We start from the raw sequence: 72,089 nt of genomic DNA, 5'->3' as shown, positions 1-72,089 counted from the left end.
TTTTCGGCACCGCAGAAGTGAGTCCCCACACCGCGCTGTGCTTGTTTAGCACAGCGCGTGAGCAGGCAGCTCAGTTCAGGGGTGGCTCGTGGGCCAGTCAAACGACCTCTGTGGGCCACTTCCAGCCCATGGGACTTACGTTGCTGACCCCTGGGGTGGGCCATGCCTCAGACAGCAGTTGCTAAATTATCCTCCAGCAAAACAAAATAGTGGCTGGGTATATTTCCACTCCTCTAAACGTGCTGCCTTTAGATATTGAAGTCATATCTACTCACTGCTTTTTTATATATATATCTACTCACTGCTTTTATAATTAGGGTGGCTGTGTGTCCTACTTTAGAGGACAGCCTTCCATTTTGAAGGTTTCTTCTGCTTAAGGATTGATTGATTGTTTAAGGATTGATAATAATCAAGTCCTGTTTGAAAATCAGGAACACTAAAAAGAAAGCAGGAGCCTTGAGGTGCCCACCAGCTATTAGCAACCCTCCACCGCCAGACTGAGCAAGCACACGACTCATTTGGTGTCTTTTCTATTACGGCGAGCTATATCTTGTATTTCTATTTAAATTGCAGCAGTGGTTTCTAAATTTGCACATATTGTATGTGAATTGGTGTCAACTCATCCTCTCTCTTTTTGGTGATGCAAATTCTCTTTTTTGGCAATGCGTGACTGGCCATTCTGTTTATAACTGGCCAGCCAGATGCATGACTGACACTGTAATGATTAGTTTAACCCATGGAAATCAGCAAGACTCATTGGATCACAGCTAGCCTTCCGAGAGGCATCTCCCACAGCCAAAGATCACTCCATCTGCATTCCTCCCCCCTTTAATGTACCAGCTAGCACTGATCCAGTTCCAGCAAAGCAGCCTTCTGTCTGTACATCACGAGTGACTGGAAGAGGTATGATGTGGGAGGTTGTAGGCTCCTGTTCACCCCTTGCAAAGGAAGATCGCTACCCGTTTCAAAGGAAATTCAGCGATGACTAAATGCAAGGTGTTAAAAAGTCTGGCAGAACTTGTGCTGGCGGGGGCAGGATGGGTGTTATTACAGGTCAAGACTAATACCAATAGTACTGGGTTAGAATGTCCTTGCTCAAGATATGCTTTAAAGCACATATGCACACAGCTTAACTGAAACACGGTTTGGCTTTATTAATTTCCAACCCCTCCTCTTTTATGTCTCCTGCTGCTGTTTCCCATTCCTCACAGGGAAATATCCCTCTTCTCTTATTTTCCATAGCTGACCGAAGAAGCTGCAGAAGTTGAAGATTTGGCACACGCTTCCTAGATCCCTTTCCAGCTTGTCTAACTGAATTTTCGTATTAACAAGTGCAGTGCCAAGCCTGCGGGCGCTTGCCAAGTTTCAGCCAGACAGGAATATTCACAACAGGGTAATAAACACCTTAATATGAGATTTAAGATGAGAACATAGACAAAGCCCAAATATAATACTGCAAAAATATTTTTGCAGCATAATACTGCATGCATATATATATATATATATATATATATATATATATATATATATATATCAGAAGTGTTGTCAAGCAAGTGAGGAGAAGAAAAAGAAAGGCTTTTACATCGCTCCTGGGCCCACTGTAGGCTAAGGGCCTGCTCAAGTTATGGCCAAGGTGCCAATTTCTCCAGCACCCCCCTTAACTTCCAAGCCCATTCGTCTGTTTTCTTCTTTTTCTCCCTAGGACAATAGCATTATACTGCAGTTCTGGAATCTGGAGTTGATTAAGCCCAGTCACCTTCCCATCTGAAGAAATGGCACGGTAATCAGGACAGAGGGAAATATGTACATACTGTAAGCAAAGTTACAGACTTTAAAGCTCACAAGGCATGCTGTGCGTGGATAACAAGGAACAGCGGGCAAGTGTAAGCAAACGGAAACCTTTGGCACAGTTACAACCTAAGGGCCGTGTTCACTGCTCCAAGGAGCAAGGCATGATTTCCTCAAAAGTCCACAAGCTACAAAGATCATCGGCCAGTCAGAAATTTCCTCTGGCGTGTTCTCTTATCAGCCACCTATTCCAGACACATGTTTGTGTTATGCTTCCGGTGGTTAGCACTACGACTCAAGAGCTTCTGTAGTAAAGTGTGAAGAGAATGAATGGCAAGCTCAGGTTTTCCTGCTTCAAAACTGTTCTTTTTAAAAACAGAAGCTGGATGACCATCTGTCAGGGATTCTTTCGCTGTGGTGGTTGGGCTGGATGACCCTTTGGGTCCCATCCAACTCTACAATTCTATAATCTCTTTTCAGCCATTGCATCTTCACCTTCAGCCTTCCCATCTACCCTTTGCATCCCATCTACCACATTGTGCAACGTTCTGTGCCTGGGCATCACCATGTCTGCTGCCCTGTGCACACCCAGCCAAGTAAGGCAAACAGCTGATAGTTAATTTTTTATTGACAAAAGCACGCATTTACAGCAAACTCCTGAGATGCACTGGGTACACAAGCACACATGCTTCTAGCTTATATGGAGACGGCATTAACTTTTCCAGGTTTGTGCCTGGCAGAGCAGTTGAAGCAACAGTGGGACCAGCCGCCACCCTGCGCTGCACCCTCTGCCTCCAGGCTTATGTACCCTCACCTGGTGTTATGTGCATACACAACCTGAGACGTCTCCTGTATGGAAGTTGTCAACTGTGCTTCCCTCTTCAAGTCCTTCCTGGTTCTAGGATGCGGCAGGGCAGGGGAGGGCGGGAATTCAACCAATTGACTGAACAACGTCTTCCTCTGCTTCCGACACATTCTGTGCTCCCACAGATGACTACTCAGAACCTTCCCCTTCCCCCTCCCTGACTCCTGCCTTGCAGGTGGCCCCAAACCCCATAAATCCTGGCCCCTTCTCCTGGGTCAGTCTCCAGCCCCTCTGCCTTCGTCACACACTTGCCAGAGCCCCAAACCTGCTTTGTTTGCAAAGTTTCAGGATCTACCTGGAGCCACCGAAGTTAACTTCATAAACCCATTTTTAATTACAATTTGGGCCCAGTCAGGCCTCGCTATAAATTCAGGAATTAGAGAAAGGTTAGATTCGTCTTATGGGCTGGCTAATTAAGAGTTTCAGCAGCTCTGCTCTCTAAAACATTGATGCTGCCGGGCTCCCAAGGTGGCTCTGGCCTGACAGTGCATATGTCTGACTTAGGCTTAATTGCACCTAATAAGCTCCCCAATAAGATATGTCAGATAACGAGAGTGCCTTGCAGGAGCATTTACATGTCATAAACTCTGACATGGAAGGTGACATTCAGCGTGGTTCTCTTACTGTTCTATGCGCTTGGGCATTTACATTTGAATCCCATCCTTGTTTTAACCCCATACCTTAATCTAAGCACATGTGGGAACAGTAAAGATACATTCTGTTAGAACTTGGAGAACCCAATTTAGGAGAGAAAAGCTGCTCTTGTGATTGAGTGGCAGGGAACCTCTGGCCTGGGAAGGACTGTCATTTCTCATTAAGCCTACCCACCTGTTGTGATCATCTTCAGAGGCCTCCTGTGTGTCCTAATCTCCCCTAGAAACAGCCTTAGTTGGGATCAGGGAGAAGGTCTCTCCATGGCTTCTGCCTGGGCTTTGGATCTTCCTTCCAACAAAAGCCTGTCATACCTCCAGTTGCCTTTGAAATTTGTCTAGGGTAATAGTGTGTCTTCTGAGGTCCTTTCCTCACGACCAGAGGGGTTTGTGTGGCTTTTTTTTCTTTCTTCTTTTTTTACAGTACACAATCCATGCACCCAGGACTCCAGCCAGCCACCCTGGCTCTCAGCCAAGGTCCAACAAACTCTCAGAGCCGGTGTGGTGTAGTGGTTAAGAGCGGTAGTCTCGTAATCTGGTGAACCGGGTTCGCTTCCCTGCTCCTCCACATGCAGCTGCTGGGTGACCTTGGGCTAGTCACACTTCTTTGAGGTCTCTCAGCCCCACTCACCTCACAGAGTGTTTGTTGTGGGGGAGGAAGGGAAAGGAGAATGTTAGCCGCTTTGAGACTCCTTTGGGTAGTGATAAAGCGGGATATCAAATCCAAACTCCTCTTCTTCTTCTTCTTCTTCTTCTTCTTCTCAGGTCATCACTGTTTTCAATTGGTTTGTGCTTTTCAGTCAGGTTTTGATACAGCACTAGGCGCATTGTGCAAAGGCTGCAGTGCACTTCCCCTGGCTGTGTTGGAAAGCAGCTGGGATGGACGAAAGCTTCCATTCATAGGATGCTAATAGACAGCAGATTTCCAGTTGATCTTCTGAATGAAAACTCTTCCCTTTCGCTATTGGCTGCTTCCACTTCATTCAAGCAGACTGCATGGATGCATGTGCAGTTTACAGGTGTTTCCATTTACAAATCCAAAAAAGTAATGAAGAAGAATGGGGTTGTATCGCTGCCTTGTTTCTCCTCTGAAGGCCCAGAAGGGAAGGTGCCGTCCGCGCTCAGGCACAGTGCTGAGCCTTAATTGCTAATAGCAATTCTGCCTAATTAGATAATTAGATTAACTACCCAATTAGCGGAGATTGTTGTTAGACAAAAGCAGGTGGTGGCTCGAAGGTGATGGGAAAGATGCTACTTCTCTGTTTTAACGCACTTGAAGTCCCAGGTCCTTCTGCAACTTTTCACTTATGTCCTCTTCCTCGAGGGTTCTTTTGTTATATACTCCAGGCAAAGAACTCCCACCTCAGAGTGGTCTCTCCACTCACCTCTTGCCATCAGAGTACTACTGACTTCCTCAACTTGGTCTTCATCACTCCTCTCCAGCATGGCCTCTCTGTATCTTACCGGTTCTTCATAGAATCATAGAGTTGTAGAGCTAGAAGGGATCCCAAAGGTCATCGAGTCCAACTCCCTGCTTGATTTATATAAAGCTTTTGACACTGGTTGTTGTTGTTTTTTAATGAGCAAGTTAGTTTATTATTTTAGATAATGTGGTCCTTTTTAATTGTGGATGCCCAAAAGTGCCCTAAGTGTGCAAAAGGTATAAAAAACCAAGGGAGTGCAACAAGGCTAGCTTATGCAGAGTACACAGAGCAAGAAAGGAGAACATGCTCCAGTTAGGTTGGAGGGGGCCCATACCATCTTGTGAGTCCCCCCTGAATGTCTGCAGGATGGAGTGGGGACAGCAATCTTCCTAATATTCACAATGGCAGAGAATGGCACCATGCTGTGATTTGTAGCTGGTGGTTACAAGCCACCCAGCGTTTTATATTTCCCACAATGCCTCAGTGTAATGCAGTGTTGAGGAACCACCAGCCTGCAGGCCTAATTTAGGACTGTCCTAATTTGGCCAATGTGGCAGTTTTCCTTAGGCCACACCCACCTGCAGGTGAAGACACAGCTCCATGCCAGAAGTTTGTAGGCCAGTCAAGGGTCCTTAAAAAACCCTTGTGCCTTTGCCTATGTAGTTTGAATGCAAGCCACCCTGGCAAAGGGAGTGGGATTTGCAGGCACCACCAGTCAGTGGCTGCAAACCCTTGTTCCTGTGATGGTGTGGTTTGAAGAGCAGCTTTATGGGGTGGGACTTGGAGTCAAGAGAAAGAATTAAGCCCTTCTTCCATAGCCCTGATCCAGAGGTGCATGTATGTGGAGGGCCAGCTTATGAGAGTTTTCAAGGGGGAAAGGAGACATGTCAAGAGAGCCAATGATGGCTAGCCTAGTTTGGCCCTTGTAGCGTAGGGGGAGCACAAGGGTGGTTGCCCCAGGCACAAATTTGTGAGGAGCGCAAAATTTCAACACCAGGTTCTGTCTCAATACAGATGCGCACTTCCGTCTCTGGGCTCTGTTGAAAACGGCTTCTCCATGCAAACCATGAAGTGACCTCTCCAGACAATGGGACGACTCTTCTTTTCTTATCTCTGCAGCTGCTATCTCCTGGGTGATGTTAGGCGGTTCAATGCACATGCATACTCTCTTTGCCTCCTTCCCACCCAACCCTTCCACGTGGCTCTGGGTGCTGGCAACCCACGCTACACCACTGATTATGGGACGCAGAAAGGCGAGCGTCCTTAGCTTGCATTCAGGTTCCGGGTCCGGTCCCCAGCACCCTTCATTTCAAAAGCCTGAGAAAGGCTCCTGTGTGAGACCATGAACAGCCTCTGCTGGGCTGGATGAAGCCATGTGTCTGCTCATCTGCCTGTGTGTAATTTCAGTTTGGACGCAAGTGCCACTCTGTTAAGATTACCACTGGCAACCCACCAAGTGCTAATGCCGCGCAGCCCTCCTTCATTTAAATAGGTCTTGTGTGAGAAACTCTGCCCCCTTGGGGGGGGGAACATCACGGAGGCTTTCTGCGTCAGCAGTAGAGTGTCTGGTGCTTTGCACCCGAAGCCACACTACAAGGCAATGAGCTGCGCAATATTCTCCCCACAGCCCACGCTCTTTATTCCTGTAAAAATAAATGCTAAGGAAGTCTGCTCAATCTGCAGGGATGAAATTTATTGCCCTTAAACAGGCAGGCATGTCCAAATCAATCTTTCCTGAGCTCTTGTGAGAGCGCTATTGAAATGAAAATGATAAAAAGCTATTTCCTTAAAGATTCTCTAAAAACGAACTATGAATAATGATCCATGTGACAAATTCATCGGTCATGTGTCCCCCCACCAAGCCCTTTCTTGTGAGGAAGTGCGTCGTGGTCGTCTCTTCCCAAACCATGAAAATTCTTTATGTTTGTTCTCAGGGCTAGAAGAGTCAGACAGGCTGACTCCTAAGCACCCCACCCTCTCCCAAATGGGTGCAATGTGTTCTCAGATCTGCTTTACAGACACTTTTTTCCCTCCTCCCAGCTGGAGCAGATTCACAACTACATTAGGAGAAGGCAAGGAGAAGGCTGGAGCCTCTGGGCTGAGGAAATGCACCCTCTGAATGTAGCTACTTGGTCCCTGCCAGCTAGAAAATATCTCTCTCTCTCACACAAACACACCTACCTTTTAAACTTCTGCATTTTGCAGAAATTGTCAGCAATTGCCCTTTACTGACATGCAGAATAGCAGCCTAGTGTTTGTATCATTGTTCTGCAGATACTAGCTACAACCCCATACAGGGGGCAGTAGGGTTAAGTCCACAAATCAGTGCCATTTCAGCTGAACTGTTGAGTTGCTGTGGCCAAGAACATTTGTTCAATTTGGGGTCAGTGTGTGCCTTTGCGTTCAAGGACTCACTTTCAGAAGTGCCCGGTTGCCCGAGACCTTTTGAAAACCAGTAGAATCCTATGTATGGGTTGCACCAAAGTGATCAGTACTTAATTTGTGCTTTTAAATGGCTTAAGTTGCCCTTCTTCTCATTTCTTGCCTTCTCACCTGTATTCTATGCCCCTCGCTCTTTCTTTTTGTCTTTGTCTTTTCCTGTTCACCACAAACTAGCAATGGCTGGTTCCCTTTTACTAAAAGTGCTCTCAGCAAAGCTTCTGGTTACTTTTGCCAAGACTCCTACTTGATTCTCATTGTCCATATTGCGTCTGCCGTCTGAGATGCTGCCACTGTCAACAATCTCTCTCTCTCTCTCTCTCTCTCTCTCTCTCTCTCTCTCTCTCTCCTTCTGGGACTCTTTGTTCTTTCCCCTTATCTAACTCCTTTCTCTCTTCTGCATACTGAGCTCAATCCTTGTGCCAGCTCCTGGAGCCCCTTACTCCATCTGCTCCTGTTCCAAACTTTTACTGCCTATCAAAAAAGGATGGTGATTTTATCCCTCTTTGAGTCGAAATGTGAAGAAGGCAGCTAAGCACCTCAAATCAGATCAGGACTCTCACAACGTCTTGCGTTTTTCCCGCCATGTCTTCATTTCTGTCCACTGGAGCCGTATGTTTTTCCGCCTGTATCTGGGTTCATGTGTTTATTAAAAAAAACAAAAAATCAAAAACAAGAAGTGAGGCTTTTTAAATGATGACTGAGGAACACACAAGAGTTAGGGTGGTTTTGTTATTCTTAAAGGAGAACAGTGCAGGATTCCACACAAACACACTCCAAAAAAAGCTTCCTTTGATTTTTGATTTTTTAAAAGTATCTACACCTGAGCTCTTCAGCACTCTGCAGGCAACATCCAGGACAGGAATGCCTTGCAATGCCTGTTGAAGGACATGCCCTCCCAACACAAACAAGTGCTGAGAAGCTAAACTGGCTGGTGTATTAAAAAAAAAATACAAGAAAGAATACACACTAGTTGGCCACCTCTAAATTGTTTTAAGGTAAGAAAGAGACATATTCCCACTCTCTTTTCCTTCTTGAAATATGATACAAATATGGACTTTTTGGAGTTTTAGTTGCCTAATAAAGGTATTGGCCTAATATGGATTAGGGATGAGAGTGAATCCTTCTTACTTTCCCCATAGGAGCCTCTGGACCTATTTGTCTCCAATCTGGCATGCTTAACTCACTCTGCAGGGGGCCCAGTGCCTGCAAATTCCACCCATTTTTGCCAGAAGCCTTGCTGCGAGTTGGGAAGGGGGAGATTCAGCAAAGGCAACACCCTTGCAAGGGGCAGCATGGAACTGGAAGTGTATCACTCCACTCTGCCGCACTGCCTCTGCTGCAAGATCTAGGCGGAAATCGGCGCTGATTCCAGCACTGCTTCCGTGAGCAAGCGGGGCACCCGTAGAAGCACTGTACTTTCTAGGAAGTTCTCCAGAACAGTATGTGATAGCCTTCCCGCTCATTGACTTGCAAAGTTCATATTCTCACCTCTGTAATATCTGTAAGGAACTTTCACAGAATTGCTAACGGGTGCTGGGGGTTTTAATCAGCATTTTGAAATCAATGAAAAACACATTGTTACAGTCAGCCTTTCTGTATTCTTATGTTTCCACTGTATGGAATAAAAAGAATTGTTTTGGAACATGCAGGTCTGTGGACTATTAATAAACCTGAACGGACCTGAAAATAAAGACAAATAAACCTAGATAAAAACAGCAAAATGAAGAATGAGGTAGCCAGATCATTTTCACTTCTACTGGAATAGCCTCCATTTGCATACGGAATGCTATTAAAACAGAGCAAATCGAAGTAAGTCACTGGAACGCTACATGTGGGTAAGGGGGGGGGGGATTGTGAAGCAGGTTACTCTGAAATTACCACAGGAATACATTCAGTAGCAGTTGCGTTCATTTATTTCCATTTTCCAAAGGCTGTATTAATAACACAATCATATTTTAATGGGCCAGATCCATCCTACTGTGTGTGGTGTTTTTTTTTTTCTTTCTGAGCAAGAGCTCCTGAAATTATTTTGACCCCTCGGGTGGCATATACAAATCCTGTTCACCGCAGACGCCTGCCACAACTTCCAAAGGTACACGTCGAGAATTTCTCTAGTTCCCTGCTGGCCTTGAAACCTAATTTCTAGCATGCCGGAGTTTTTTATTTTATTTTTATCCCCCTTCATTAATCATATTTGCTTAATAACCTTGTTGCATCTCAGCAGAGCAGGAAACTGACAGGGTCGCGTGAGGTAATTGTGAGGTGGCTCAGCTGGGGAGGAGAAGCGGTGGATGTGCTGTCACTCTCAGCCGCCGCATATGGAACAGATCCTTACTGATTTGCTTTCCCGAGCTCGCCCAAGAAGCTATATAGCAGGTGCCTGTTTCTAGCAGTGCCTCACTCTGCGCCCCGCATAATAGAGTTGGCAACAGTAATAGGGGGTGGGGGGTTGATTGACAATTGGGGCTGAGCTGCGGTGTCTCACCAGGGATAATCAGGGTTGACACAGTAAGAAAAGATTACACATAAGATCCCATCTATTCATTAGTTCATTGGAGGAGGAGGAGCTGCTCATTAAATGAAATCACAGCTGCTATCTGTAAACTATTTTCCCCGATATATCCCTGCAGGACGAATCCTGTCACCTCTGCTCTCTACGGGAGTCTCGTGAGCACGCTCAGGTTATTCCAGATCCCTGGGTTTACACAGACGAGGATGGATTCTGCATTCCTTTTGTTCCCCCCCATTTCGTGCTGTTTCTTTGTTCAAATGGCACCCTCCTTTCACTGTTCCATCTCCCTGGCTTCCTAGATTATCATTATTGCAGCACAGGCAGCATTATGCTTATAAATCTTTTTTAATTCATCTCGTTGCAGCATGATGCTCTGCGAATAAGGGCTGTAAAGTACTCTGCACAGTAAAAGTGTCACAGAAATAGCTGATAAATAATGCCACCTTGCGTGTTCTTTTCATTAACAGAAAGGGAATAATTAAGTGCAGCCACCTATGCGAATGCAATAAATAAGTAAAATTGCTGCCTTGTTGTATCGCTAAAGGAAAACCCGCACATAGATTCCGAGAAGGTTCAGCAATGCTGTTAATGTACTTCTAAACTTTTCGGCACAATTGTGTGGAAATGCTGGTTCTTCACATATATCCCCAGAAATCTACACTACAGTGCATATATAGACTGTGTGGTCTGCATGGCCAACTTGCAAATTTAATTTCACTTACTTATTGGATTTATATCCTCCCTCTCCTCCAAGGAGCCAAACCACCAAAGGTCTCTCCATCTGTTCTGCTGAAAGACCAGCAACTTTTGACTTATCCTCTTCTTGAAATCTTTCCATGCTGGCTGGTTATAACAATAACTCTGGAAATGAGAAATAGTTTGCCCTGCCCTCGCTCCCTCCCTTTTCCTTTTGTGTCATGACTTTTAAACTGAAGGCCTGAGGGCTGGGCCTGTCTTTCCGTGACATTTGTGCACCACTTAGGCTGAAGAGCACGGTAAACATGCTTCAGATAGATAAATAAAACAACAGAAAGGGAAAGAAGCATAAGGCCACCAAGGCCAGAACTCTGCTGCAAAGCAGGTTAATCTGTCCAGCCAGCCACCTCCTGCAGACCAATCCATACAACAGGTACACAAAGAGCTGCCTCATGCCAGATCACAACAGTGGTCCATTTACTTCAAAATTGCCTACCCACGGACAGGCAGGACCTCTCTAGGGCTTCAGACAGGAGTCTTTCCCAGGCATTGAACCTGGAACCTTTTGCATGCAAACTGCATGCTCTGCCGCTAAACTAAAGCTGCAATCACAGAGCAGGGAATGAGCACACCAAGGAATGAGCTCCAAGGAGACTCCGGCAAGCGCACCAAACAGTAGGCTGCAGGAAAGTGGAGGAAGCAGGCTGGGGGTGTAGCATAAAGGCTAAGGGGTTGAAGGCAATGTGCATTCAGCATGCACATTTACTAAAATGCAAGTAGCAGCTGCTGGAGGATGCTGATAATTGCACCGCAGCCAACGAGGAAGAGTTTAACCTTTTCCTCCCCACCTGTGGTCCAGATGAAAATCTTTCTTTCAAAGTGGCTATTTGCAGTGGGAGGGGGGTGGGAATCTCACTGGTGTCCATGGGGATTTCTTCCCAGGGCCAAACCCAAGAATGGGATGTAACTACAAGCCTGCTCACTCATCTGCGCTTGCTGTTTCCCCAACTCCATAAAATTAAACCGGATGTGAACTGGTTTGCATTTCACATTTTCCTGCTTAAAGGTAAAGGGTAAAGGGACCCCTGACCATTAGGTCCAATTGTGGCCAACTCTGGGGTTGCGGTGCTCATCTCACTTTACTGGCCAAGGGAGCCGGCGTACAGCTTCTGGGTCATGTGGCCAGCACGACTAAGCCACTTCTGGCGAAACAGAGCAGCACACGGAAACGCCTTTACCTTCCCGCCGGAGTGGTACCTATTTATCTACTTGCACTTTGACGTGCTTTTGAACTGCTAGGTTGGCAGGAGCAGGGACCGAGCAACAGGAGCTCACTCTGTCATGGGGATTCGAACCACCGACCTTCTGATCAGCAACTCCTAGGCTCTGTGGTTTAACACACAGCACCACCCGCGTCCCATTTTCCTGCTTAGGGACTTCGAAATAGGGTTTTCTGAAAAGTATCTGAAGCAAAGCATCCTCAGCACCCTTGGAAACAACAGCAGCAACAATTCCAGGGTTCTGTGGAGGCAGCTAGGTCAGAGAAACTAGATTTGGGACCAGTTTTGTTTGTTTGGCAACCTTTATATGCCGCTTAATTGTAATAACACCTCAAAGTGGTTTACTATATAGATAGACAGATAGATATATCTCAGGTTTGTTTTTTTAAAAAAAAAACCCAGTTAAAAACAATTCAGTTTATTTAAAACATTCAAAAATAATTAAAATCAGCAATAAGCTAAAAACCAGATTAAAACACACTGGAGTCATTTTACTCATCTGTATCATAACTGTGACCTCAAGTACTATTTTGTACTTGTCCTACATAATAATTTTTTAAAAAACCCCAGCTCAGTAGCAAGAAATTGTGCCAGGCCTCTCAAAGGGGGATAAGTCATTCATCCGTTTCTCTGAAACAGCATATTATGATGGATGCAACTGCCAGGTTACAGCTAATGGATAATGTGATATAAAACATAATTACTTGAGTGTAACAAATTCTTCTAAAAAGCCTTGTGTCCATAGAAACCTTACCAAAGCCAGTGGATTTATTGCAAACATTCAGAGAGAGTGGGAAAGAAGAAGCACTGCTGTATCTTGTCGAAGAATAAAATAGTAAAGATATGTGCAGAGTATGTTATATGAAAAGCAATTAATATCTGTTCTGTTTCTCCTGGCAGGATGCAGAATCACAACAATTAAACCCAAATGTCTATGGGAATCTTAGAGCAGCAGGCCAATGTCCTCAGGACTAACCGACACATTGCATGCCAACGGATATGACTGTAGCCCAGACTGTAGCCTATTGAAGAAGAGTAGAACATAAGGGTATGATAAGAAAAGCCCTGCAGGATGAGGCCAAAGGCCCATCTAGTTCAGCATCCTGCTCTCAGCCTGGCCAACCCCAGATGCTCATGGGAAGCCCGTAAAAAGGACCTGAGCACAACAGCACACTTGCACTTGTGATTCCCACCAGCTAGAATTCAGAGGCATGCTGCCTCGACCGTGGGCGTCTTGCAATACACAGGTCTGCTATCACTAAACAACTGGCCCTTGTGGGGCAGAACATCTGCCAAAAGGTTGTGTGAATCAGCCATTGGTTCTGTTAGGCATGTTTTTATGCTCTTCGGGGATCTAAAGGTCACACTCAGCCATTTTTAGTTGGCAAGATCCAGGTTGAGTGAGTGCCATTTGGGTCCCCTGCCTCCTGTACTGACCTCCTCTAGATACCAGCAAGCCTGGGTCCTGCAGGTTGTTGTGGTTGTTGCTGTTGTTGCCACACATCTGACTGGATTGCCCGAGGCACTCTGTGTAGCTTCCAGCAAAATACAGTGGTGCCCCGCAAGACGAATGCCTCGCAAGACAGAAAACTTGCTAGACGAAAGAGTTTTCCATTTTGGAGGTGCTTCGCTAAACGAATTTCCTATGGGCTTGCTTCGCAAGACGACAATGTCTTGCGAGTTCCTGCGGGTTTTTTTTCCTCCCCCCCCCTTTCTAAGCCGCTAAGCTGCTTATCAGCTGATCCGATCAGCAGATAAGCTGCTAAAAGCCGCTAATAGCGCTAATCCGCTAATCTGTCAATGGGCTTGCTTCGCAAGACGAAAAAACCGCTAGACGAAGAGAATCACAGAACGGATTATTTTCGTCTTGCGAGGTACCACTGTATAAAAACACACACCAAAACATCAAACATTAAAAACTTCCTGATACAGGGCTTGGCTTTAAATGTCTTCTAAAAGTTATATGGTTGTTTATCTCCTTGACATTTGATGGGAGGGCGTTCCACAGGGCAGGCGTGACTACTGAGAAGGCCTTCTGCCTAGTTCCCTGTAACCTAACTTCTCGCAGTGAGGGAACTACCAGAAGGCCCTTGGCGCTGAATGATGGGGGTGGAGACACTCCTTCAGGTATACTGGGTCGAGGCCGTTTAGGGCTTTAAAGGTCAGCACCAACACTTTGAATTGTGCTCGGAAACATACTGGGAGCCAATGTAGGTCTTTCAGGACTTGTGTTATATGGCCCCAGTGGCTACAGTTCTCTGCAAAACAGACATGCTGCAAATGCAAACCACTTTCATACACAATGCACACAAACATAGCATTTAATGCACATTCAATGTATCTATTTTACATGCTTCTCACCTGCTTAGGGAGCCTGGGTAGGGAACATTTAGTCTAGCCTATTTGCTTCTGTCCAGAAGGCTTTAAGCCCGCATGCCTAGTGTGGTGATTTCAGATGAGGGCACTGTCAGAGCACAAACTGATGCCCCTGCAGGCCGCAATTCTAAACACACTTCCCAGGGACTAAGCCTCACATAGAACTTCGTTCTCAGTAGACAAAGTGATCCACAGCTTGTTGTGAAGTGCTCTTGTGAACAGCTGGTGTTAATGGTGCAATTGTCAGTCGGTGACTATGCATAGTGAAATATACTCGGAGTCAACTGTGGATTTCATGCTTTTTATTCAGCTCATAGTAGTGAGGAATGGAAGTTCCCCCGAAATATCTGCTTTATATACATTATTTACACAATGGGCCCCACGTGATTGGCTAATTCTGGGATTCTCCTGTAGGCCAATCAGGTTGCAGATTCACTTCCACCTGGAGTTGGATTGGGTGGCTCCTGCAGACCAATCAGACTGCTGCATTCTGAATCCTATTGTTCTAGGACCAATTAGACTGCTGCATTCTGAATCCTATTGTTCTAGGACCAATCAGACTGCTGCACTCTGAATCCTGTTGTTCTAGGACCAATCAGACTGCTGCACTCTGAATCCTGTTGTTCTAGGACCAATCAGTCTACTGCATTTTGGATCCTATTCAACTCAGTACATAACACATAGTCACTAGCTTAGATGGCTTAAAAGATGGGGTTGGATAAATTCATGGAGGAAAGATCTATCACTGCCCCGTTTGTGAACTTCCCAAAGGGGTCTCATGAGAAACTGGATCCTAAACTAGGTAGACCTTTGCTCTGATCTAGCAAGGCACTTCTTTGTATCTGGTTTTCACTGGAGTGTAATATAGGTGCTTTTCTTGCCTATGGTCAAATCTTTCAAAATGTTTTAGATGCAGTTAAATTTTAAATGTTTTTCCCGGTATTTACTGAATGTTTTTAATTGTATAGTTCTGCTGCCCCGGGCCCAGTCCTTTGGGTAGAAGGGCTGGATAAAAATTTAAGAAATGAACGAACCGGCTACATTGAATTGCCACATGTGTATGATGAGAGGTCCATACAGAGAAAGCCTCTTATCAAGCTGTTTGGCAAATGGTTCTCTGCCAAATTCTTGGGCATCACTCTCCTCCCCTGGCCCCCAGTTTGGTTGCTTCCTGGGCTGCAAGTAGAGCAAAGCCTCTCAATAAACAGTCTCAAGAACATAGCAAGGCACTTCTTATGTCCTTGTGATTGTTCGCAGATGCACAGATATGTTAGGAGCACTCTTTTTTAACAGTTTGAGCACACCACAATTAGCTCTCCAAACACCCAGAATGGCAGAACAGAGCGCTTCCATTCAATGCCAATTCTCACATTACAAAATTTCCCAGTACAGCAGTTCGTTCAAGTGTAACGAAATAAGCACATGTCATTTCTTTCGGTGGTATATGCTAAACTCGCCGAAAACAAACTAAAACCATTCTTCTATGATCCATTTCTAGGATATGCCTACCTTGCACACATTTAATAAAACCCATCCCCTCCCTTTCAAAAAGGGGTGTATCTCGAATTAAAGGCATACTTCCGTTTAGTTACTGCACTGTAAACTCCAATGTACATCGCAAATGGTGTTTTAATTTTAACGAGGCACGTGTTTTAATGAGGCAAATACTTCATGTAGAACCAAGGGGCTTAATTGAAGACTTTGAGGGAGCTGGAATGTAATTGCTCTTAATGGCTCATCACCAGCTACCTGTTGTAAGCTGTTCCCTTTGCTAGTGGCACATTTGGATTCCTTTAGATTTTGCAGGGAAAGAGAACCATGAAGAAAAAGCTTTCGTAGACTTACCCTACTCTGCAGTTTCTTCCAGGGGAGCTGACTTGGGCCCCATGTTATGGGTGCCCAGTGAGCATGACCTCATGCGTGCCATCAGACCTTGGCACCTGACTTCCAGTGGCAGTCAGGTTCCGAGAACTCGCGAGACCTCAAAAAGCATCTCCAAGGTCTCACAAGGTCTCAGACATGACTTCCAGTTCTTTGCGAGGCACCAGAAGTTGCATCAGGGGCGCAGCTGTGTGGGTGCTGAGCACCCACAACAAAAAAAATCTGGGTGCTTGGGCACCCAGAGCCTCCTGTAGTTGGCGTCCCTGGTTTCTTCAGTATGCTAAGCAATGTATAGAATATCAAAGTGGCATGTTCCCTTTCTGCTGTAATAGTCAACATATGGACAGTAGCTCACTCCGCAGTTTTCATAGGGATGCTCTCACAAATTTCTCTGCGCAGCACCATAATATCTAGAGGTTTTCAACATGTGGGACATCATGTTCATGGGACGAGTGTCCATGCAGCTGCCAAACAGTCCTCATTCAACACCAGCATTCAACATTTGACAATATTTGCTTTTTGATGTCAATACTTGGTATTTGATATTTGTCAGCATTGGACAGCTGATATTTATTCACAATTGAAATGTGACAGTATTCATTGTTTGATCGTTGATAAGCGATAGTATTTATTGTGTGGCAGAATGCTTTTGTTTTCAACTGAAAACAATAAGAACAGCCTAATAAAACAGTAAAAGTCACACCCTAGGAACACAATTCTTTTGAACTTAAGGAATTCTAAATCCCATTGCATTCAAAAGGAGAAAGATAAGCACCAGTTTCATTCTCCTGTAGAAAGCAGTGGGGCTGAGATGTTCCTAAAATGGTTTGATCATGCCCCAGTGTTTTAAAGATCAAGAATTCAAAACTCAGATTATGAACTCCACTGTGCTTATGTTCTTTTTGATAGGGTATGACAATCAAAAGGCAAACAAGAGCAAATGAGCAATATGGCAAAAAGAACAATAGGAAAGCTAACGCTAGAACAACAATACCAGGATATGCCTGTTGCCTAAGAGTGGGCTGAGCATAATCAGGGGCGCCGACTTATAAAAAATATTGGGGGGGCCCATACCGGGGTCCTGCCGCTGGTTCGCTCGGGTAGCCGGGAGAACGCAGTTCGAGGTGGCGGTGTTGGGGAGAGACCCTCGCTCAGGGCGCCACTAGACTTGGCGGCCGGCGGCCTATCTGGGGGGTTTTGGAGCGTATTTCGGCGGAGCGATTGGGGAGGAGGGGGCTTGTTGCCGGATTCTTCAGCTGGGCCGGAGATCCGCTGCTGGGGGGTCCCTGGGCCGAGTTGTGAGCACGGCCTGCTGAAGGGAGATCCAGCCGATTGCGCGACGGGGACGGCCGGGGCTCTCCGGCTAGGGCGCGCGGCTGGCTGGCTGGCGAGGGAGCAGGTGGGGAGGAGGCGGGGGTCCTCACTCTCTTAGGAAACGCACCCGCGCGCCCGATTGCCACGAAGTCCGAAGGGTGCGTGTGTGGAATTAAAAAGCAAAAACGAGATACGGGCAGGGCAGGCAAAGAGTTTTCTGCAAGAGGATGGAGGGCAGGTTGAAGAGAAAATCACTCAGGATGAGACAGTCAAATCAGCCATGATAAAATGGGCTCAGGATATTGGGTATAACATCATGTTTGAGGACTGGGAAAGGTTATGGACCACCGGAATGAAATTCACAGCATGTAATGCCTTGAAGGAAAATATTATGAAAATGATTTATAGGTGGTACATGACCCCAGTCAAGCTTGCAAAAATATATCACCTGTCTGATAATAAATGTTGGAAATGTAAGGAGGCTGAAGGGACATTCTTTCACCTCTGGTGGACTTGTCCAAAAGTGAAGGCCTTCTGGGAAATGATCTATAATGAGTTAAAAAAGGTATTTAAGTATACCTTTCCCAAGAAACCAGAGGCCTTCCTCTTGGGCATTGTGGGCCAGAAAGTGTTAAAGAAGGATAGAACTTTCTTTATGTATGCAACTACAGCAGCAAGAATACTTATCGCAAAATATTGGAAGACACAAGATTTGCCCACACTGGAAGAGTGGCAGACGCAATTGATGGACTACATGGAACTGGCTGAAATGACTGGCAGAATCTGAGATTTGGGTGAAGAAACAACGGAAGAGGACTGGAAAAAATTTAAGGACTATTTACAAAAACAATATAAGTTGTATGAATGTTAAAAATTTACACGATTCGGAAACTATAGCTTCAGCAATTAGATTTGGGAAACAGGAAATTATATTTTAAGTAAGAAAAGGTCAAAATCTAAGGTAATACTATGTTTAATTTAAGATATAAGTAACTGATGAAAAGTATGTTAAATTTAGAGGTATAGTATTTGAAAAGTACAAAATAAGGTACGAAACAAGGTAATAATTTGCTGATATCTTTATTATAAAGAATGCAGGGTAAGGGAGATGCGAGGAAGTCCAGTTAGTTATATAAAAAATGTGTTGAATGGTTGGTTTTCTTTTCTTCTTTTTCTTTTTTTTCTTTTTCTTGTTCTTTTACTTTTTTCTTCGGTGTATGTTTCTAACTTTGTATTTGAAAACTTAATAAAATATTTATAAAAAAAGAAGAGAAAATCCTTTCGCTTTTCTGGGGCTCAGGGAAGTCTCAGAGCCGGAGGTTGGGGAAGGGACCCCCTTTGCTCTGCCCTCTTCTCCCGTCTTAGATTTGCATGGGGGTCCCCACCCGAGCTTGCCTGGCCACCGGGCCACACAAGGGCCGCGCTCTACGCGGCACACCTTGCTAGCCGCGCAGCTGTCCTCCGCGGCTGCGGAGCGGCCCTGCGCCGGTGCCCAGCCCCTCTGGGCGCCCGCTGCGCTGCCAATGACAAGCGGGCGACGTCGCGGGCAGGGAAGGCGTCGCTTTCTTTCCCGATCCTGCATCCTCCCAGTCTTCCAGCCCTTTTTGGGTTGGAAGCTCGTCTCGTTCGCCCTTCTCCTTTCTTCACCCTGCGCGCAATTTTCCTCCCTCGTCTCCCTCCCCATTTCTCCTTCCTTCCTGACTGACGGGCTTGGGCTCGGGCTCGGGCTCGGGCTCCGGGTCGGGCTCGGGCTCCGGGTCGGGCTCGGGCTCCGGGTCGGGCTCCGGGTCGGGCTCAGGCTCAGGTTCGGGCTCGGGCAGCCACAGCGTCGGCGGTGTTGGCGATCGGCGGCGCGGGGGGATGGCCCTCCCGGGGGAGCCGGCGCTGCTCAATGGGGTTGCCAAGGAGACAGGCCGGCCGCCCCCCTCCCCCGGCCCGGCGCCCCCCGCCGCGCCGGGGCCCGTTATGGAGCTGGTGCGCGCCGGGCGCCCTATAAAAGCCGCGGACGCGCCCACCGCCGCCCGAGATTATTGGGGGGGCTGAGCCCCCCCAAACGAATTTTTGAGGGGGCTCGGGCCCCCTCAAGCCCCATGGAGTCGGCGCCTATGAGCATAATGGTCAGCCAAATGTCATGTGATCTCTGTCTCCAAGCAAGTAGAGATTGGGGAGGAATCTCTTAGGTTCTCATTTTAATGCACTTCAGTCAAATCTGTGCCTCTCCTTCTAATAAACTGGCCTTCACTGACCTGGCATCCTTTAGTGCTTTGGGCTCCAGCTTTCTTCGGCCCCAGCCAGCTGATGGAAGTCGTAGTCCAACTCATCTGGAGGGCACCAGGGTTGGTAAAAGATGCCATAAGCAAAGCAGACCGTGGCCATCTTTCAGAATTTGTCCGTATCTGGATTTTGTGGTGCAGTTCTCAATCCAAAACACACGCCACAATAGAAATATTAGTGAAAGTAACATACCACAAACTACATTAAATTTGAGGAAATGGCTTGCAAAAATGTGCACGTTAGGCAAAATTGTGTTAGAAAATTCATACAGTAGGAGAAATGCCCCCCCCCCAATGTATACAAATTTTAATGCAGACTTTTTAAAGGGAAACATTGTGTAAAAATGTTTAGGGGTACTCTCACTTTCCTACTCATATTGAAATACTGCCCCTCAATGAGGCCAAACTTAGATTCACAAAATGTTTAGGTGTATGCGTACCCCTGCATCCCCCCAGAAAAAAGCACTTGTGTGTGTGTGTGTGTGTGTGTGTGTGTGTGTACACACACACACACACACACACACACCACCCATCAGGCTAGGTTGCTCCAGCCACTCTTAAGGTTAGAAACTTCAGGTTAGAAAAATGGGGGGAGATGAGAGAATGCCCCTTCCGATCGCCAGGAGGAGGGGGGGTTGCGGGATCACGACCCGCCCACACTCGCTCCCGCGAGGCTGGCGCCAGCCTCGCGGGAGACAGGGATTCCCTCAATTAGCATCTCCTGTGGCGCCAGCCAATCGGCTGCCTGTAGGGGCGGGCCTTAGCAAGGCCACTTAAGGTTTGGGCAGCCCTTGGCTAGCCCCTTTCACCCCTGGAGACGACGCGGTTTCCCACCCACCCGCCCTTTAGGTTTTGCCACTGACCTTGCTATGGGCTTCGGCTGGTCGCCGCAAGGGGCCTGGTAGGAGTTTTTCCATTTGGCTAATTGGCTGGTTTTGTGAGCCACTTGGTTTTTTCGCCTACCTCGTAGCAAATCGTCACAACTCCCTTGGTTTTGGTGGTAGGCATTGGCCGGGGTATTGTCATGCAGATGAGGTTGGGGGGGAGGAACGCCATCACCTCCCCCAATGCTTGAAGGGTAGTTCGTTAAAGGACTCCGAGGGAAGACGCCTCGTCCGAAACCTACGGAGGCTAGGGCCTAAAGCGCGCCCCCGAGCGGTAACCCCTCGGGGAGCGCCTAGGGATACGCATCTCGGGTGGCTCCCCCTGTTGGTGTTTAACCCTTCCCGGTTAGACCGGATAGTCGGTTAGGGGCCAATGCCTAAAGCCAATACCCTTCTTTCCTGTAATCAATAAAGTTGTGGCTATTTTCGCCCATTAACCTAAAACTCTGTGTCCGTTGTCTTCATTTATTCCACCTGTGGGGGGGAGGGAATAGCCACGCAATCTGAAAGTGGCAAATTTGTCTATCCCTACAAGGATGCGAACCAAAGATCTGCCATTTTTCTTCAGTTCCTAGGAACTAAAGTAACATGGCTGTTGAACTTAACTGCATTTACATCCATATCTTCCTCCACCTAGCTCAGAGTGAAATTTAAGCCTCAAACCAATCATTTAAGTCTTCAATCCTGGGAAACAGGGCTAGGCTGATATGTTAAGCAGGGATCTCAAACTGGGTTTCCTTCTCCCATACCAAAACATGCTAGCTGCAACACCGTGCTAGTGGTCTCTAGACAGGAATAGACCCGTTTGTGCAAAATAGAGATATCAGCAACAGTTAGCCAGGATGCTTAAGGGAGTCTGGGCTAAGACCCAGCGTTTCCTTTCAATGCTAGGGCTTTGTACAGAGCATATGAAGTGGGACATGAATGTGTTCGCAATGATGCCTCCTGCTAAGGGATAACCTTCCTGTCTTCAACAGCACTTTTCCAGACATTGCTTGTATTGTACAGCCATTTTCCCTCCCCATCCATACTTAGTCATAAAATCTGGTAGGAATTACCCATTCCCCATGCCAGCTTGAACAATATGACTTTAAAAGGTTTAAAGGCTGTGTTCTGGTGGCTCTTTGTGCATTTCCCAGGGAGCACAAGAGAGTGCTCCTGCCAGCACATTTCCACCGCACTGACTTTGCTGCTCCCTCTTTCCATCCTAGAATGCTACAGCGACTCAGCTGGATGGAGGTCACCATCTGCAGCTGCAGCTGGCCATCTGCAGCTGGTCTCTCCCTCTCATCACTGGACCCCTGGGGTGCACATCTTCCAGGATGCGCTCCCAGACATGTCATGTGACCTGCACCTCACCCCCTCAAAAAAGCACTGTGGGGTGGCGAGATTTCATGCAGGATCGCTGCCCCCCCCAGCATTTTTCAGGGGGAGACGACAGTGTGCAAGCGCACAAGACCACAGCACCCAAAACGGCCACCGAGATCTCACAATTAAAAAATAGGGTGTCCCATTTTTCCTAGGGCACTTGGACAGTATGTTTCATGCACTTAGCTGAGGGGGACTTGTGGGTGCCATTTCTTTCATTCCACAAATTATCTCTCCAGTGCCCTACACCCTGCAGCCTTCCTGGGTGCCTGCACCTCACATTAAAGCCCAGAGGGAGCCATCATGAGGTAACTCCTCCCCATGGGCCTTTTTCAGAACAAGAAGTATGGACAGCCATGGATATGGCAGAGTACTGGATAAATGTTTACTGGGAAGAAACGCACACTAACTACCTCACAGTGATAAGGTTAGCTCAAAACCTCACAGTCCCCAAAATTCTGAGGAAATTCTAAAGCACCATCAGAATGAGATTGAGAACATGCTTCTGAACACCAGTTGCTGGAAACCACAGGAGGAGACAGTGTTCTTGTGTTCAAAATCCTACTTGCAGGTTTCCCACATCTAGCTGAGCTAGATGGGTCATTGGCCTGATTCAACAGGCTCTTCTTATGATTTATGTTCTTATATTAGTTGTGGATTTCAGTACAGCACTAATTCATATAGTGTTACTCCATATACTCTTGCTACTACAGTGGTACCTCGGGTTACAGACGCTTCAGGTTACAGACTCCGCTAACCCAGAAATAGTACCTCGGGTTAAGAACTTTGCTTCAGGATGAGAACAGAAATCGTCCCCATTAGCTAAAGTGGTACCTCGGGTTAAGAACAGTTTCAGGTTAAGAACGGACCTCCAGAACAAATTAAGTTCTTAACCTGAGGTACCACTGTAATTCATATAATGTTGCTTCCCTTTTCCTGAAAAAAGAAGCTCTCCCAGAAAACGCTGGCCTACTTTGCCCTGGAGTGTTTTGTTATGATGCCACCATCTTCAATTCCCTCCAACCTCTTCTCTCCCATGTCCCTTCGCCTCACACACCCTAAGAGAGAAAAAGAGAACTCTAGGCCGGAGCCAGTTCTTGTCTCTTTCTTCCCCTGTCATTCCCTTTATTGCGCTGCTCGTGTCTGCTTGTTTGCTTGGAGAAGAAGGAGGGGTGGGGGTTGAGATTGTGCAAGCCGGAGTTGCTAAGCAGCTGCCTTTATTATTTTTTATGGCTGGAAGTCTATTGTCTCCTTTGTTTCCAGCAGTGCCAATGTGACCCAGGTGGCAACACACCTGCCACTCACGCCTGTGCCAAAGCAGCCTGAAAGAATTCCAAAGGCAACAAGACTGAAAGTGACAATTGGGGGAGGGAGGAGAACTGCAAGGACTTCCCAGATTCAAATATAAGCAGCACACCCCACAAAATCCCAAATGCATGTAAAAGGCTCTGGCTGTGGAGAGAGCCAAAGATAACATTCAGCATTATAACATTAGGTCTGGGTGGCCGCAGTGAGAACAGGGTGCTGGATTAGATGGGGCCTGATCCAGTAGGCTCTTATGTTATTACGTTCTCAGTAGAGCACCCTCCCTGTGGAAAGCCCTCCCTTCAGATGTCAAGGATATAAAGAACTACACAACTTTTAGAAGACATCTGAAGGCAGCCCTGTATCGGATTTTTTTAAATGTTTGCTGTTTTATTATGTTCTTATATATGCTGTAAGCTACCCCAGAGTGGCTGGGGAAACCCAGCAGGATGAGCAGGGTATAAATAATGAAATTGTTACTGTTGTTGTTGTTGTTGTTGTTGTTGTTGTTGTTGTTGTTGTTTTTGTTACATTTTCGGTATGCCAGAGGTGCCACAATGTATAGCCTGCTGTGCCCTGCACTCATCTGAGTGAACTGTTGGGTCCACCTCATTATCCTCATTTACCTCCCACAATACCTCAGGGGAATGGCTGTTGTGATAAGAAGCAAAGGTTGTTTTCCCCTTTGCCTTAGTCCTCTTTTTCTTTGGACAGAATTTGCAAGCACTGCCACAGCTCTGCCCAACACCAAGTGGTCGGCAAGCTGTGCTGGCTTCTGTTGGGTATGCTGATAATAACACCTGTACTGGCAGGGCAAGAAGCCCAGAATAAAATTTAAAATATTAACTGATGCAAAGGACAGAGGTGGATTTGCCCTGCCAGACTTTAAACTTTACTATGAATCAGCAGCATTTTGCTGGCTGAAAGAATGGCTGCTTCTTGAGAACACAGACATTTTGGATTTGGAAGGCTTTAACAATGTTTTTGGGTGGCATGCATACTTGTGGTATGACAAGGTTAAAGCACATAAAGCATTCAAAAACCATATTGTCAGAAGAGCATTGTTTAATGTTTGGACAAGATATAAAGACTTACTTGAAAACAAAACCCCAAGGTGGCTGTCACCAGTGGAGGCGAAGGCTCAGAAAAAACTTAATATGGAGGCTAAATGGCCAAAATATTGGGAAATTTTGGAACAAGAAGGAGACAAATTGAAATTGCAGAGTTTTGAGAAATTAAAAAAGTGCGAGACTGGCTACATTACTATCAGATAATGGAGGCATATAACTTGGACAAGAAAATTGGCTTCCAGGTGGAAAAATCTAAACTAGAAACAGAACTGTTAGAACCTAAAACTAAGATTTTGTCAAAGATGTATAACTTGCTGTTGAAATGGAATACTCAGGATGAAACGGTCAAATCTGCTATGATTAAATGGGCACAAGATGTTGGACGTAACATTATGTTTGCTGACTGGGAACAGTTGTGGACCACAGGTATGAAATTTACGGCATGTAATGCCCTAAGAGAGAATATTATGAAAATGATATACAAGTGGTACATGACACCAGTCAAGCTTGCAAAAATCTATCATCTGCCCGATAATAAATGTTGGAAATGTAAAGAAACTGAAGGTACATTCTTTCACCTTTGGTGGACGTGCCCAAGGATTAAGGCTTTCTGGGAGATGATATATAATGAACTGAAAAAGGTATTTAAATATACCTTCTTGAAGAAACCAGAGGCCTTTCTCCTGGGCATAATCGGCCAATTGGTGCCAAAGAAAGATAGAACTTTCTTTATGTATGCCACAATAGCAGCAAGAATACTTATTGCAAAGTATTGGAAAACACAAGATCTACCCACCCTGGAAGAATGGCAGATGAAGGTGATGGACTATATGGAACTGGCAGAAATGACTGGCAGAATCCGAGACCAGGGAGAAGAGTCGGTGGAAGAAGATTGGAAGAAATTTAAAGACTTATCTTCAGAAATATTGTAAAATTAATGAATGTTAGAATGATGCTGGATAGAAGCTAAGTGGTCTCTAGCTGTAATCTTATAAGAGAATACGAGAAAATGGTTATTAACAGGTAAAAACTTAATGTTATAATATTTTAAAATTGAAGATTAAGATGATTGAAGAGGGGAGGGATTTGCTGAATTAAAAATTTGAATTGGAATACAGAAAAGGGAGGCGTGAGGAGGTCCGGGAAATAAGCAAATGAAAATATGTGATGGAAAGACGGAATTGTTTTTAACTATTTTTATTTTGTATTTTTTCTGTTTTTTTCTTTTTTCTTTTATATTTGGTAACTTTTTTGAAAATCTCAATAAATATCTTAAAAAAAAAAAAGATAATAACACCTGTAGACAAGATGGCTTAAGTTGGAAAAAATTCCATTTGCAAGCAATGGGTTGCCCCAGATGACTACCTCCATCTTTTCTACCCCATACACTCAGCTCCAGTCAGAACATATTACATCAATATTATATCAGTTGTTCTGCTTGCCAGTGCATTTCTGGGCCCAGTTTAAAGTTATGTTGGTCACCTGTAAAATCCTGAATGGTTGCGGACCAGGTCACCTAAAGGACCACCTGCTCCCATATGTTACGGAAGGGGGGGGCATGTCTTCTTCACTACAATATATTTGCTCCACTACAATATATTTGCTCAATTTCTCTAGGACTCCATCACCCCTCCCCTGTCCTCCATAATCTCTCAAGTAATCCAGTCAAAATCACTCTGCCAAACCCTTCCTCCAGGCGATGCCAGGTGACAGACTATGCAAACATGGACCATTGCCTTCTCAGGATGTGCTTATCTGCGCATATCTCCAGCTCTCTGCATATTCACCCCTCCCTCCTCCATATGTTAATCTGTGTAACCCAACCTCTTCTTAATGTATTCATGATGTAACTGGGATGTATTTTGCACTGTATTCTGGGATATGGAGGAAAATTTCAAAAGTTCATGTCACCCCTTACTCGGGGTTCAATCTCGCCTTGAACCTGTTGCGCAATAAACTTGGACCTTCTGCAGTTTGCTCCTGTGTCCGGCTGAGCTCATTTTCTTCCGCAGGGACCCACGGACTTAGTCCGATGAGCTGGGTGGCAGAGTAACCCCGCACCCAGATTTTAGCCATAACAGTTGGCGCCGCAACGTGGGGCTTGCGGTTCTCCCGAGCTGCTGACTGGGGGCCCCGAAATCTTCAGCCGGCTCCAGGCCATTTTGCCTGGGAAGATCCTTTTGGACCCCCAGCCATCTTCTGGGCGGTAATCGAAAGCCCTAGGAGTTCAGCCGGGGAGCAAAAGAGGGATCCAGCCGGCTTATTCATCGATCCCGGGATCATCATAGAAGACGCGTGAGTATAAGGAAAAAGGAAAATCCAGTGCACTGGTGGGAAGGGGGTGGAAGTCTCCTGGCAACTGAATTCTCTGCCCTCCTCTCTATCGCTCCTTCTTGCCTTTCTCTTGGTCCGGTTAGTGAGAGAGACCGTGGACCGCTGCTCAACCCGAAAGGGGGGTTCTGAGCTCTATCCCTTTTCCTTAAAATCTCCAGCCAGCCGCACCAATTGGGAGCCCGAAAGTAAGACGGAGAGACCCGACTTGAAAGATAGCCGACTCTCTGCAACGGGCATCCCAGTTGAAAGCAAGGGGTTGGAGCTCTCTTTCCGAACTTCCCGAGCGTCCTTGCTAGGGGGCAGGAAGTGGTCTTGCTTTCTATCCCAATCCCAGCCGCACTGGTCGAGCTACATACCACGTGTACTGTAAGCTCGCTTCCAAAAGCAAGGGGGATTTTCGACCCGAAATTCTATCCAGGGACCACCCGATCTGGCACCACATGGCGCGGGCGTCCAGTAGGGCCCCTTTTCCTGAGATGTGACGATAGGTAGGAGGTTGCCAGGAGGGATAGCCCATGAGGAATTGGGCAGGACCGGCAGAGTGGAAAGAGACCCCAGGTTATAGGAAATAAGGAAATAGGAAATGGAACGCAAGGAACCGGATAGCTAGAGCTCTCTAAAACCCACTAAGGAAGTTGCCAGGCAACTAGAAGCCCCTTCTCCTCTTTACTATACGTCCCTGTACTAAGCATACCAAACCCCTAGACATACCAATCCTAATCAGCCCCTCTCTTTCCCCCTTCTCTATCCCAGACACCCCCCCAAAAAGGAAAAAGCAAAAAAAAAAAGCAACAACAGCAACACATGCATCTATAAAGGGGTACCCAGTCAACCAAGCGTTGTGAGCCCTACCAGTTTGATTAACTGGTGGTGTGTTTGAAGAGGCAAGGAGGCTCATAAAACCATGTGGGACCTTCCTACTAATTTCACTTAATGAAGCCAAAGGTAGTGGCCCAACTCCTTGCAATAACCAACTAAAGGATGAGAATATATATGTTTACATGTTTACATGTTGTCTGTTATGTGTGTTGTCTGTTAATACATATATGAGAATATGTATGTTTACATGTTGTCTGTTATGTGTGTTGTCTGTTCCTTCTGTCTCTGGCAGACTGCCTTTCTTAAGTGTGCATAGTTTAAACTGCAAGCTTGCTTCAAAATTTAAATCTAAGGAAGCCATGCTGGATCTTAGCAGTCCTAAATAAGACAAAAATTGAGAATGAAGTGTGCAAATGTTTACCCCACCTCTTGCTTTGCCCCAACTTTTGAGATTGTGAGTCTACAGTCTTATTTTGGAAGGTGCTGATAACCTAATGTTTCTGCTGCAAAAGCCTAGTTGAGCCAACTGCTCTCTCAAGCTAAAATGCAGTGTATGTACTTCATTAAGCATATGCCTATAAAAGTATGGTGTTCATTCTAAGAAAATATTTGAATCCAGTTTTAACTTTGATTTGGTTGGACAGAAGAGTTATTGTAAGGCTCCTGATATCAGTCTCTATAAGACTTCATGGCCTCTTTTGTTAGAAAATGCCCCCCCTCCCCCTTGTTTCACTCTGCCTCTTTCAGTTGTTTTCTCCCTTCTTATTTCTGTGCCAGGTAAATTTACTCCCGAGTAAGCTTCCTTTAAAGGAAACTGCAAAGAGGGGAGGGGGGCAACACTCGTGTATTCCCATAAAAAAAAATCAAATCTAGGGCTGCTTTAACTGTGCTTTATAAGAGATCCTCTCCCTATCTTACGAAAACTGTTCACTTCAATCTTCCTTAAATATCATTTCAAACTCACTCAAACTATCTCAAGATCTGCAAAAAGGGTTCTGTGTAAAGTTATGTACTTTTACTTTCCTCTTCCTTAGTACATGATAGGCGCATGGCTTGTGGTCTCTTCCCCAGTTGTGTCTGTGTACATAAGTATGTGTGTGTCTCTCTGGTAGTACAACTCTTGCTATGAACCCTGTATTTTAGGGTTGGACTAGATGACCCCAGGTCCCTTTCAACTTTCCCAATTTGTGGCTGATGAGTTGAAATCCAGCCCAGATTTGCTCTTTGTTTTTAAAGGTGAGAGGTGAATGTGTGTGTTTCTGGTAGTACAAATCTTGCTATGAACCCTGTATTTTAGGGTTGGACTAGATGACCCCAGGTCCCTTTCAACTTTCCCAATTTGTAGCTGATGTGTTGAAATTCAGCCCAGATTTGCTCGTGATGTTTGAAGCAGAACTGGTGATATCAGGCATTTAAGTGATTACACTGTTTATCATTTTGTCTATTATTTACAAAAATCAGACTTAAAAGTCTACTCAAAGTTTAAGCACATAAAAATTCATATAGTTAAGTAGAATTAGCCTTGACCATGACTGAGAATGTTAAAAATTAAATAAAAATCCTATGAATTCTAACTCTCTGGCCATTTTTACTCATAAAGAAGAGAGCGGTTGATTGTTCCGCGAATGGCCAGAGGGATATTAGCCCTTTCCTGTACATAAAGGAAGCAGTCTCGTTTGCTTGGGCTGAATGGTGAATACTAGAATTGCTGAGTTTCTTTTTTTTGTTTTAAAATCTAACCCTATTTTTAAAATCTACTCCTTACCTGGCCATTTTTACTCATAAATAAGAGAGTGGTTGATTGTTCCGCGAATGACCAGCTAAAATGACCAATAATGATAGCCCTTTCCTGTACATAAAGGAAGCACTCCTTTGCTTGGGCTGAATGGTGAATACTTGAATTGCTGAGTTTCTCTTTTTTGTTTTAAAATCTAACCCTATTTTTAAAATCTACTCCTTACCTTTCCCTTCCTTATTCTAACTGAGCCAAAAGATGCAACATTTTCAATGGTATAAAAGGTTTGCTGAGACATGAACTCTGCACATGCACAGAGGCTAGATCAGCTTTAAAAAAAAAAAAGAGAGAGCGAGAGAAAGGAGGGGGGAGAGAGAAGGTTTGGAGAGCGTGAAACCTATACAAATTTCCTTATGTAAAACTTGGAACCATTGAGCGAAATCATTCTTAATGTGTTTTGCTCCAGGGCTACTTAAGACAATAGAGTTAAGTACTGGACATGCCAAATTCTTTTCACAGGTAAATATCAAAGCACTCCCACTGTGAGTTCCTCTCTTGAGTAGTTCCCCCCCCCCCATGGGATTTAAATTTTATAACAGTTTTCTTGTGTGTGTGTGTATGTGTATATGCCTATACATTTTAGGAACAGCATTTCCTGACAGACCTCTCACATGAAATAATTTTCCTTTTTAACAGAGTGTCCTTTCTTTTCTCCCACAGCACAAATGATAAAGAGGGGATGCAAACAGTGATTTAAATACTCTATAAAAAGTAATTGCATTTGTATTTCTTTTCTTCCTTCTTCCCTTAAAGCCAAACAGCAACTTTCTTTCTGTTCTGTGAAACAAGTCTGAATCCCTGCTGTATTAGTGACCTCTATCTCTTTGTGCCTTTGACATTTTTTTTTAAGTTACAAATAATCTGTTTTCGTTTATTTAATCAGTTTCTCCATGATGTCTATGAAGTTAATCGAACCACAACCAAACATTGTTTGTGGAATGGTACTTGTTTACCTTTGGCCTGAGCATTTCTTACTAATTCTGTCATTTTGGCTAGTGCAAGGTACCTGCACAACTTTAAATTGCCATTCATTTTATTGGTATTAACTCATTTCCCAGTATTCCGCTATTAACATTACAGCTGATGTCACATCAAGAAACACTTTTATTTTCATTTGGGATGTTAGAATGCCAAAACAGATTACTTCAGGTTACTTATTAATTGTGTGTCTTAGCATTTATTTATTTTTGGTTCCTCATAGCTCATTTTGTGTGTTTGTGTTTTACTTTGGGGGACATGTTCATCACATGTTGAAAGTCAGTCTCGTGAAGTTCTTTTATTGGATAGCACATGGTGAATTTTAAGTTTTCCCCATTGTTTTTCCATTTTTTTTCAGTCCAGTAGTAATATGTGTGGTTTTGATAATATCTTTGTACTATTTAATAATAGTTATTTTCTGAATCTGATGTCTTTGTGTCAAGTCCATTTTCATCTAACTGGTAATCTAATTTTTTGCTTTCTTTTTATTTTTTAACCTTTGTATTTTTTACAGTTCTCTTTCTATACATGTGGAGTAATTTTTTATTTTATAATATGAAAAGAACAACAACAACAAAAATTAAGTGAAGGAAAGCAAACAAACTTAGCAGATAATAACAGTAATTATATGGAAATGTGATAATGAATAAAATGTTTAATCCACTAAGATTGTTATTATTTGCAGCTTCCCATGGAAACTGGAGGACATCCTTTTTGCCTTTTGCCCCTTTCTTGTCTAACTGTGTTTCTAAGTCGCCCCAAAACCCTGCCCCTTACAGGATATCACTTCTACAGATGTGCAATGATGAAAAGCAGCGACAACCCCTCAACTCAGTCAACCCATCACAAGACCAGCAACAACAGAGTTTTCAAAGTTCCCACAGCTATCTCTTTCAAAGGATATAGACTGCCGGGGGGGGGGAGAGGACCTGACAAAGGGGGGAGGAGTTGAATTGCAAGGACATTTTCCCACTTTTGAACCTCAAGCCTCTGCTCCAGGATTCAAAAGATACATACGTAAAAGATCACAATTGTGTCAAGATATGCAACAGATATTTAATTATTTTGTTTTGTATTATGTGTTATTATGTAAGAATGTTGAAATGTGTCTGACAGTGTGATTTCCACAATGGGGGGCAATTTATTGTGTGTAACTGTTTTTATGTTTAATGTCTTATTGCTTACACACCAATGGAGAATTCTCATGCATTTTATACTTTCTAATAGCTCACACTATTGTGTAGTCCAATGTTTAGATCAATTTATAACCACATTGTTCCACCTGGCACTCTGCCAACTTTCCCTATCCATTTTAATATGTGTTAAACCTCGTTTTGCCAATGACAAACTTCTGGATCCATAAAACACCAGGTACATGAAGGTGGATATGCTTTGGTTTAGCAGGAATGATCCCTTATAGAGTTAAATTGACTTATTTGGACAAAGTGCCCCTTTTAAGAATGGTTTTCTTTTAACAGATTGGTTTGAAAAGTTGAGAACCATGGGCACATAAATTCAAATTGGACTCAGTTTTAATTGGGCAAGTGTATCCAGGCTGCAATTAGCTTTTTGGTCCTTAAAGTGCAAGTGAGCAACTTCCCAGGACTACAAGACCAGAGCCTGTAATAATAATAAGAAATCCCATGGATTTTGGCCAAGGCAAAGACATTTCTCTCAGGACGTGTCCGAAACCTGTGCCAGCTGTGGTGGGTACCAGGCTACATGATAAATATGAAAGCCCTAAGTGGATTCACCAGGGATTGCCACTACTGCGACACCATGCCGATGTGAGACCACAGAAGAGCTGCCTTGACACCTGAGAACACACAAATGGCGGGGGGGGGGAAGCAAACTGCACTTTGCAGTCATTAGTGGACCTTCCTGCCTAAATGTAAAGCATAGATCACTATTGAGAAAATATTTCTTCCAAGGTGCTAGAATACCACAAGTAACTGAGCAACAAAGTATTAATTTACGTGATATCCTATGTCTAACTATGTGCACTGTTACACCATTATATTTCTGTGCAAATATCCTTAAAGCAGCATGATATCTAAGCCCCTTTCAGGTTTGCATAAAGCCACACATCCCATTCACCGAGATTTAGGGTGCGGAGAAAAGATTTGCAAGTTCTTACAGAACTTTAATGCAAATCTATCTCCGAATGGGGGACTGTTACGGAAGGGGGGGGCATGTCTTCTTCACTACAATATATTTGCTCCACTACAATATATTTGCTCAATTTCTCTAGGACTCCATCACCCCTCCCCTGTCCTCCATAATCTCTCAAGTAATCCAGTCAAAATCACTCTGCCAAACCCTTCCTCCAGGCGATGCCAGGTGACAGACTATGCAAACATGGACCATTGCCTTCTCAGGATGTGCTTATCTGCGCATATCTCCAGCTCTCTGCATATTCACCCCTCCCTCCTCCATATGTTAATCTGTGTAACCCAACCTCTTCTTAATGTATTCATGATGTAACTGGGATGTATTTTGCACTGTATTCTGGGATATGGAGGAAAATTTCAAAAGTTCATGTCACCCCTTACTCGGGGTTCAATCTCGCCTTGAACCTGTTGCGCAATAAACTTGGACCTTCTGCAGTTTGCTCCTGTGTCCGGCTGAGCTCATTTTCTTCCGCAGGGACCCACGGACTTAGTCCGATGAGCTGGGTGGCAGAGTAACCCCGCACCCAGATTTTAGCCATAACACATACCTTAAGATTCTCTTCTGGAGCTCTACTGAGGTCCTTAGATGTAAAGGAAATCCGACTCACAGGTACATGGACCAGGGCATTTTTGGCAGTGGACTCAAAACTGTGGAATGCATTACGACATGGATCCAAACTACAAGAAAGAAGATTCCACCTAAACATTAGGAAGAACTTCCTGACAGTAAGAGCTGTTCGACAGTGGAATGTGCTGCCAAGGAGTGTGGTGGAGTCTCCTTTTTTGGAGGTCTTTAAGCAGAGGCTTGACAACCATATGTCAGGAGTGCTCTGATGGTGTTTCCTGCTTGGCAGGGGGTTGGACTCGATGGCCCTTGTGGTCTCTTCCAACTCTATGATTCTATGATTCTATGACTTGATATTCAGCAGGCCTCATCTATGGACAATGTGAAATGTGCCTTAAAGACCCCCCCCCCTTCATTATGGCCTATAGCAGTTAATTATGCCCCAGAGGTAGTCTGCGCACGCGTGGGTTGCGATTTGACACTTCTGCACATGCGCAAAGTGCAATTTAGCACTTCTGCACATGTGTGACTGCCAAAACCCGGAAGTAACCCATTCCGGTACTTCCGGGTTTCGGCGGTCCACAACCTGAAAAAACGCAACCTGAAGCATCTGTAACCCGAAGTATGACTGTATAGACTGTAAACTGCATTGAGAAGACTTATGAAAGACATTAATACAAATGTATCCAATAAACATAGATGTTCAGTAGCATGGAGGACAAAATGGAACCCTGATGGGCACCACAGGACGATTCCAATTGTGCAGAACCGTAGGCTCCCATAACTACTTTCTGGGAGCAGCCCTGGAGGTAGGAGCAGAATCAGTGAAGTACAATGCAGCTTCCCAAGATGCTCCAGAAAAATACCAGGGCGACCAAGGCATTTTCAGTGCCCTGACCAGGACTGAAGCCAGACGGGAATGCATTCAAGTAATCAGTTTCCTCCAAGCATGCCTGAAGCTAGAACTTCTTGAACACCTTGCCCCCAAAGGGAATTTTCACCATGGAATGATAGCTGTTTAACACTTCTGGGTCTAGGGAGGTCTTCTTCAGCAAATGCACCACCACCTCCTTCTAGGCAGATGGAGCTTTTTCCTCCCCCAGTGAAGCATTCGTTGATCACTCCCTGGTCCCACCTGGTCAGACCCCTATGGCTAGCTATAAGAAGAAAACATGGGCAGGGGTTAAGGGGGCAGGTGGCCAACCACGGTTCTTCAAACTTGCTTATCCATCTCCTCAGGCCACAATGATAGAAACCGACCCAGTACAGATGGAACGTGCAGTGTTCTGGACTTGCTCTATCTGTCTTGGGGACAGAGTAAATATCTACCAGGACTGAGTAAATATCCACAACCTGTTGCGATTTTGATTTCCATATCTCATGGTGCAATATCTCCCAAGGCAAATATGGGATTATGCACCCTGTTTCTTGGTATAGATCTACAGGTTCAAACAGAGGAGACTTAGGCTTCTATGGTATGCTTGCCCAACTTACTTTTTCCAGCTATAAAATGTGAGAGTTATGTAAGCGGGGAGTAACAACTCTATGGGAAACTGCAATCAGCTTTGGTAGAAAATATTATCAGCTGTCTTTACAAATCTTGCATACTGTAAGTGTGATAAAGGGACATGCACACAAATGTTGAGGGCACTTAAGGGTACATGAACCTGCAATAATCTAAATATTAGTTTGATGTGGCTCAAGTTCTTTAATGCATCAATTTAATTTACTTCTGAATGATTGTCTGCTGTATTCCCACACAGACATGCACACACAGCCGTAGCCCTGGGAATCCTGCAGCCGGACACAGTAATATTCCCATGTTTCAATAAGCAACTTTCCCAAAATACCATTTCAGGACTAGAGACATAGGCTAAGATCCTGCCTGTTCCTTGGGCTTGTGAGGACCACTTCAGATTCCAACAAACAATGACTTGCTCTCCATGGTCAGGAGATTATGTGCCAAAGGCAAAAGGCTTGCGATGGTGGAGTGACTTTTCAAAAAGTGATACATGTAAGGGATGACTGCACATATCAGGCTGGCCATGGGCAATGATAGAACCAGGGTAATGTGCAGCAATTTCAAACAGCCATTGCCACCTCCCATGTGCAATAAGAATCTGCACTCAAACTCAAAGCCTGAGAGTTGTTTATGGATGTTTGAAGCACCCTGAAAATGACTCCACTCAGCACCTGCATTTTGCTCTGAGGTGTTCTCCTGTACAGGCTGGTACTGCACTTCAAACTCCTCCAATTGCAAGAAAGTTTTCCTTCCCTGCAAGGAAAAAAAAAAAGCTCCTGTTTTTCTGCCTCATTCTCAGGGCAATTTCTTTTATCGTTTTGGTGGGTGTGAGGCTGAGCTTACCTTATCATGGCAAGATAGCCATGGGTGGTGTGTGTTTTCGCTTCCATTAAACATTTACCCAGCACTCCTGGCTGCCCACACTTTCTGATCTGGGGGGGATGGGGATGTGGGAGAACTTACCTTGTCAGGATGTCTTCCCTGGAGCAGTAACTAAAGCACAAGAATCTGGGGAGGCTGGCAACCAAGCACCTGAGATCATTTTGCTTTCTAATTTTGTTTTAAAGGGAAGTGTTTCCTTTAACACTGAGAGCTGGTGTGGTGTAGTGGTTAAGAGCAGTAGCCTTGTAATCTGGGGAACCGGGTTCGCGTCTCTGCTCCTCCACATGCAGCTGCTGGGTGACCTTGGGCCAGTCACACTTCTGTGAAGTCTCTCAGCCCCACTCACCTCACAGAGTGTTTGTTGTGGGGGACAAAGGGAAAGGAGATTGTTAGCCGCTTTGAGACTCCTTAAAGGGAGTGAAAGGCGGGATATCAAATCCAAACTCTTCTTCTTCCTCCTCCTTTTACCTTAAAAAAAACACCTTAAAAATAACAACAAACAACAGTCAAGCACACATAGGCACCCTCCTTGCTTTCCTGTTTACAGAAAAAAGCGCAGCCTAGGATGTTATAGATCTCTCAGGAAGTGTTGACACCTGGGAAGGCTGCAGAATGCAAATCACCAGAGAGAGTGAGAAAGAAAGGACACTCACAAGGCTCCTCGGCCACCTCAGAAGTAAAAACTCTGCACCCCATCCTTAAGGATTTCATTGAAATGTTCTTTACTCTTTGATGATGTTCAAAAACAATTTCTCTTCCCATTAACCATTGGAGAATGGTTGGGGGGGTGGGAAGTGAGATGGAATTTGAGACACAGCATTAGTAAAGGCTAAGCTGAGGAGTTAACCATGTTGTGTGCTGGTCAGTGTGCTGTGCTTACTGGCAGTGAGTTAATTAACCAGGTCTGTTCTGTAAACTGAGGGGCTGAATTATGTCTCTACTAGGAAGAGGGATGACACTCCAGCTCGGCAACTGGCCACAATTCAGTGTAAGAGATTTGAATTTGTGGTCTGACCACAAACAACCCCACTCAGATTCCTCCTCCTGGCCTTCCTCTCATTGCTGTGGATGACTCTTTCTTCACAACTGCTCCCCCTTGGCCTGCTTGTTAGAATTTAGCTTTCAAAAAAAATCAATGAATGGGCGCCGCATATTGACACATTCTGGTTTGATGACTTCTGCTAAAATTGTAATCATGAAAAACGGGTGAAGTATAAAAATGCCTTCTATAAAAAAGAGCAAACAAGAAGAGGCCTGCTAGTGCAGGCATAGGCAAACTCAGCCCTCCAGATGTTTTTTGAGACTACAGTTCCCATCATCCCTGACCACTGGTCCTGTTAGCTAGGAATGATGGGAGTTGTAGTCCCAAAACATCTGGAGGGCCAAGTTTGCCAATGCCTGGGCTAGAGGTCCGTTAACTCCAGCATGCTAATTCCAATCAGATGCCTCTCAAAAGGCAAGGCCTGATTCCTGCCTCTTTCATCCTCAGCTTCTCTCCTGCTCACATTCCTCTCTTTACCACCATTCCTATGGACATAATGGCATGCTGTGAGTGACACCCCTAGAAGTTTGGAAAACAGAAAAAGACTTTAACCCCCACATACATAGGCAGGTGATTAATGGGAAGAGAGCACCCCAGCTTTGAAATTCCCTCCCTGGTTCATTTGGCACCATCATTTTTGCCACTTGGGCCCTTCAGTTCTGCTTCCCTAAGCTTTTAACTAAAAGCATCGTGTACAAACTAAGGAAATTGTAGCTTTGCTCCTAACAAGCCAGGATCTGCAGCTAAAGTTTGTTCTCAGCTTGCTGATGATGGTTTGTTGAGGCAAAACAAACCATATTCCCCAAGTTGCACATAATTCTAAGACGGGCACTATGATTTGTTTCCTCCATGTGTTAGCAAGGAGGTGCATTTTCAGCAGACCCTCCACCAAGGTTTACCGCAGTGTGCTTACGGGAGCTCATTCAGAAAATGCAGCCGGACAGATTTGCCTTAATGTTGCTGGGGCCAAAAAGCTGGGGCCAAAAAAGGCAGCATCGTGTGATCCTTTCGTTTATTAAATGTAACATCTCTAAGTTGGCCTGAGGCGCTGGAGGGACAGTTGGAGAGCTGCCTCTTCGATGCTGTGGCAGTTGCCCTGTGAATGTGCCACACAGGCAGGCTCCGTGCTATTTCTTTCACTGTTTTCTGTTCAGTCAACAAGCAAATTTTGCCATGGTAACCACTCTCGCATAAGAGACATTCACAGCAGTGCTCCACTCTGCTTGCGTGCATCTTCTTTGACTTGGCTGAATCTTTCCATTGGCTGCAAGAGAGACAGAGGCTTTTCTTTCTTTGCTTGCTCTTTCCTTTGCCTTCCTGGCCCTTTTCATTGGAGTGCACAGCTGGTGACGCTCAACTTTAATTTTGTGCTCGCCCGTTTACACTCCCTAAGGCTGCAACCCCACTTACTTGGGAGTGGCAACAGGCAATTCTGTCAGTTTCAGTTTACTTGAGCTTCCCGGTCTTAAATTCAGTTCTCCATGTTCCTGGAGCAAATTGCAACTAACTGACTCCCCCCCCCCCCAAAAAAAAACATCCCCTTGAAAGTTCACCAGGATTTTAGTGTGTCTTTCTCTTAATATGCACACTTTATGTGTGTTGTTTTGCGTAATATGCCTATTTTTGCAAGCAATTCCCCTTAATATAACACATTTTTTTGTTTTGTAAAAATTATACACTGCTTGATAGTAGGAAATAACCTCAAAGTGGTTTATTATTCTTACTAATGTATGCATTTCTGTGCACATTTCCCCTTATTGTATATATTGTACACACTGCTTGGTTGCAGAACTGCTTCGCAAAATTCAAAGAAGTGTGAATTTTGAAGAATAATTGTGTTTGGGTTCTTGTATTGTTTCAAGTAGTGAAAATTAGGCTGTTTTTCATTAAGATGCAACAAAAGTGACTCTCTCCCCCAACTCTACCTGGGAATGAACCCCCACTGGATTCAATACAGCTTTCCTCTGAGCAGACAGGGTTAGAATTGAGCTGCAAAGCATTGCAACTCTTCTTGCTCCACTGGGGACGAATGGTGGCAGAAGGAGCGCAGTCTGGAGGACCTGTTGCTGTAACAGGTTTGACAGCAGGCAGATGTAGCCTTGATTAATGTCCCAATGAGAGACTCCTCGGAACCTCACACTATTCATAAACAAAGAGAAGTAAATTAATATAAGTAGAACTATTACCTGATTAAATCTCCTGGTCAATTAATTGGTTCAATCTTTGCCCATTTCAGCAGCACCACCTTTGAAGAGGTATTCCTCATTATCCTTTACACACTTGACACTTGCAGTATTTATAAGTACTTCTTTGAAGAAATTTGCTGGCTATTTTTTTTGGGGGGGGCACCTTTTTGATATAATGTATTTAAATGATTTGGCAGTTAAATGTTGCAGCCCTACATGTAATAAATAAGCAGAGCCTTATTGGATCAGACCAAAGGTCCTTTTAGTTCATCATCCTCTTCTCACAATCCTCACGGTGGCTAACCAGCAGCCTATAGGAAGCCCTCAAACGGAACCTGATAGCTTTGGAGTCCTTGTGGTGGGAAATGGGAGGAAACTTTCGTACACATTCTTGGCACCCTAATAAACCTGGAACTGTTCTCTCTCTCTCCCTCCCTCCCTCTCTTTTCATTGAGTGCATGTGGTCAATTAAAGCAAAGCAGTCACATGCCCAGATCCTGGTTTTACGTACCCGCAAAGCCTTCAAAAGTGCATAGAGAGGTGGTGCAATAACATGTGGGCTCCTTTAAAAATACAAATCTCTCGATAGAGTCTGGGTGCGTTTTCAAGCAAACCTATGAGTGCTTCACTAGAAAAGCAAGGCTGGGGAGTGGGGGGGGGGGAGAGAGAAGGCATCCTCTCACTACCAAGAAAATAAATAAAATGGTGTGGGTATGGTTGTTTATCAAAGGCCACCACCTGAGTTCTAAGGGATCACTCAGTGTTGTTGTTTTTCTGGGGATCAAAGAGAACTAGCGAGAACTCCTGCAAAATGCTGTCCTTCAGGATTCCTGCCATTCCACTGCCCTCCTTCCCAAGTTTTCCACCCTTCTCCTGCCACTGCCAGTCAGCATTCCATTGCCATTCAGCATACTCAGTCTCTCACTGGGCTGTATTAGGTTGTTCCCCCTACCTTTTTTATACCCCTGCAAAACCTGGGGTTCCCCTGAGCCTGTCGGTACTTTGTGGATAACTTGTGTGTGGATACTGCAGCCTCTCTATAGCCAGGCTTTTGGCTGATGAAAAACCATCGATGGCCTTTTAAATGTGTCTGTGGAAGGAGGGGGCGGGTTCTTGGTTTGTTTCTGTGTTTGTTTTATTATGAATGATGTGTTTTCATTTTGTAATTTCATGTTTGAACCGCCCTGTGATCGTCAGACGAAGGGCGGTTATGCACATTTAATAAATAATAATAAAAAATAATAATTTTGCTGCTCAAGCGATGGCACTCACCTCTGAACATCGGAAACAGGAGGGAAGCAATTACCGTATTTTTTGCTCTATAGGACGCACTTTTTCCCCTCCAAAAATTAAGGGGAAATGTGTGCGCGTCCTATAGAGTGAATGCAGGCTGCGCGGCTAAGCCCAAAGCCAGAACAGGGAGACGGAGCACTATGCAGTCGGTGCACACCGATCCCTCTTGCTCTCCAGGCTTCGCTTCACTGGAGAGGCGCTGCACAGTTTTCCCTCTCTGCACAGCGCCCCTTCAGTGAAGCAGGAGGAGAAATGGAAGGGGCTCCGTTTCTCCTGCCGCTTTGCTGAAGGGGCGCTGAGCAGAGGGGGAGAATTTTCCCCCCTGTTCTCCCCCTCCTATGGTCCGGTGCATCCTATAGAGCAAAAAATACGGTATTCTAGGACGATTTACCAGTAGTTGGTGGACCATGAGAGTCTTAATCTCAGGGTTGTGGGTTCAAGCCCCTCATTGGGCAAAAGATTCCTGAATTGCAAGGGGTTGGGCTAGATTACCTTTGTGGTTCCTTCCAACTCCAATGATTCTGAGTCTATTAAAACATGACACCTGCAAGGTTTAAAGGGAACCCATACTTGGAGCTGTATGCTGATGCTCTGATAGGTCGAAAAGCCTGCAACCCTGAAGACTTCCCTGTGGGTACTCAGTGGTAAAGGAAAGGAGTTTGCAACATGCCCAGCAGCTTTTAGTTCTCTGTTCTTAGGCCACACGCTCAGTCTCTGGGAATCAAAAATTCTAAGCAGGTTCCAGGGCTCAGCCCTGACAAGCTCCAACTCCAAATCAAGCCCCGCTGATAGCACTATTTGATTTGTCAAAAAGCAATATTTACTTGGGAATTATTGTACATACAGTCGAGCAGAGGCTATGTCAATATTAAGTTGTATGCAGCTGTAATAAGTACAATGGATTCTGGCTACTACTTTCTCACACCTTCTCCATTTTATTGACATTTACTGACACTTAACTCATTTACTCTGGGCACGAGGTCACGGTGGAGGTGCCGGCCGTTAGTCTTCCAAATGCCGTGCACTTTCAGCTGCTGCGTCTCCACCTCTTCTCTAGCTCTGAAGGGACTTTTGCAAGACTCAAAACAAACAAACAAGAAAGAGTAACAAGAAATCACAACCAGCCTGGCAAAAACAAAACAAACAAACAAAAAACCCACCTGTGGACATTAACGTGGCAAAAGTGTGAGGCTACCGCCTTTCTGTTTAGCAGAACCCTGTGCCTTTGGCAATTGCACGACAAGCAAACCATCTGTGGGCGCTGCTTTGCTCAGCACAAAGTTGCAGTGATGTGAAAGGTTTGACTTGTTGCTATGCAGCCGTGAAAAGAGACCAGGAACCCAGACAGAAAATGCACCAGTCTAAGAAGCAGCATCTTGCAAATAAATAATCTCTTCTGGCGTGTGCACCATAACACCGAATCTGATCACGGCGCTAATTCAACATTCGGCTGACTGAGCCAAAGCACACCATTGGCAGAGCATCTGCCCTGCAGGCAGAAAATCCCAGATTCAACCACAGCATCCCCAGATAGAGACGGAAATGCTCCCTCTTTTGACAGCCTAAAGAGCTGCCTCTAGTCAGTGTGGATAACAGACCAATTTAGACCGACCAATGGCCTGACTCCAAGGCAGCTTCCTAGTCCTGTAGGAATTCCTTTTGTGCAGATCTCCTTGAAGCTCTGCCACTCCCATTCCTTAGACCAGTGTTTCCCAACCTTTTTTGGGCAAAGGCACACTTCTTTCATGAAAAAAATCTCGAGGCACACCACCATTACAGCCCCGTGACGTCAGCGCGCAGCGTCACGCCGGGAGGGACATGAATTGCTAGCAAATTACATAATCCCTTCCTTGAGGGCTGGCTCATCTTCTCCGAAGGCAGAACCCCATTAATTAACAGCTCAGACTCACACCATAGCCAAGACGAGGGGGGAAAACCTCAGTCATGCACAGTCATGCACATGTGGGGGCTAAATGAGGACGAAGACCGGGCAGAGAGCAGGGTTCAAATCACCCCACCTGGCCAGGACAATCCCTGGGTGCTCCCTTGGGCCACTCGCCTGACCCACCTCGCAGGGCTGTTGTTGCGAGGATAACACGGGGAGAACCACGCACGCCCCCGGGAGCTCCTTGGAGGAGAAAGCGGGCGATGAATGCAATGCACGAAATATATGAGAGGCGACCAGGTTTTGCAGGTGAGGGGCCCCCGCCAGCCTCCGCTTCCAACACCCGGCGCAACGACGCCGAAGTTTCCCCCCGGGCTCGGCTCGGGGAGCAGCACTGCTCCCCCCCGGCTCCCCTTCGCCCTCCCGGCTCTCTCTGCCGCCCACTGGGGACCCCCCTCACCTGCCAAGTCTGGAGCGCCTGTGGAAGTTGCATGCATGCATGCAGGGCGCCGCGTTGCCATTGCATTGCACTGCACTCCATGCAACGCCTGCACGCATGCATTGCCTTGCACGCCCGCCAAGGGGTCTCCCCGCGGTCCGATGCGTCCCCTCCGGCGCGGATGCAGCATTGCAAAAATAAACACCCCCCCCCGACGCAGCCCTACCTGGGGGGCAGCCTCCGCCTCCACCGCTCCGCCTCCGTGGGGATCCCCGGGCTCCATCCTGCCGCCCGATCTCCGCGGGGGCGCAGGCAGGCTGCGCGGGGTCTGCGCGGCAGAGCCCCTGCCCGCCCGGCCGCCGCCGCTGCGCTCATTCCATGGCCGGGAGAAGAGCGCTTCAAACAAAACGCCCGGCCCGCCAGGCCACGCTGGGAAATGTAGTTCGCGCACCCCGCGCGGGCGCGGAGCCCAAGGGCGAGGGGACTACGGATCCCGGCAGCCCCCGTGCCGGGGACGGAGGGGGAGAGGCCGGGTGCAGGGATGGAGGGACGGGTGGGCGAGCAAGTGAGTGAGTGGCAGCCGCCAAGCCTTGGCCGAGAGCCAGGAAGGGCCTCCCCGGAGGAGGAGGAGGGAGGCGCAGAGCGGGAGGGAGGGAGGGAACCCCAGGGGTCATCTAGTGACGGTGCCCCAATCGAAAATTTGACTTTTTTTAAAAAAAAATCTTTCGAATTTTTTAATTTTTCCCGCGGCACACCAGGCAACATCTTGCGGCACACTAGTGTGCCGCGGAACAGTGGTTGGGAAACACTGCCTTAGACTATTCTCAGCCAGTTGTTCCCATTTTGCTCTAACCAACTTGTGACTGAGCTGAGCTGTGGAGCAACCTCCACTCAGGAGGTTATGTGTGAGTATGTTGCCAGTGAATCATCCTCCTCCTTCCTCCAAGGAAGATAAAGGTCAGCCACAAGCACAGTCATCATCATATGTGCTGCATGAACATACACAATTGTTCACATACCTGCAGCCACAAAAGGGCAACACCCTCATATGCTGACGAGGCCATTGGCCATTGGGTGTGCATCAGTTTCTTGGAGAAAGTATTAGTTCCCTGTGTGTTTCAAACAAACTTTGTTGCAATCCTGCAACAGAAACCACTGGGGTAAAATAATTCTATAAACATGCATCTATCTTTGGCATACTTGGTTATCCTTGGAGGACAAGTTGCACAGAATGAATTGAGACCTTGAAAGGGAGACTGAAACATAACACAGCTCTGAATTACGCTGAATTGCGATGCTTTGAATCAAGATAAAGGTGATTTTAAAAATATCACACGACTTAGCTTTCCAGTGCCAGGATGTCTGTATTATCTGAATGGTAGCTGCATGCATTTTGTGGTTTAATATTGTTTTCATTTATTATATAATATTTATTGTACTTTTGTTGCATTGTTTTTCTTTTGTATTAATATTATGGGGGTTGTTAGGCCAACAAGCCATGTGTGCAATTGCATGGTTCCAGGAATGTAGTAAAACTGCACTAAAACCACTGTCCATTTATTTTTGGCTAAAATCTGAAGCACCAACTTTGTAGGAGCAGTTTTGTGGTCTGAAATAGCCACACAGGGCTGGCCCCCTGCCCCTAGCCAGCCAGGCAGGGACAGCTGCTGCCATACAGTGGCGTAGCGTGGGGGGTGCAGGGGGGGCCGGCCGCACCGGGCGCAACATCTGGGGGTTAGGGTTAGGGGGTGCAAATCCATGGGTTAGGGGGCGCAAATTACTTGCCTTGCCCCGGGTGCTGACAACCCACGCTACGCCACTGCTGCCATATAAGCAGGGGCACTAGTGATCCTGCTTGCTTTGCACCATCGCCTGTTGGTCCAGTGGTGTCTGACTCAGGGGCTGTTTGCCGCCAAGTTCTCAAGCGCTGCCTGGCTGGCAAAGGGTGGAATTCAAAGCCGCACAAAGGGATTGTTCCACCAGGGCAAGCATTTTGGCTTGCCAAACAAAATGATCAGCCTCTCATCCCGCCCTGCACTGTTCCAGGCTCTCTCTCTTGACAATCCTGCAGGTGAGGAAAGCCCCGTTGCACAAGCAGAAGCCTTTTCTGCCTGTGGAAAACAATCCAAAACATAAGACTTATTTTAGGGTTGCCGTATTTCAAAAAGTGAAAATACACAAAAGTTGTTGAGCTTTTTTCTCTTTTTTTGCAAAGTTGGGTTTTTTTGTGGGGGAGACCTTTTTTGCAAAATCTAAAAGAAAAGAAACGAAAAGTTCTTGAGCTATTTTTAGGGAACTTCGTCAAAATCTGCACTGCTGACATGAGCTGCCATACATCTGATTTTTCCTGGATATTTCAGCGATTTCCATCCGGACACTGTTTCTGACGGTCTAATCCTGGTTATGTACACACAATTCAGGGCGTAAGGCAACCCTACTCCCTTTGTCCACCTATATCCTGCCTTTCTCCCATAATGGAACTTGAGGCAGAATACATGGGATTCGCAGCTGGTTCGCTGTCAAGCCACTGACCAGACTCAAACCTACTTCACTTCATCTCTTTTGCATATCTTAATCTAAATACAGGAACAGGGAAAGAAAAACCCTAAGTGGCAACTACTATCTAAAAATGTCTTGGGTGTGTGTGGAGTTATTACTATGGCACATTTACTTTAGGAACAAAGCACCACAGCAGGAGACATTTCGCTGCTTATCGCTTCGAGGGCCCATTCTGTTTGTGAAATGAGTACACAATGTAGCTCTTAGTGTTCCTCTTGACCTTCGAACTGTGGCCTTTTCACTTGACCTGCACTCTCGTAAATCCAAGTGGCAAACAAAGAGCCTGACTCTGGCTCCATCGCATCCGAGAAGACGGTGCTCGCTGTGAGTTCAACGGGGACAGGATCGGGCCTTGTACGCAGGCCAGCTGGCAGAAAGCGCGTCTGAACAAAGCTGTTGCCAGAAGTGTTTTGTCAGCCACCAAGGAAGAAGTACAAAGGGTGCAAACGCACAGCAAAGCCTCTGTGAGTGACTTTAGCTGCATGCTTTTTAAATAATAACAATAATAAGCTTTTAGCTGCCTACGTGGCAAGCAGTGCTTTCAACTAACAGGTGGATTTGACCAGAGGGTATTGCTTTTACTATTCTGCAAAAGTTGAGGTAATCTCACAAGACTATATTGTTGCACACCACCCCAATCTTCAAGTGGTGCAAGATCCCAGGAGTTTCAGACACTTTACCCAGTGTTCATGTTTCCTTCGGAATGAGGAACAGTAGCAGAGACTGTGGGGTCTATGATATATGGTTTATTTGCATGTGCATACAACCTGAGCCTACGATGGAGGGACTCACAGCATTAACACCCCAATAGGATATTGCTTCACCCATAGCTTTGGATGCAAGCAAAAATCAGGCATGTCTTTCCATCACAGGCTTCAGACTGCTTCTTCCTCCAGCTTCTAGCTTCCACACACACAACTCGGCTCTTTTCTAAATCACTACCAACGAGTTGAGGGGCCCACCCATTTGCTGTCTGGCACACAACCACTTCGTTACCTTAACAACCCAAATTTAGAGGGCCATTATCAAGAAGCTCGTCCGGCTATTCCAACAACATGAAAATCCTTCCTTAGATTTTAACACTTTCTGGATCCAGGAATTACAGTAGGCTTACAGCCTACTGCCCCTTCCCACTGCAGCACATAACAATATATAGTGTAGCAAGGAAGGGCATATTCATTCTTCCAACTTTCCTTGGAAAATCATCCAAACTGTTTGCTACATTCTTGCTATCTTTTATAATTTTCCGTTGGATAATTACTCACATTGAGTAAATGTGGGATTCTATTTCCAATTATCTAGCTTTCTACAACTATCACTCAGCTGACTGCTGGACAGTAGAACAACAACAGCCTTGTTGTTTTTCAAGGTTCAATCTGAACATTTACTGGATATTGGAAAGGATGTAGGCTTGTTTAGCTTGCTAGTGAGTTTATGTTTTCGCCACCATAAAGGTCAATCTTGCAATATTTCCAAGTGCAGTATGTAACTGGTAGTGTGTGATATGCCCTAAATGCTGCACAGACCATAGTAATCCTGACTGGGGAGGAACCATAGCTGAGTGATAAAGCAGCTGCTTTGCCTGCAAAAGGTCCCAGTATCAATTCCTGGCATTCCCAATTTAAAAGAGCAGATTGCAGCATGATGGAACATATATACCTTTAGATATAGATAGGAACCTGCAGGTTCAGCTTTCCTCCTGGAGGCATGGATCTTTCTCTCTCCTAGTGCAGACCTTAGAGTTGAGTGCTGCAACTCCTCAATTTTGACAGTGCATAACTGGCTACCCTGGTTGTGATCCTGAAAACAAATCCTGAGCTATGCATGAGGTCAGAGAGACTGTCTCTGTCTCTTGTCACCATCTGTGGCCTAGCCATTTTTTTGTGCCTGGCTCTGGTTGATATAGTTAAAGTTATGGTTTCCCCAGTAGCGATGTATGGAAGTGAGAGCTGGACCATAAAGAAGGCTGATCGCCAAAGAATTGATGCTTTTGAATTATGGTGCTGGAGGAGACTCTTGAGAGTCCCATGGACTGCAAGAAGATAAAACCTCTCCCTTCTGAAGGAAATCAGCCCTGAGTGCTCACTGGAAGGACAGATTCTGAAGCTGAGGCTCCAATATTTTGGCCACCTCATGAGAAGAGAAGGATCCCTGGGAAAGACCCTGATGCTGGGAAAGATGGAGGGCACAAGGAGAAGGGGACGACAGAGGACGAGATGGTTGGACAGTGTTATCGAAGCTACCAGCATGAGTTTGACCAAACTGTGGGAGGCAGTGGAAGACAGGAGTGCCTGGCATGCTCTGGTCCATGGAGTCACGAAGAGTCAGACACGACTAAACAGCAGCAGCAACAACAACAACAACAACAGCTGGTTGATGGACCTTGAGGAGGGCCAGATCTGGGGGTGGAGGGAGGAGTGAGTCTGAGGGGATGTAACAGCTGGAGAGAGAAAGGTTTGCCCTTCCACTGGAGAAAATGGGAGAAACAAGCCAGAAAGCTTTGGCTTCCTGGCGTTAGATTCCTGGCGTTGCATTCAAACCAAGGGTTGTGCTCTTTTGTTTCCTAACAAGCCATGCTTGCTAGCCAACGCAAAGCCATGGTTTGTTGTTGCCTTGGTGGTGATCTTCCTCTTCCTCTTTTTCATTAAATTTCTATACCACCCTTTGCCCGAAGATCACAGGGCAGTTTACTACAAAAACACATGATTACCTACCATATTCATGAACAACACCAATGACACCCCCTTGTTAGGGAACGAAAACCTGGTTTGGATGTAACAGGAAGCCAAGGTTTCCTGGTTCATTTTCCTAGCTCACACCAGTTGTGGAAGTGACTGGGTAGTGTGCAACAGCACACTCCTTGTTCCTGACAAAACATGGTAAACCAGAAAGTTTGGCTTATCATTACAAACACACACGGCCAACGTAGACAGTGCTGGGCTAGAAGGAATGGCAGTCTTGACTTGCTGCAAGGCAGTTTCCTATCTAACACCCCCATCATTTACCACATCAAAACTGTCTGCAATTATGTATTCAAAGGGTGTTTTTAGAGACATGGAATAAGCGTTTAATGAATCACAAAACTCAATGCTTTATGGGCTCGCTGCCGTTGTGCATTTCTCTGCATAAAATGCAACTTTATGCGCTATGTACTTTTCTTAGTCTTTACCCCCCACTCCAGAAAGTGGGATCCAAATTGTATCCTATTACAAATGCAATCACGCGAAGCCTTTTTATTAGTAATTCTATTTTCCCTCGAGCGAAGAGTAGAATGTGAATGAATTGTCAAAGATTGCTTTAAGTGCCTCTGATTGAGGAGATGATCTCCAAAGTGTAAGGAGACAGAAAAGAATAAAACTAACAGCTGCTATATTTAACATCAACTTGCCTCCGGTTCACACACACTCGTTTGGGATGGCTGTTTTGCATTCGTCAATCCATTTCATGTGTCACGTTTTGAAATGTGTGTACAATGTCTGTGCACAGGGCAGTCAGCACCCAGCCTCTTCCACAACTTCCTGAAAAGTAGGGTTGCCAAAGGGCCAATAAAATAAAATTAATAGGCTTGCCTGTCCCTATAAAAGAAGTTTGAAGCACAGCAATTAGCAGGCAAAGCTTGCTGTAGCTCAGTGCTAAACAGTAGCCCCATTTGGACATTTTCCACGTGTACAAGAAAAGTTTTGGATTTGATATCCCACTTTATCACTACCCTATGGAGTCTCAAAGAGGCTAACATTCTCCTTTCTCTTCCTCCACCACAACAAACACTCTGTGAGGTGAGTGAGGCTGAGAGACTTCAGAGAAGCGTGAGTAGCCCAAGGTCACCCAGCAGCTGCATGTGGAGGAGTGGGGAAGCGAACCCAGTTCACCAGATTACGAGTCTACCGCTCTTAACCACTACACCACACTGGCTCTTAACCACTACACCACACTGGCATAGAGGCTAAGCAATGGAGAAGGTAGCAGGGGACCACGCTGTGTGGCATTGGCCATGCCTCCTGCGTGTTCACATGTACTGCCTGCAAATGGAAAGCTTGTGCATGAGCAGCTACTCACATAGAGACTTCCATGGGAGAAGGATCCTTGATCAGGCAAGGGTAATAAGCAGCTGCCCACACAGAGACTTTTCCTGTGCAGATTCATGGACATCTAGGAGGTAGGGAGGGGAAAGAATCATAGAATCATAGAGTTGGAATAGACCACAAGGGCCATCGAGTCCAACCCCCTGCCAAGCAGGAAACACCATCAGAACACTCCTGACATATGGTTGTCAAGCTTCTGCTTAAAGACCTCCAAAGGAGACTCCACCACACTCCTTGGCAGTAAATTTGATTCAGTTCACATTCAAAGGTGAATGTACCAAATTTGCACTTTCTGAAACAATACGGGAACCCAAACACAGCCACCCTTTGCTATTTGCCCTTCTCCGATTTCTGCCATTGCAGCTCTCCATCCAGGTGATGTGTACAAAATGCATGTGTCCATACAAATGCACATATTAATGAAAATAATACGCAAAAAGGCAACATATTGGGGAAATTGCTTTGCAGTGATGTGTACACCAGGCAAAATTGTGTGTACATTAGGAGAAATTCACAGATGAATTTCCCAGAGGATTTAAATAATAATAATAATAATAATCACAAACTGTTCTGAAAAAGTGGAGAACTGAATTTAAGATTGGGAAAAATGAGAAATTGAGAGAAACCGAAATTGATGCATTTGTCTATCCCACTTAGGAGATGGGGCCAGTAGTGTGACCTGCTGCCCCTTCTGCACACACCTTCATAGGGCTTGTGTCACCCGCTCCTTACTGCTGTTAAAGAGTCAGCTTCAGGTGCCAGCTCACAGGTTTGCAGCCTTGTTGTGGCATGGACCCATCTAAGGAAACCTATTTTCTAGCTTGATATGCAGGGTAATCTTAAGCCAAGACAGAATCAGAGATGAGCAGAGTGCAGATGAGGGCTGGCTGGCATGTCTCTGTGTGATTTCCATTTACAGTGGATCAGCAAGGCCTTCTCAGATCCCAGTCATTTAACAATAGTAAGCATACAAAGGTTCTTCTTCTTCTTCTCTAAATTGGGCTGCTAAAACAAAAGAGCTTGGCAAGAAACCAGGAATATGAGCTCCTTTCTGATTAGGGTGGCCATGTGTCCTACTTTATAGAAAAGAAGGCAGTCTTCTATTTTTTGAAGGACTGCCAGTCCCCTGTTTGAAGGTGACCTCTATTTGAAGTCTGGTTTGAAGATAAGGAACCATAACAAGGGAGAGCAGGAGCCTTGAAGTTGTTCGCCAGGCGTTAGCAGCACCTGGTCGGCAGAATGAGCCAGTAAGCAAGGTGTATTGTGTTTATTGTACTGTATTTAAATTCTAGTAATCATTTTTTTAAAAAAATTTAAGGGATGCGGGTGGCACTGTGGTCTAAACCACTGAGCCTCTTGGGCTTGCTGATCGGAAGGTCGGTGGTTCAAATCCCCGCGACGGAGTGAGCTCCATGAGCCAGTGTGGTATAGTGATTAAGAGCGGTAGTCTCGTAATCTGGGGAACCGGGTTCGCGTCTCCGCTCCTCCACATGCAGCTGCTGGGTGACCTTGGGCTAGTCACACTTCTTTGAAGTCTCTCAGCCCCACTCACCTCACAGAGTGTTTGTTGTGGGGAAGGAAGGGAAAGGAGAATGTTAGCCGCTTTGAGACTCCTTAAAGGGAGTGAAAGGCAGGATATCAAATCCAAACTCTTCTTCTTCTTCTCCCATTGCTCGGTCCCTGCTCCTGCCAACCTAGCAGTTCGAAAGCACACCAAAAAGTGCAAGTAGATAAATAGGTACCGCTCCGGCAGGAAGGTAAACGGTGTTTCCGTGCGCTGTGCCAGAAGCGGCTTAGTCATGCTGGCCATATGTCACGGAAAAACTGTCTGCGGACAAACGTCGGCTCCCTCAGCCTGTAAAGCGAGATGAGTGGCGCAACCCCAGAGTCGTTCATGACTGGTCCTTTACCTTTACCTTTTTTAAAATCATTTTAAAATTTGCTTGTCTGTATATAAATTGCTATTTGCGAATGGTTACAGCAATTGATGTCATCTTTTCGTTTTGGTGATGCAAATCCTCTTTTTTTGGCAACGCTTAACTGACCATCATTGTTTTGGTGTTGAAAATCTGAGCTGAGCATAAGCTCAGAGGCATACTGCTTCTTAATTTTAAATGTATTTTCTGCGCATGCACAAATGCTGCAGTCATTATTCTGTACCCGGCATTTGTTGATGGACCTGGGACAGTGAGCCTGTGGCAGGATGATGTCCTGGGCCCCTCTTACCTTGCCAACTGGATAGGCAACCACAGTTATGGCCACTATCTTGATATCCACCAAAAGTAAATCATTCCATGTAATACACTAAAGCATTTTTTTAAAATAAAAAAGCTTAGTTTAAAAGCACTTTCTAGAACCTCAAAGCAAATTACAGTGGTGTGGCACAGGCATCCTCCTGGACACCTCAACCAGAAGGACCAGCTCTGAGAAGGACCCCCTTGGCCCTTTCTTAGCAAATAATGTATAAAGCAAAAGTAGGACAGGGGGCGGAGGGAAAAACAAAGCAACATCCCAAGCAATCCCAATGCAATCTGTTACCTGAGTTATTAAGACTGAGGACATTTGTCTAAGCATATTAATTAAACACCAGGGACCTTAATTTAATGGAGCGTCGAGCAGAATGTGTCAGACCCTGTAGAACCTCTTCCCAACTGGGGTTTCCCCTGCCTCAGAGGGAAACCTCTCTTGGCCTTGCTCATTTCCACAACCCCCCGCAAATTACATACACATATAGCAGACGAGGGCTGGAATTCATATCTGAATGATACATCAAAGTGTTGGTCAGGGTAGGAAGCACATCTGAATTCTGCTTCAGGCAGCAAATTGTCTTGGGCTACCGCTATACAGAAAAAGATGTTTTAGAAGGCTGCCTGGGTGGCAAGAAGAAAGAGCTGGAAGACTCTGAAGACCCAGCCCCAATTCAACCCCCTGCTGCAAGTGAAGGGAATCTTGTTTCCACATTCCCACACATCAGCATATGCAACCCAGACGTCAATGTGTCATACATCGGCTGAGTCTTGCCCAGGAATTTTTTTTTTACTGGTGTGAAGCTTCACCCCATCTCGTAACACCCTGTCTCGACTTACATCAAAGCTCCAAACCAGGAGGGTACAAACATCACACCCAAAGTTGCTTTAAATAAAAATAAAAAATCATTACAAATAAACAAGACAGACATTTGAGAGACAGAAACAAACGATGGCTTGCCTATTTGGCATCATATGGTTCACAACTTAAGAAGAAGAAAAATGATGCAGAGAGGAGGAACGGTTATTGCAGAGAGATAGAAACAATGCTACGAATAATACGGTCATGATTCCACAGAACCACAATGGAGTGTTCAGTAATAAGCCCTGGAATGAATTAAATCCAGAAACAAACAAAAATTTAACCCTAACCCTGCCAGCCACAAGTTTGTCTTTTGACATAGGTCACGGATGGTCACCATGTAGCTGCACAGACCATAGGTTTGGCTTTACCCCTGGAAACCCATAAAGAATGAGTGCAGATATTACAATGGGTAATACTTCCTCAAACCAGGTATCGAGGGGAAAGGTCAAGTTAGTCCTCTGTCCCTGGGCCGCGGTTAGTCGAGCGGCGACAAGCAGAATTGTCATTGGTGAAGATGGAGAGCAAACAAAGCTGTGGATCTCAAGAGGCCACTGTGCCCACTTTATCTGTGGTTTCCTGCAAAACTTGCCTGGGACCCTGGAGAACTACAGTCAGTCCAAGTAGGCAGTACTGGGCTACAAGGGCTAGAGAGCTGACTCAGTATAAGGGAACTCCATATGTTTATAAGTAGCATGTATGGAGCTCCCATCTCCATTAATAACGTTTAATAATTAGGGGAAAGTAGTTGCAGCATCTCACAGGTGGCAAGTACATGGACTCATAGAAACTTTTTTTTTTTTTTTTGTTAGCTGCAAGACTCCTGTGGAGTTCAAAGCTTGTGAATCCATTTTAAAAGTTGGGGTGGCCTGGGAAAAACTTTATGGGGTGTGTATGTGTGTACGGGTGTGTGTGTAGGAGAGTGGGAGGAGGGAAGAATTAGACCACACATGTGTTGCCTAAACCTAGCATTTTAGAAATTGGTCATCATCATAACCCCCTCTACAGTGGTACCTCAGGTTACAGATGCTTCAGGTTACAGACTCCGCTAACCCAGAAATAGTACCTCGGGTTAAGAACTTTGCTTCAGGATAAGGACAGAAATCGTGCTGTGGCGGCAGCAGGAGGCCCCATTAGCTAAAGTGGTGTCTCAGGTTAAGAACAGTTTCAGATTAAGAATGGACCTCCAGAATGAATTAAGTTCTTAACCCGAGGTACCACTGTATTGTCAATGGCTGGAGGTGAGTGTGGGTCCTTTTATAACCCAAACACAAGAGGGGAGGTATCAGCAGGCTTGGGAGAACTCATGAGGTTAAAGAAAACGAGAGAGAGAGAGAGAGAGAGAGAGAGAGAGAGAGAGCGCTCTAAAGGAAGGGAACCAAAAATTTGCCCAGTGAGGAACGAACATGCTCAGTGGACATGGAATGCTGACTAACTGGTGTGGGGGGGAATGCAGTATCATGGAACTGGGCATGGCTGCCTGCCTCACTAAACTAGAGACTTTGTGGGCAAATGGTCCCCATATCTGATGAACAGAGCTTTACTAAGAGGTTAATTACAACTGCAGCAGCAGCAGCAGCAATTCACATTAACAACAACAATTCATATTAACAACAACAATTCACATTAACAGATCCAAAATCACCACTATTTCACCACTGCATGCCTAAACATGCATATAGTTCAGTATGTGGGTCTCCTGATACCTTATGGTTGTCCTTTTCTGTCTTCCCCCATGTCACAAACCAGCCAAAGTGAAGCAATTCATACCCAGAGCACATGATTCAATATCCAAAACACTTACCCTCTAGATACAGTGAAGAGGGGGCTGCGAAGACTTTCACATTTGTTGCAGCATTATTTATTGGCAACTCACTCTGGACTCAGCCATGGAAAGACTCTTAGAAGTTCACAGATTTAGCATTTAAATTGAGCGTGGCCTTCTCCAGAGGAATCATTTAAAAGATTAAGTAGGAGCAAGGCTTTGGGATGTGATTATTTACAGTTAGTCTATAGCCAAATTAAGGGACTACGGGGTTTTAGTGCCACTCTCAAAGTACTCACAACCACCCCAAAAGGCCCTCATGTAAGGCCCATCAAAGTAAATGGATTTTGGCACAAGAGAACAGATTGAGAATCAAGCTCTGTACCCTGCTGTAAATTACAAAGTGGATTCTTTTCCAGTGTAAATTGATACCAGGGATTTCAGCAACATTATGCCAGTTTGTCCTTGCTGAGGAAATAGGCCGTAATAAGCCTGTACTTATTGTTGCAGTTGTCTTTCATCGCAATTACTGTCCTAAATCAGAGGTGCCCTTGATCATAGGACACATATTACAGCAATTTACCAGATATAAACATTTAACATCTATACTGAGCCACTGGGAGTGGTCATTAGGAGATCTGAGATGAGCTGTCTGCAGTATGGTGTTGGCACCCACCTCTGTTTCTCAGTAACATCTGAATCAGCAGAGGCTACGCATGATCTGAACCGGTGCCTGGATGCAATGAGGGGCTGGAGAAGAAGAAACCGAGACTGAACCCTGATTAAGATGGAGACTCTGTGGGTAAATGATTCCCAGGTCCAGTAAACAATGGTTTACTAAAAGGCTAGATACAAATATAAAAAGTGCCACCACTATATTAAGAAACCTCTATCTCGTTTTTGTCTTGGCAGCACCTTTTGTGGTAATGGGACTAGTTTAGGGTTGCCATATTTCAAAACGTTGTTGAGCTTTGGGGGTGAGGGCAAAGTTGTTGAGCTATTGAAGTTTTTAAGCTATTTTAAGTGAAAGACCTCAATTCCGACATGGGTTGTCATATGTCTGGTTTTCCCCACACATTTTGCCAGTTTTTGGAACACACACCCCCCAACGCCATTTTCTACAGACCTAGTCAAGTTTATCTGGAATTCTGACCACCATGTTGTTCACATTTATTTGCATCAAAGCCCAGAATGTGCTTTTGCTTTTAAATGGAACAGATTTCAAAGCTGCACCCAATACACACCCCAAGGATAACTAGAGGAAGCAACTAGAGGAACATTCTGGGGAGAAGGAAAGTCCCATTCATTCTGAGCCATCTCCACCACAGAAATTCAGCAAGGTGGACTGCACAGTCCACTTTAACTTGGCTGCAAGTCCTGTGTGGAGTCACCTCTTAGGCCAGTTTTCCCCAACCCTCCAGGTGTTTAGGACTACAACGTCCATCTACCCCAGAGAGGTGGATCTGGCTGTGGCTTATGAGAGTTGTAATCCAAAGCATCTACGGATAGACCATTGAGGACACAGAGTCCTGAAATAACAGCACACAACCAGTTAAGTTAGAGCTGTCTTGCTATGCCTCTGTTTATAAAGTAGCCGCAGAGATCAGGATCTGTTTTCTGTCCACTGCCACCTTCCACAGTTCTAGTTGCAGCTGCCATCTCTAGGTACATGCTCTCAAGATGAATCTGGTCACCTGAGTATCCCCAGCTTTTACTCAGTATCTTGCAGGTACTCAGTTTAGTTTAGTTCTTGCCGGAGAACTAAAAAGTCCTCTGAAATTTTCTATACAGTGAATTAGCTGCCATTTATACTCCTGATGCACTTTCGGTGGTCTCATCTCCCCACAGAAGGTAACCTTTCTTTTCCAGCAGGCATTTCAAGTCAGCTGCATTAGGTTTCTCTTCTTTTCTTTGTCAGTGGTTTCTTTTTATTATTGTTTTAGACGCCACATTATTTGATCGCTGGGTTGTTTCATTGATTGCTCTGCAAACCACTTTGTGGTGGCCTTGCATGGTGAAAAGCGGCCTGTCAATATCAGAAATAAAAATACGGGGGACCCGGGTGCCCTCAGCAGGCCCCGGCTGCAGATGGAGATGCTCTGCTGCCGCCAACTTCTCTGCTGTCAGGCAGTGAAGCTCCAGCCAGTGCTCATATGTTCTTTGCTGCTCTTTCTCTCACATCCTCCCCTTGTGTTTTTCTCTGTGTAACAGTCGGCACAGGGAGATCCTTTCAGAGATCTGAAGTGCAGACAGCGTGGGTTGCTGCCTGCCTCCTTCCACATTCTCACGTGCGCCCACAGCTCTGGCTCTCTGCCACCTGGCAAAGGAGCATTTCGCTTCCTCTTTACTCAGCTTTTGCCCGCAAGGTTTCTCCCAGCCTTCTGCACAGACAGGGCCACCCTCCCGTCATGCTCTTACACCAAGTAGCTCAGCTGTGCTCCATCCTGAAAGGTTGAGATCCTTCTCCCTGCTTTTGCTTTCAAGTTCTTTCCTTTCTGTGTTCAGCAGCATGTCCTTCCAACATACTGGGTGCCATGTTATTTGTTCTAACTTTCAGAAATAATGTTTTAAAATTGTGTTTATGTTTGTATCCTATGAAACCTCCCAGCTGAAGAGAATCTGGATGTACAGTGGTACCTCAGGTTAAGTACTTAATTCGTTCCAGAGGTCCGTACTTAACCTAAAACTGTTCTTAACCTGAAGCACCACTTTAGCTAATGGGGCCTCCTGCTGCTGCTGCGCCGCCGGAGCACGAATTCTGTTCTCATCCTGAAGCAAAGTTCTTAACCTGAAGCACTATTTCTGGGTTAGCGGAGTCTGTAACCTGAAGCGTATGTAACCCGAGGTACCACTGTACTCCGCAGGCATAAAATGTGGAGCAGGATGTTATACCACGGTTAGGGCAAGGACTTCTAACATGGAACAAGATTTCCTCTCCTCTCTCTGTGATCTCCCTCCCAAATCTGTTCTGGAAAGTTGGGGGAGGACGCCCAAAACAGATTTTTTTTTATGGAGGTGAGGAAGTCCTGTAGCACAGGCAGAAGTCCATGTACTAATGGGGCACCTCTGTTGGATATAACCTGGACTGCGAACTGCATCCCTGTCTTCTTTAACAACAAACAGTGCACTCATTTGATGCTGTTTTCTCTGGTATCTCTTACAATCTACTCCACTTGGACCAAGTGGATTGTGCAAAACTTTCAGATCTTATTGCCCTCCCCAAAGTCACAAACCTGTTCACTTGAGTAGGCTTGATTGCCTACTTTTTACACAAGGTTATATGGATTCTGAATTTTATACACACACACACACACACACACACACACACACACACACACACCAACTCCTCTGGGATTTCCCACATCATAAGCTAACTGTCATACTAAGCTGGCTAGTTTTCTTCCCACGTAGGGGCTTGGTTTTAATTTATAGATAGGTGAGTCTCAGCATTAAACTAACAGCAGGGTTTGCCCATCACACATGCACTTGCTAGGAAATGGAGGCAGGCGGTAGCAGGTATGGAAGTATCAAGTCAATGACAAATATCACCTTAGCTCCAAGGTCCCTGTACCCATGCGGGGATGTCCTTATATGGATAAAATCCAGGGCTTTTCTTCAACTAGAACTTGCAAGCACTTCTCAGGTGGGTGCCAATGCCTTTCTAAGAGAATGAGAGAGATGTTCATGGCAAGTTCCAGCACCTCTTTTTCTAGATAAATTGCACTGCTAAAATCTATACATGTATATAGGGATCAGGGAAGTATGGAAAGCGAGCTCTACAGAAACTCAGAGTGGAAAGTAGGGGAAATGTCATGAAATCGCTCTGAAGAATATCCCAGCAGCTTCTCCCCCAACACATATTGAAAGGAATATGACAAATGAGACAAGATAAGTATGGACAGAGTTGGAGAAATTGGATCCTTTATGACTGGCTGAAGCATTTTATCCCAGGGATAGATCATGGCTCAGAGCATATGCTTGCGATGGCAGGAATCCAGAAGCCTATGGGAAGTCTGTGAGCAGGGCCAGAGCGCAACAGCACTTGCACCTCTTGTGCATACCAGCCCCTGGTATTCAGAAACATACTGCCTCCAGCTCTGGAGGTTTCAACATAGCCAACATGGTTAGTGGCCTTCTCCTCCACGAATTTGCCTAGTCCTCTTTTAAAGCTGTCCAGGTTGGTGGCTCCTGCAGGAGCAAGTTCCACAGTTCAATTATGAAGGTAGGTTAGCTTGAAAGTCAGGAACTTTCCCAAGGGCAAGTGAGCTTTGTGGCGAGATGTGAATTTGAGTTTCTTGCATCTTCAGAGCCCTACCCATTGTGGCACCCTAGCTTTCACGCAAACAGAGCAGGATTGATCTACGCTGGGAACATAACTTTCCTGAGGTTGTTCTTGTCTTCCAGGGTTGGCTAAACAATTGTGCGCGGTGCCAGGCATTATTGGTAGGGTCCTTTCCAATGGCTCAGATTTATTCTGGTGTCGTTTTGTGCAGGTTGCTAAAGTCACTCCACTGTGGATTGGCCACCATCACCCTTGCATTGTAGGAGTAACTCCTCCAGGTTCAGAAGGGCAAAGAGGGAAGCAAATTCAGCACCAGAACCTCCCTGCATACCTCTGAAGCACGCAGGTAAACTTGAATTTTTGCATGAGGGTTCCCCCTTCCCCACTTAATTAACATGCAGCAAAACAAAGCTGTCTGCATCTTCCCCACAAGAGCTGCCTAAAAAAGAAGAAGAATTGCACGAGGCTGAGGCTGGATTTACAAGCAATGTAGTTATAGCAACAGGCGCTTGAGTTTATGCAAGAGAGCTCTGTGAGACAGTTACACAACCGCCAGCTTCACATGAAGAAAAGGGAATGCGCTGGAGAAAGTATACAACCAGGAAGGTGACAGAAAACTCTGGCAAAGGGCAAGGCAAAGATTGCTGCTGGCAGGGAAGAAATCCTTTTGAGATGGCCTGCCCTCCTTTTATTTATTGGTCTCTGCAATAATTTCCCTGATTTTATTGTGTGTGTGGTTTTTGTTTTGTTTTGCTTCAGCGCAAGCGTCTAGCTTTTTTCTCTCTCCAGGCTCAAACTTTCATGTCTCTCCCTCCCCGCACCTATCCAAGCTCATTCATGCCCCTGAGTAGTGAAATAATCACTGCAGGGAAACAATGCAACCTTCCTACCTGTGCGCTTGCGACTGAAAGCATCCTGCAAGTGTGTAACGCACACTCGTTTGGCAAGGCAAGTTGGCGTCCTTAAATTACACAGTGCTGACTTTCTCTTACTCACCGCAGGCAGTGGGGCTAAAGAGCAATTCTCCCTGCCTGCAACTCAGAGTCCCTGCTAGAAAATCAATAGTCATTTGGCAGCCTCCTGGCAGTGAACCAGCCATATTGCAAAGTCTCCGGAGAAGCAGCTTTTAGTTCCACGTGGCAAAATCAAAAAAGCACATTAACAAAAAAACACCTCAAGACCCGAAGAGTCCTCAGCCAATTCTGGTCCTGCTCTCTGGTCCGATTCGCTCTTCACCCCCCCCCCGGGTTCTTGTAAGACAACTCAAAGCCCTGCAAAAGTTAAAGCCGCTTTTGCTGACAGTCACATGTTGGTGTTGGTCAGGCTGAGAAATTATTCCAAGTTAATTCCCTGCAGTTTATCGGGGTACAGAGGTACCTGGGGTTAAGAACTTAATTCGTTCGGGAGGTCTGTTCTTAACCTGAAACTGTTCTTAACCTGAAATACCACTTTAGCTAATGGGGCCTCCGGCTGCCGCCGCCACACAATTTCTGTTCTCATCCTGTAGCAAAGTTCTTAACCCGAGGTGCTATTTCTGGGTTAGCGGAGTCTGTAACCTGAAGTGTCTGTAACCCGAGGTACCACTGTATTTTTATTGAATTATACTGTGTTTTTAGAATTGTATCTTCTGTTGGTGTAACCTGCCTTATGGCGAAGGGAAGATAAGAAATCTTATAAATAAATAAAGTAGACCTGAAAAAATTATGACCCACCCAAGCCAAATGCAGCTCATGAACCACAGGCTTAATAAATAAATGCCATATTTTTACTGCTTGCCTGGAATTCTCAAAACTTGGGGTACTGTTAATCAGCTAAGAAGGGCAAAATGTGTCGCTGGTGGTAAATTGCGCAGCCCTGACAGCTAATACTATTCCCCTGAGAATAGGACAATTGAAATCAATGCATGGCAGATCAGAAGGTAGATCAGGATCTAGCAAGAGATCAGCGAGGGTTTCCAAAGCCCAACTTATCAACAACAGCAACAACAAAATCCCCCCCCCCACCTAAATCAGGCTACTGAGATGTGGAAGGCCAGCCAGGAGTGAACTTTTCTGTGAAACGACTGCAAGCTCAGTTCAGTCCTTTTTCTGGATGAGAGTATGCTCAGGGGCTTCCGATTCTTTTGTTTTAACTTTGTGTCTAAGGACTCAGCTAGATTGGTAAAGAAAAAGCATTTTATATGTGTTGTAGATGTGGTTTCTTAAAATAACACTGTGACACTAGAAGGCGCTGTGGAGTCCCATCTTTGCCTACCAGATTTCCCTGTATAAGTTTACAACTGTAGCTCTTTTATACCTCACTCTGGTTGGTGGAGCTTGGGGTGCTAGTTGGTAGCTCTTGGGTTATATCTTGGAGTTCTAGTAAAAAAGAAAGAAGATCCATCAAGCCTGAAGTCTGCCCATTCCTGATATATGGCACGTCCTTTGTTCTTTTTTTTAGGCTTAGAAAAGAGTGCCAAAGAACGAACACCAACATCAACACCAGAGGATCATCCTATTGCCTGCAATGAACAATACCTTCTTGGTGCTAAATTGTTAAGCCCAGGTTCATGGCTGATGTTAATAACAACTTTTTCCTTGGAAAAATGCCGTATTGAAAGACAATTTCCTGTGTTGCTAATGGATTTGGAGTTCTTTAAACTCCCTTACGGTTCAAGTCGCACGCTTAAAAACAGTACGGAAATACTTACTTTTCCACACTACCCAGTAGAATGCACGACCAACACAAAGTTTGCATCTCTAAAGCAGCTCTGTGCACACTTGCAAGCAAATCTCAAATGGTGGTGGCAGCGGCGGCAGCAGCAGCAGAGAGACCGGCACAACTTTCCCCCCAGGGTGTTGCTTGTGATAAGGGGGAATATTAAGACCTCTAATCTGTTTCCAATGTGGAGGTTACAGGGGGCCATTTGGGAAGGAAACCCTGCCAGGAAATGTATGGAGTCTCATTATCTTTTATCTTACTCATGCAGAAAGTTTGCAGAAATCGGCTGCTCAGCCACAAAGGAGCTTTCCCAAAGAATTATGCAGGCCGTGTGTGCATGCTTATCAGGGACTACAAGAGCAACTCTCCATCAGCCAGCTGTGGGGCCTTGCAGAGATAAAGCTATCCCTCTGCCCGGCGCTGACTTAGCGGATAAATCATCCTGTCCCCTCTGCGCCATTACGCCTAACCTCTGCTTGGCCCTCTCCAATTGTTAGACAATTTCGCTGCAAGAGCCAAAACAAATGAGCAAAGCATCTGCGCCTTTCTCAAGTTTCTCCAGCCATTACTGCAAGCAAAAAAAAAAAGTGGGGGGGGGGAGAGAAAAGGCAGCTGCTTAGCTTTGAAGAGCAAGGTAGCCCCATTATAAATGGGCCTATGCAGCTTTTAATGCGAGGCAATCCTACACCTGCACACACAGAGAGAGCCAAGGCAGGTGGGAAGGGAACATGAGACGAGCCTGGGAAGGAAAAGTGTGGGGTTCAGGTCTCCCGGATCCCAAGCAAGGTTCTTTTTCAAGGCGCAGAGCATACTCATAATATATCATGATTATCGCAACCTTCAGAGACCAATTCATCAGCAAGGAATGCATATGCATTATTTCCGCGATAACACACGTACAAAGTTGCCGACTCTTGAAATAAGGTTTTTCAAAGCCTGGGTCCTTGGGGATCATAGATTAGTAGTTCCAGGAATTGGGGGCAGGGGTGACAGGAGGCAAGGAAAGCTATGCTCATCTAAGGCAGCCTTTCCTAACCTGGTTTTCCCCAGATGTTTTTGGATTGCAAATGCCATCCTCCCTGATCCTTAACTCCGCGGGCTGGGACGGACGCGAGTCCAAAATATCTGGCACGTGCTAAGCTACAGAAAACTAATCCAAGGTTGTTGTGTTTTTTTAATTCCACTTTCCTCCAAAAAAAGCTCCTGTTGACTACATTGTTCTTCCCACCTGTGAGTTTGGAGTAGGCTGAGAAAGAGAGACTGGGGTCTCATCCACTTTTCTGCTTTCCCCACCTAGAAAGCATGGAGGATCCATGGGACTCCTTTCCCATGGAAAACCCGTTCTTTAGTGCTCAATCAGAGCCAGGGACGCGGACTTATAAAAAATATTGGGGGGGCCCGGGAAAGCTCATGAATAATAAATAAGCTCATGAATATGCAAATAAAGTGGCGCCGCCTCCTCGTGAGCAAATAGGGGAGAGCGTGCTGCGCCTATTAATCAGCTCCAAAGGAAATTGGGTGGAGCTTTTGCTCGGGAGGGAGGGCAGGAGGCATGCAGCCCGACCCTCCCTGTGTATTTTGGGCTGGGGGAGGGGCGGCGATGGCGCTCTGCTGGAGGGGCGCCAGAGATTATTGGGGGGGTGGAGCCCCCCCAAACGAATTTTTGAGGGGGCTCGGGCCCCCTCAAGCCCCATGGAGTCGGCGCCTATGATCAGAGCAAACGTCAATCTGGAGAAAACCTGAACTGCCATTTACTCAAACTGAGAGCTACAATACAGACCTCATGGGCTGGAGGTTTCCCACTCCCATCTTAAAACTGAAGACACTGCTTGTGTTCCTCTTGCATGCTTCCAGAAGCATCTGGTTGGCCGCTGTGAGGACAGGAGGCTGGACTAGACGGGCCATTGGCCAGATCCAGCAGGCTCTTCTTATGTTCTTATGAGGCTGAAAGCAAGGTCCTCCTCCTCTGGGAAGCTGTTTTCCAGTTCCAGCTCTAGGGTGGTCCCTGGGGGGAAAAAGGTGGTGGAACATGACACATGGCTGGGAAATGGTAAAAATTTAGGGGTACATCTCTTTAGCTACTCTGGTGTTCACACCTGAGAGTTATGCCAACTTACGCCCTGTTTTTCACATCACAGCATCATATTGAAATACCATTACCATATTTTTGCTCTATAAGACGCACCAGACCATAAGACGCACCTAGTTTTTAGAGGAGGAAAACAAGGGAAAAAAATATTCAGAATCCCAGAAGCCAGAACAGCAAGAGGGATCTGGCTTCTGGGATAGCCTCTTGCTGTCCCGGCTTATGGGATAGCTGCACACAGCTTCTCCCGGGCAGGGGGATGAAGGCTCCCCCTGCCCGGAAGAGGCTGCGCAGGGCTAAGCCAGAAGCCAGGACAGCAAGCAGGAACGCTGCGCAGCGATCCCTCTTGCTGTCCTGGCTTATGGGATAGCCATGCACAGCCACTCCTGGGCAGCGGGAGGAAGGCTCCGCCAAGAGCCGCACTCCCTTTAAAGAGTGGGCAGAGTGTGTGCAGCTCTTGGGGGCTTTTCCCTGAGGAGGAAGAAGGGCAGCCCTTCTCCCTCCTTGGGGAAAAGCCCCCAAGACCTGCACACACACTCCACGTGGCTGAGCAGAACCTCCCGCCTGCATTCGCTCCATAAGACACACACACATTTCCCCTGACTTTTTAGGAGGGGAATAGTGTGTCTTATAGAGCAAAAAATACGGTACTTGGCTAGGTATACACCTTCATTGTTACCTTAAAACATAGGTGGCAGACCTGCAGCCTCAGCCAGCATGGCCAATGGCCGAGGATGATGGAAGCGTTAGTCCAACAACACCTGGAGGGCCACAAGTAAATTACCCCTGCCATAAAGAGATGACAATAGTGGAGAAGGAGAGCAGCCACAAATACAGTTTATACTGCTGGTCAATCACATCAACAACGGGGATCCTGTGGCTCACCTACCAGATGTTGTTGGATTCCTACACCCATCAGCCCCAGTCCGCATGGCCGTTGGTTAAGGGTGATGGGTGCTGTAGTCCAGCAACATCCAGAGTGCCACAGATTCACTATCTCTAAACAGCACATTGCTCTACCAAGTGGGGAGAATGGTACCATTCTCAAATTTCTGATCAGGTGTGGAAGTGGCATGAACGTAGCCTCACTAATTGCCAGGATCATAGAATTGTATCGTTGGAAGGGGTTCTGAGGATCATCTAGTCCAACACCCTGCAATGCAGAAATAGGCAGCTGTCCCATACGGGGATCAAACCTGTAACCTTGGCAATATCAGCACCACGCTCTAACCAACTGAGCTATCCAGGCTCTTGGTTATGGATATTATGGATGAATGATCTGCCTAACAGCTGCCTCTGCATGTGCACTGTGGGAAGTTGCCACTTGCTGAAATAATAATAATAATAATAATAATTTAATAATAATAATATACCGTCCTATACCCGCAGGTCTCAGGGCGGTTCGCAGAAATTGTTGTCTGTATTGTGTTCCAATCTTCTTAGCCATCCAGGTGAATTTTCCTGGCTTCCCACAACAAAACACAGAAAAATATGTTCCAGTCAATAATTTAGCGTACCTAGGTGGCAACATAATTATGTTAGCACAGCGCTGTAGGCCTCAGTCTGGTAGCACAAGATGCTATGAGTTTCTTAACACGGGCTGTATTTAAACACATTGGATCAATTTGAATCAATTTGACATGTACACACTTCAGGGCCTGGCTAGTTTCAAATCAATTAAAGTCCTTATGACTTTATGATTAGAACCCCAAGGTTATAAAACATTAATGTAAAACTCACAGTTTAAAGTGGAAACGTAAAATCCCAGAGTTATGCTTCACCAAAAAAAAAAAAATCAAAATCACAGGAATCATTATATAAGCTCTGCTGAACAAACAAGGTAAGGGCTATTAGACTGTAAATTGTGTATAGTTAGATGTAGGTTTTTGTTTGTTTTTAATAAGGAGAGGCTATAATTAGGGTTTGCTGGACAGTTAAATGAAAATGAGGAAGTGCAGTTAACTAGCAGCCTTCAGCCAAATGGCAGAAAGGGGAACAGAAGCTCCAAATCAGAATGTTAACAATGGGGTCATTTGTACAAATAAACAGAGACATTCTTGTTGGTTTTTACTAGAAAAGTATAATAGATTTGGGGTCACAGTCAGCACAGGAATAGTCCTCATCTCACAACCATCTTGCTTTCTTGAGTCCAAGTTGTGGTGCTGGGTGAGGTGTTGGGTTTGGACCAGGAAAACCTGGGCTCGTATCCTAGCTCAGCCATGAAGTTCATTACACACACACACAGACACACCACAATTTTTAATCTAACCTTATAGGATTGCCCTGAGGCTACCTTGGAGACATACACTCCAAGGCATACAATCCAAAGCACGTGAAATCATAGAGATAGCCTGCAGGCAACATCTACCCAGTGTTCCATGTGATCAGAACGATGGCAAGCATGGCCAAGGATGATGGGACCTGTAGTTCAACAACATCTGGAAGGCCGAAGGTTCCTTACTCTTCCTAGACAGTGTGGGAGGTTCACATGTCACTTGGTTTGTTCATGTCACCAGCATCTCTTTTTTCAGCTGGTAGCTTTCAGCAGTGGATTGGCACCCTGCTTTTGGTACTCTGGACTTCATTATGCCTGTTGACCTAGGGAAGGCGAGAAATTCAGTTTTGCATCTTAATGAGAAACAACCTAATTCACACTTCTTTCCAATAAGTGAACCGAAACACCTGTCCTTCAAAACGTCACTCATCCAGATTTTATGAAGCAATTCTCCAACCAAAAAATCCATATATTAGGAAGAAAGTGTGCATAAAAATGACTATGTTGGTGAAAATGACATACAAACATGCATTGTCACAGGAGGAATTGCTAGCAAACATGTGCCCATGACTCAAGACTGCATAAAGTAATTGTTTATTGGGAGAGAACCAAAAATTGAGAAACTGAGAGAACCAAAATTGAAAGATACAGTAAGTCCATCCCTATACTGACCTACAGGCTTTGGGTGACACTTGGACCTACTTTGTTGGGTGGGTGGGTGGGAGGGTGTTAGAGAATAGGCTTGTACACATGTTACACTGAACACAGGGCACAAATTGTCTCTGGACATGTACCTGCAACTATTTGCAAACAACAGGTACACAGGCCGTACACACATTGAACTATACACGTGAACCACGCTCACGTAATCCATTTTGTTCCAGTTGTGAGCCTATGAATGGAGAGTATTCGTGTGAAGTTCACAAAATGGGCAAATCACAGCTAGGGATGCAACCTTTTTCAACCTGCCACTATAACTGAAACTTTGAAAAAAATCTGCTGTACAGCCATTAGCAGGTGATAATGCTTCCTTCCATGCTAGGAAAAGTTTAACCCACTGTGCTGAACAGGACACTGCAGGCCAGGCATGTTTTTCTGATAAGCCAGCAGCCCAAATCACAACCAGGCTGCATTTAAACCATTCAATTATATTTGTATCCAAGCTTGCTTGGGGCAAGAAAGTGGGATTATACACACACACACACACACACACACACCAGAATAGAAATTAATAATAATAATAATAATAATAATAATAATAATAATAATAATAATAATACTGCCCTTGCCTCTGTTACGCTCCCTCAGATAAGTGGCAAACCTCAAAACTGTCCTTCACTGTATTTCCACTTTACTGCTCCAAAGTACCGAGACAGTAAATCTTTAGAAGTGCTGCTGGAGAGACAGGGCCAAGAGTTATGCTCACGCACCTCTAAATGATTACAGTTCAATGTCTTCCTGGGATATGGTGAGTGGCAGAAGGGGAGGTTATTTGGTCAGCGCAGGTACAAGGGGGGTCATTAGTGTGCGAGAGCATGGCAGATAAATGGGTCAATTTGGATTTGCTACTCAGCCTGACAAGATGGAATTGCTGGTCTTATACTGCTGCGGATAATTAGCTCTCGCGACTGCCTTTTAGAGCATTGGCAGGCTATAGTTCCTCTGTTAGATGGTGACGGGTGTTTTTGTTTTAGACAGAAATTCTCCTTTTACGGATGGCCCCCTTTAACTCCATTAGCAGTCTGGTTACTATACTTATTTAGGTCCGTCCCCCCCTTTAACAAAACCAAAGGAAAGCTACCTTCTCTTTTAGGTACATGGAGCTATTCATTTGGGAGTCTATACAATCCTATACGTGTCCACTCAGAAATAAGTCGCACTGAGTTCAAAGGATCTTACTCTCAGACGAAGGGCTTGTCCACACTTCTCCTTGTTCCACTCCTTTCCCTCGGGAAATCCCGCTGTTTACCAGAACCAATGTTCATGTGTTTCTCTGCAGATTTATGTGTGTTCCAGTTTAGCGGTACCTCACCCCAGTCTACCTGGACCTCCTGACCTGCCTCTGGCATCCCCTGAGGTCCATACAGGGGCACAACGTTTGAATATTGACTATGGGAGGGGTGGCCAAGCAGCACCATCAAGATATGGTTGAGCCCCAGCTCCCATCAGCCCACCCCCAACTAACATGGTCAGGGATTATGGGCGCTAGTTTTCTTTTGCAGCAGGGAAAAGAAAAATCTATCAGACCCGTGCCTACAAATCACAGGACAAATGGAAGAAAACACAGGGAAAACAAAAAGTGTTTGTGAGCCTTCTATTTCTGTTGCCTTATACAGTGGTACCTCAAGTTAAGCACTTAATTCGTTCTGGAGGTCCGTTCTTAACCTGAAACTGTTCTTAACCCGAAGCACCACTTTAGCTAATGGGGCCTCCTGCTGCCGTCGTGCCGCCGGAGCACGATTTCTGTTCTCATCCTGAAGGAAAGTTCTTAACCTGAAGCACTGGGTTAAGCGGAGTCTGTAACCTGAAGCGTATGTAACCTGAAGCGTATGTAACCCGAGGTACCACTGTACTGTACCTATTAAATGCACCAGAAAGCAGTTGGCAATATGGGCTGGGATATTAAGAATAAAACTGCAGCAGGTTTATCTCAAATGAACATTGCATTGGTTTGTTTTCAAATGGGGAAATCGTGACTTTTTATTTTGAAAAAAGTTTGCAGGCAGTTGTGGGGAGAAGGTAGGAACTCGCCACTCCCAGCTGTAGCCGAAAACTACTCTTTTTTTTGTTAAAAATGCAACCCTTTTAGAGAAGTTAGTTGCAGAACAGATGGGCATATGTCTAAGAGGATTTAGTTGTTTCGAGGATCAACTCATTTCTAAGGTAACACCTGTCCTTTGGGGAGCAAGCTATAACGCTTGGCATTTTAGGGAGTCTGCAATTCAGTCTTATATTGCTTTTGCCATATGGTTTTACTTCAAACAAAATGGCATCCGGTCCCTCCTTACTTCCTTTGTTTCTAATGCACAATTTACAACGCACTCTAGGGGAACAGGCCAGGCTTTCAACCAAGCTATCATATTGTAGAGGGAACCTGGAGTGCAGCACAAATGTTTTTCAGAAGGCAAACAGCCAGCATGTACACACACACACACACACTCCCTCAAGATATACGGAACACATGCAAAATATTTTTAATTAAAAAATGAAGCAATTCTTGTTGAAGGTAAACCAAACATCTGCTTCAGAACAAAAAATAAAGTAGAACGTTGAAGGTTTTATTCAGATTTGGCTATGAAATCCGAAATCTAGATGCCAATCTTCAACTTTTTGTTGTTATTTCCCCCCTCTTTGCAGCTAAGCAGAGCCCAACTGAAGCCTGGATATGGTTCTACTTCTCTTCCAATCCAAACGTAACGGGGCTTCAGAAATCCCTGCACTGGACAACTCAGCTCTCTCTCTGGTGGCTACAGGCTGAGAAGGAAAAGTCAGGTCTATCTATTTTATTTACTGAAGCATATTCAAGGTGGCTCACAAAAGTCCAATCATTTCAAGTCATAAAGTAAAAATAAATAAATAAATAAAAAGAACTTGCAGGTCCCATTACCTGGTTTCTTTAAGAATCTACATATGAGGGTGTGTCATTTGTCACAGGCACTTTTTTTTCACAGCAAGTGTGTACGCTGGGAATGCTCACACTTCACCTACCATGGCAACAGCTGCTGACCATCTTCAGGCTTCCTGACAGGGAAGGAAATGTCTGCATCACTGCCATCTTGGTGTTGCTCTCATCTTGCCTTTGCTAGGCAGAGGGCCTTCTCGGTAGTAGCGCCCGCCCTGTGGAACACCCTCCCATCAGATGTCAAGGAAACAAACAACTATCGGACTTTTAGAAGACATCTGAAGGCAGCCCTGTTTAGGGAAGTTTTTAATGTCTGATGTTTTATTGTGCTTTTAATTTTGTTGGGAGCTGCCCAGAGTGGCTGGGGAAACCCAGCCAGATAGGCAGGGTACTACTACTACTACTACTACTAATAATAATAATAATAATAATAATTACTATTATTACTGAAGCACTGCTGCTGCTGCTGGGGAAACTGTATTTTATTAAATCAAAAGATTTTTCACATTCACCCTTCAGCCTTATAACTGAAGGAAACTAAAATAATCATACCAAGATAAAATGCAACAATACAGCCAATACCCAACACTTAAAATGCCCAGGGAGATAAAAAAACATGTTTAGCCTGGTGCCAAATGGATTGTCATAGAGTCATAGAATCATAGAATTGTAGAGTTGGAAGGGACCCAGAGGGTCGTCTAGTCCAAACCCCTGCAATGCAGAAATATCAAGAATTCATGAAAAATGGATGTCCAGCTTCTGCTTTAAAACTTCCAAGAAAGGGGAGTCCACCAATTCTCATGGGAGACTGTTCCACAGTCAAACAGCTCTTACTGTTTTTCCAAATGTTTAGTCGAATCTCCTTTCTTGTAACTTGAAGCCATTGGTTTGGGTCCTACCCTCCGGAACAGGAGAAAACAAGCTTGTTCCCTCTTCCATGTGACAGCCCTTGAGATATTTGACGATGACTATCATTTCCCTCTCAGTCTCCTCTTTTCCAGGCCAAACATACCCAGCTCCTTCAAGCGTTCCTCATAAGGCTTGGTTTCCAGACCTTTTATCATCTTGGTCACCCTCCTCTGCATATATTCCAGCTTGTCTATATCCTCCTTAAGTGGTGGCGCCCAGAACTGGACACAGTATTCCAGGTATGGACAAGATGTCATAGCTGCACTTTTTCCCTGCCTTACCTCAAGAGATTGTGGTGCAGGGAACTGTGGGGTTGTTGGGGTAAGCAATGAAGGACAGCTGAAATTAAGAGTTCTGAAATTTCACTATGGATTGAGATGCTCATGCAACATAAACCTTTTGCCCCTGTGCTTAAAGAAGTACACACCCCAAGCCTTTTGTTGCAAACGATACGTGCAGAGGTGCTTTAAAGTGGGGTGGAACATAATTCACAATGTAGACTTCTTTTAAAAAATAAAAAATAAAATAAAGCCTGATAAGTGAGAGAGGTTTTTGGTTAATGTACAGCTGAGAATGGCAAAGGAAGGAAGGCTGGAAACTGGAGAAGCTTGAGCAAATGTTTTTACAAGCTCCCTTCGAGTGGAGTTCATGAGAGATTCCTGAATCCTGGCTTGCTGCCAGCAAAACACTAGTATATTTATTAGGGAACCTGCTGGCTTACCAGGAAATTACAGACCAGTTAAATACTTTATACAGCTAAGTAGTTTATTAAGGAGCTATCAGAGATTATGAAAAAGGGAGGGTTCTGGAAAGCATAATATTGTGAGCCTAAAGCCAGGAGGGCCTCAGAAGGAAGAGGGGACGACTCCACTCTGCCGGGTGCCTATACAGAAAAGCGAGGTTTTTCCAGTGCAGCCTGTGCCAAATGGAGGGGAACAGTCAATAATAAAGAATAATATGGGCAGGTGGAGAGTGGCTCAGATTAGTCCCATACCTTGGGCTAGCGGATGCCAAAAAGCCAATGCAGATAAATGACAAACAGTGAACCTTGAGCCTAGAAATGAAATGATTAAGCGCTGCCCGGGAGGAATGGAAGACCGGCCCAAAGAACAATCAAGGTTATTGCAGGGAGTAAAGTCACCGTGAGGGAAAAAGGCGTGTTTTGTTTTGTGGGCTTTGTGTGAGAGACGGTAAACAATATACCTCATTTGCTTGTGGTCTTGCTTCAATTTCCCAGCCTTCCCTTTTTTTTCTCTTTTTGCTACTCTCTGAGCAGTGCGATGTTTATTTCTATGCCTTACCAGCAACTGGAAATATCTCCTGAGATTTGGATTCTCCCCACCAATCCACCCTTATATTTGTCAGTGTTTGTAGAAAAGCAAAAAAGAAGAAGGAAAGGGTTCTGACCTCCCTTTATCTTCTCAGTCTCCTTGTCGGCACAAAAAGAGTCCACGGGAATATCCTTGCAGAGTTTTATTAAAAGTCTTTGTGCAAAACACGACTGAATACCACGACTGAAACACACCAGCACCAACCAACCCAAACACCAGCCAACACGACACCAGCCACACCAAACCAACAGTTCTCACCTATATATACAGCCTGCTGCAAGCCGCTGAGTCATGCTGACCCAGCTTTATTCACATTAAAGAAACAGCGGCCATTTTAGCCGTGACACCCCTTCTGTTTCTTAAATGCGAAAAACCCCAACAGAAACAATACATTACAACAATACATTATATACATAAACCCAGTTTTGTCATCAATTCATTATGGCATGTTGCTGGCAAAGGCTTGGTAAACAAATCAGCAATATTATCTTGTGACTGACAGTACTCCAGTTTGATTACCCCATTCTGTACACAATCTCTCACATTCGCATGACGGATAGCAATATGTTTTGATGCGGATTTCATTATTTCCGAGCCCGCTAATGCAATGCACGATTGGCTATCTTCATACACTTGGATAGGCAAATCTACTTTACAATCTAGATCTTTTAGTATCTGTATAAACCACATGATCTCATTGCATGCTAGCGACAGGCTCCCATATTCTGCCTCACAGGATGAGGTTGCAACAAATCCTTGTTTCTTTGACCTCCATCCAATTATGGAATTGGCAAACATCATAACCATTCCACTTGTAGATTTTCTGGTAGCTACACAGCTTCCCCAGTCCGCATCAACAAATACTTCTAGTTTTTCATCTTGTGTACTAGAGATCTTCAAACATACATTTAATGTCCCCTTTAGATATCTGATAAGCCTTTTCAAAGCACACCAATCGGCAGTACTGGGCTTAGATACACGTTGGCTCAGAACATTTGTAGCACATGCAATGTCTGGCCTTGACCACTGGCTTAAATACAACAGTGATCCTATTTTTGAGTGATACAACTCAGGCTGATCAAATTCATCATCACACAGTGTCTTTGGGAAATCTGGTGTCATGGGAGTCTGAACTGGCTTGCAGTTTTCCATGCCAAACTGCTCTATTAAATGAAGAATTTTCTCTTTCTGACTCAATAGGAAGCTTCCATCAGCTTCCTGCCTTACTTCTACTCCCAAGTAATTGCTTACAGGCCCTAAGGCTTTAAGCTTAAACCTCTTTTCTAGTTGACTTGTGAGCTTCTGGATCTCATCTGTGGAACTCCCTGCCA

General features: G+C 45.3%; 3 long non-coding RNA genes across 8 annotated transcripts in view; 2 read left to right on the top strand and 1 right to left on the bottom strand.

Moving 5' to 3' along the window:
• Positions 1-8,811, top strand: part of LOC310700348 — a 13,610-nt gene extending 4,799 nt beyond the window's left edge. Inside the window, exons 3-5 of the long non-coding RNA XR_014522576.1 lie at positions 1,703-3,802; positions 4,069-8,001; positions 8,140-8,811. This is a non-coding gene — a long non-coding RNA (uncharacterized lncRNA). The remainder of the gene's footprint in view (positions 1-1,702; positions 3,803-4,068; positions 8,002-8,139) is intronic.
• A 35,777-nt stretch (positions 8,812-44,588) lies between these two features.
• On the top strand, positions 44,589-61,892 carry LOC310702207. Its single transcript, XR_014523357.1, has 3 exons — positions 44,589-45,062; positions 58,047-58,181; positions 60,275-61,892. It is a non-coding gene; the product is annotated as an uncharacterized lncRNA (long non-coding RNA).
• On the bottom strand, positions 59,847-65,485 carry LOC310702109. Of its 6 annotated transcripts, none has more exons than XR_014523245.1 (6): positions 64,891-65,485; positions 64,005-64,086; positions 63,301-63,407; positions 62,316-62,540; positions 60,131-60,192; positions 59,847-59,986 (listed from the first exon to the last, which is right to left on the bottom strand). It is a non-coding gene; the product is annotated as an uncharacterized lncRNA (long non-coding RNA). The 6 variants fall into 6 exon arrangements; XR_014523249.1 differs by having other exon boundaries at positions 64,005-64,082; XR_014523244.1 differs by lacking the exon at positions 63,301-63,407 and having other exon boundaries at positions 63,995-64,086.
• Between the last annotated feature and the right edge of the window lie 6,604 nt (positions 65,486-72,089).

The sequence above is a fragment of the Podarcis liolepis genome (assembly GCF_965112155.1).
Source record: "Podarcis liolepis genome assembly, chromosome: 2".
Classification (NCBI taxonomy): domain Eukaryota; kingdom Metazoa; phylum Chordata; class Lepidosauria; order Squamata; family Lacertidae; genus Podarcis; species Podarcis liolepis.
This window is presented reverse-complemented; position numbering and strand designations above follow the sequence as displayed.